The sequence below is a fragment of the Salmo salar genome, chromosome 06, assembly GCF_965601325.2.
Source record: "Salmo salar chromosome 06, fSalSal1, whole genome shotgun sequence".
NCBI lineage: Eukaryota > Metazoa > Chordata > Actinopteri > Salmoniformes > Salmonidae > Salmo > Salmo salar.
The window spans coordinates 55,388,820-55,460,908 of NC_138296.1; the positions used below are offsets into that span (position 1 = coordinate 55,388,820).

At 41.0% G+C, this 72,089-nt stretch overlaps 1 protein-coding gene across 2 annotated transcripts; it reads right to left on the reverse strand.

Annotated features, from left to right (window-relative positions):
• Window positions 1-9,184: 9,184 nt before the first annotated feature.
• LOC106607559 (single-minded homolog 1) lies at window positions 9,185-33,621 on the reverse strand. 2 transcript variants are annotated; one of them, XM_014204604.3, is made up of 13 exons: window positions 33,442-33,621; window positions 32,450-33,019; window positions 20,302-20,384; window positions 20,150-20,170; window positions 19,861-19,950; window positions 19,530-19,638; window positions 19,338-19,423; window positions 18,910-19,109; window positions 18,279-18,385; window positions 17,494-17,641; window positions 13,658-13,823; window positions 12,808-13,207; window positions 9,185-11,372 (listed from the first exon to the last, which is right to left on the reverse strand). In XM_014204604.3, the coding sequence occupies exons 2-13, from the start codon at window positions 32,622-32,624 to the stop codon at window positions 10,585-10,587; spliced, it is 2,373 nt and encodes a 790-aa protein (XP_014060079.2). In that variant the 5' UTR covers window positions 32,625-33,019; window positions 33,442-33,621; the 3' UTR covers window positions 9,185-10,584. The 2 variants fall into 2 exon arrangements, with proteins under 2 accessions (XP_014060079.2, XP_014060080.2); XM_014204605.3 differs by lacking the exon at window positions 20,150-20,170.
• Window positions 33,622-72,089: the final 38,468 nt, after the last annotated feature.

The window sequence follows — 72,089 nt, forward strand, 5'->3', positions numbered from 1 at the left end:
CACCAATTTTAACAATGACATTAGTAATTCCATTGATTTAAGTGTTGTGTGTTAACAATATAATATCCACCCAAGTCACTGATCAGACCTGTGTTCAAATTCATGTGTATTTGAGTATCTGGTATTTAAAATACTTTTTCTGTGTATCTGAGTATTTTCAAATACACAGCCCAAAACAGGTACCCTAACCCTAACCCTTTTTTGAGTATTTAAATGGTTATTTGTAAAAACCAAATAGTCTGACGAATTGTATTTGACAGCATTTTCAAATACCTGGGTTAAATGCATGGGGAGTATATTTGAGTTAGTGTATTTGAGTATTTCAAGTACTTTCCAAGTGTATTTCCAAAAGAAGCTAACCTAGTAACTAACCAATCTGTGCTGGGAAGAAGCTCACTGAATGGTAGTCACATTATCAAAAAACTGTTTATTGTGAATAGTCACTCAAATAGCATTGGTTATAATGATACCTAGATGATTGTTAGTGTGACTAGATAAATAGACATACAGATAGATAGATAGATAGATAGATAGATAGATAGATAGACAGACAGACAGACAGACAGACAGACAGACAGACAGACAGACAGACAGACAGACAGACAGACAGACAGACAGACAGACAGACAGACAGACAGACAGACAGACAGACAGACAGACAGACAGACAGACAGACAGACAGACAGACAGACAGACAGACAGACAGACAGACAGACAGACAGACAGACAGACAGATAGATAGATAGATAGATAGATAGATAGATAGATAGATAGATAGATAGATAGATAGATAGATAGATAGATAGATAGATAGATAGATAGGCTCTGAAAGTACCTTATCTATGTTCAGAGAGAGAAAGAGAGGATGGACGGACGGACGAATGGACTAAATAGAGAAAAGAATGAGACGTGTCTTGGAGATGACCCTTCATTCCTTTGTAGAGGAGCATCTTTTGTCTCCTCTGATCTGTGGTGCTTTGTCTTCTAGTTGGATCCTGAGGACCGGTGATGCCATATGGGGGAAGAGAGGCAGTTGTATGGGGGCTTGCTTGTGCAACTTCTCTGTTTCCTCAAGAGTTTAGTGGGCTTTGCTTGATTTACGGAATAAAACACTTTGGCTAGACAGATGGGAGAGGCTAACCATGATTGCATTCAGTGTATTAACCGTACACGTGTATCAAGAATCTACTAAATGCTTTTTTGTCACACAACCCTTTATTAGGTTTATTGGACAGGGAAAATAAATACACATTCATTAATTAATCAATCATTATTTCTGTAATATGCCAGATTTTTTACAGATGAAGGCTAATTGTCATAGTTATGGACACTGCACAGGGCTAATGAGTAAAAGATGAGCCCTGGTCCATTTTTGTCTTTGAGATTGCATTGTGTGCAATGGTCACAGCGTGACTCACCATTTCTTTGATATGGCTACATTTCAATTACATTTTAATGGTTCATCACATTTTAAACAGACATCAATCACTCGCTTTGGCCATATCTATATGCTAAACCCATATCCCATTTCACATGGCGCACCACAGGTTTTCCTATCAGGCAGATGCTCAGACGCCTGTGTCTGTTTCATCGCTGCTGCCACTCTGCCTGGCTGTTTAAGTGCCCGTGTTATAAGCCCCCGAATCCCAGAGGGCTCGTCTTTTACCCATCAGCCCCTGTGGAGAGTGCTAATCACCACACAAAGCGGAGGGGGCGAGCCGCAAAGCTTGTTGCTTGTTAGCCCGTGTCCCAGTTTTCTCTCCCTGCCTCCCTGAACCACCCGCCCCCTCCCCCCTTTGACATCCATGCAGGCACTTAATTCCCTCCCTATTATGTTCTTATGTTTCTATAGCGTTATAATGAGATAGAAAGGGGAGGATCGGCTTGTGTCGGGTCCATTCAGGGTGGCAGCGGTCGATCTGCCCGGCCGCTGAGGCGTGTGTTGAATGTGTGTGAATGCATGTCTCCACGCGCTCAGCCATCTGCTTGATCACAGAGAGGATGCAACTAGTAATACCAAAATCAAGACCATGGAGATCAACCACCCAACCCCAGCCCAGAGGGGGAATCCTCCTGTATTCATAGGGTTTTAACCAGTCATGGGCGGATGGACAAACACTCCCAACTCATCTCCCCAACCCCCATGTCACTGCCAAGAGTGGGCCCCTGCCGTTGGCCCGAGACTTCATGTTGCCAGGGGCGACAGTGACCCTCGGGTCGGAGGTGCTTGTCGGAGGTGAGGAGCAGACAGTGGACCATCTGATAGACCCATCTGGATGAGTGACCTGACATAATTAGTTATTAATCCTCTTCAGGGAGAGAGAGGAGAGTGGAGGTGGCGCAGCATACGTTAAAACTCTTACTGCTGACAGCCAATGAGCCCAATCAGAGACAGAGAGAGAGAAATAGGAGAAAGATGAAGGAAACTGCTGCTACCAGAGCCATTCACAGAGCCAGAGAATCAGAGAGAAAGAGAGGGAGAAATAGGAGAAAGATGAAGGAAACTGCTGCTACCAGAGCCATTCACAGAGCCAGAGAACCAGAGAGAAAGAGAGGGAGAAATAGGAGAAAGATGAAGGAAACTGCTGCTACCAGAGCCATTCACAGAGCCAGAGAACCAGAGGGAAAGAGAGGGAGAAATAGATGTAGGAAGATGGAATAAGAGAGAGGGAAGGGAGACGGAGGATGAAAGAGTAGACAGAGGAGAGAGATAAACACAAAGTGAGAAATATATGGAGGAAGATGGAGGAACAGAGAGAGAGAGCGAGAGAGAGAGAGAAGAGGGGAGACGGAGGGTGAAAGAGTAGACTGAAGAGAGAGAGAGAAACACAGAAGGGCAGGTGTATTATAAATACACAATGATAGTATGAAATCTACACTAGTTAAGTTCGCCTTAGGTTTGTGGCCAGTTCTGATAATGGTGAAGACTTACTTTTGTCTGTCAGGCTTGGTTCTGGTAACATTCTAGTAACAATATAGTAACATTCTGGTAATGTTCTACTAACGTTCTGGCGCTGTACAGTGTCTGTTCCCAGGCACTCCTGCTTCTCTGTTGCAAGGGAATCTCCTCATTGGGATGCAAGCAGTGTCTAAAAGCTACTGTGCATTGGGATCGTCTCTCTTGGGACTCTCTCTCGCTCTCTCCTTCCTCCTGTCCTTCATCTTGTTCCCTCCTTCTCTCTCCCTCTCTCTTCTTTCTCTTGCTCCTGGCTCCAGCAGTGCTTTATTTGTTTATCTGATCAGCACTAAGAACATGAGAGGGCTCATACGTACAATTTCCATTGCTATTGCACAGTCATCCTCATTAAAACGAGTTTTTAATGGATATGAATGAACAAAGCAAATTCATTGGCATTTGAATTCACTTTTAAGTGAGAAAACCTCAGTGGAAAGATGATCTTCCAAGAAATGTCAAACTTGAGCTACAGCTCACATTTCTTCTTACAGGTGAATGGCACTAAGCCAGTACTTGGATGGGCAGAACCTACACTAGGATATTGAATGTCACGTTTGTTTGTGTTTATTTAAATGTTTTCTCTGTTTACTTCTGAGGCAGGTTTCCCACAACATATATTTATGTTTGCATAGACCTACAGTATCTATCAAAGTCACTTGAATGATGGTAACCATGTAAGTAAAACCAGTCTTGCATAATTCATTGTATATGTGCTTAGAAGTGAATCAAGTGACCGATTCATGTTTAGATTCATTAATTTGCTCATATTGAGATGTTAATGAACCAAGAATGGACCAAGAATAGACCGAAAAGCAAACAAACAAAGAAACAAGAAAAACACCACAACATGTGTTAGAGTAAGACACAAGCAAGGAACCAACTACGGGCACAAAACCAGGAAGAGTTGCCAGGGATCTGTGTGTGTGTGTGTGTGTGTGTGTGTGTGTGTGTGTGTGTGTGTGTGTGTGTGTGTGTGTGTGTGTGTGTGTGTGTGTGTGTGTGTGTGTGTGTGTGTGTGTGTGTGTGTGTGTGTGTGAGAGAGAGAGAGAGAGAGAGATTTGGCAGGAGTGAAAGGCAGAGAAGTGATGACACCAGTCCGGCTCAAGCTGTGTGCAAACCAAGCGTGAAATCAGGAACAAAGGGATTCACGTGATTGGGGAGCATTATGACTCACATACACCATCTAAGTGATGATGTTTGTGTGGGTGTGTTTTGGAGAAGGGATTGTGTGGGTGCATGCGTGCACATATGTTAGTGTTTGTGAAAGAAAGAAAGAAAGAAAGAAAGAAAGAAAGAAAGAAAGAAAGAAAGAAAGAAAGAAAGAAAGAAAGAAAGAAAGAAAGAAAGAAAGAAAGAAAGAAAGAAAGAAAGAAAGAAAGAAAGAAAGAAAGAAATAAATAAATTACAGTGGAGAAGAGGGTATAATTGTGTGTTGGATAGGTCACGTAGGATAAAAATAATCCAATAAACAAGTAGAGTGTGTGTAAAGGAAGTGCTCCTCCATGCTGTCATGCACCAGTTCCTGTTACAGTGTTCCAGCACTTAGATACAAATAGAAACCTCATTTCCTCTGTGACCACCGCACCTTTAACCAGTCCTCCTGACCTCAGTCTCCTGGCTCACGCTCACCCAATCAGATTGACCAATTATGACCCCAATCTCCTGGTCCAGCCAATCAGAACATCTAAATGGGCTCAGGTGTATTGAGGTCTGGCTTGGAGATTAAAAAGGTGTCTCTAACTAGTTGGTCTAGAGTGTTTTCCCAAGTCTTCATTCCACTGCACTGTGTCCTTAGTTCAATGGTTCTCAAACCTCTACTCAGGGACCTCCAGCTATTCCATGTATTATAACTATTCTAGAGCTAGCAGACCTGATTCAACTTGTCAGCTAATTATCAAGCCCTTGACTAGGTGAATCAGATGAGCTAGTTCAGGGCTACAACAAATTATGAAAGGTCTGGGGTCCCTGAGGAGAGGTTTGAAAATCACTGCAGTGACTTAGTTGTGTCTCCTTTCAATATATACCTGTAAAGTTCATGATATTATAACATATAAGTACATATATAAGCGCAACAGATTATGTACACCTATGTGGATGGCAATTATAGTGCAAATGTAGTCTAAAGCTCTAGAATGTTTTGGTTACATGCTTAAGAAAATATTAAGAAAATGTTAAAAGAATGCTACAAATTTGCATTCTATGTATAATGCTTATACATTCCATAAATCATAAAATACTAATTTGTTAATTGTATGTAACCTACCTACAGATCATATCTACCTACAAATTATACCTACAGATTATATCTTCTTATGATATAATGAACTGCAGGAGCAATGGGGGGCTCCCGAGTGGCGCAGCGGTCTCGGCACTGCATCGCAGTGCAAGAGCCGTCAATACAGACACTCTGGTTCAAATCCAGGCTGTATCACAACTGGACGTGTTTGGGAGTCCCATAGGGCGGCGCACAATCGGCGTCATCCGGGTTTGGCCAGTGTAGGCCGTCATTGTAAATAAGAATTTGTTCTTAACTGACTTGCCTAGTTAAATAAAGGTTAAATATAAAAAAAATAACACTATTTATTAATAATTTACTCATGCGTATTCTTGAAAGTCTTCATAAAGGGTTACCAAATGTTCTAGAAGCACACTTTCCCTGTCAACGGATGGCAAATCGTCCAGGAAAAAAGGTTCTGGATGGGTAGTCTCTCCTAACCAGAGGTAATAGATATTTTTTTCCTGGAATAAAACCATTACGAGCCATCATTCTTTAACTTCGGAAAACCTGATTTACTCACAGCAGGATAGTCATTGTTTATGCCTTAAAGTAAGGGCACTACAAGCACATGCACACACGTACACCCACGCACACAAACGCATGCACGCACGCACACACACACACACACACACACACACACACATACACACACACACACACAAACATACACACACACACATACATATTTTTTCAATGAGATAGAGTTAGTGGTATTTTCCAATAGTAAACAGCACAGAGATAAAAGATGCAACTTTTCAGTGTTTTTCATTCTAATCATAGGTAATCTTTAAGCGCTGGTCTGTGCCTGGTAAATAAAGATGTGCGAAAAGCATGCTGCTTTACCAGACGCCAGGTTGAATTACATAGAAAACGCTTGAGTAACCCTTTAATTGAGGTATGAATATGCAATCATGCTTTTATCCTGAAATCAATCAAGTGGACAGTTGGGTTTGTCTGGGCTCGGCCGTGTGCTGTGCACTCCCTCACACTGTGGTGATTATTCCTTTCTCCTCTATCGTTTCCCAACCTCCATTTCAGAGGTAGAAGTTGAAACTCTCTCTGCTGTGGTTTGAATTTAGTTTTCCATAAAATACTTAATGGCATATTTACCACATCGCATGCTATGCTGTTATGTCTCTGGGTCCTTATCAGCTGTTAGCCTTTTCCTTAGGAAAACATGTCACACTTAGCCGCCTCGCTAACACAATCTGGGCACGCTCAGTTGTACCCCTCTTGATGTAAACACTGCAGGGTTTTAATTCACAACAATGCTTTTGTTTTAGATGAGTTGTGAATTATTTCATTTAGCAGTGTTGTGGTTGTGTTTTTTTATTATTTGTACTCCATTGTGATGTGTGAGAATGCGAGAAGAGACATGTTTCTATGGATACGAATGGATCTTCTGGTTTCATGTGATAAATATTTGTTATCAGGGATTATGATGTCATTTTCTTGTTGAAATGTGGTTTTCTGGTTGAAGTAACTTTAGATACCTTTAATACAACCAACCAAATATACCATAACACTTAAATTAATAGCCCAGGCATTTACTTGCTTAAATCACTGAACACAACAGGCGCTTATTAGAGACAGGTTTCAATTTGAGCCAGGCTTCTATTTTCTTAATGCACACAGCTTTTGCTCATTTGCATAGTTAATTGTTTAATTCCAGGATTCACTTCCAGCATTTTAATACATTTCTTCATTTTCTGCAATAATGTGTTATCATTTGCACACTGTGTCACGTTTCTCTTGTCTTAGTATGCCTCTATGGCTAGGTTTCCATCCAAATGGAGACAGATTTTCATGTAAATATTGAAAAATCCACATAAAGAAAATATGCACATTTTCCCACCAGTGGTGTTTCCACCAAACAAAAATCAGTGCGGATAAAAATCAATGCCGATGACATAGTACACAAATGCACTTTCGCTTAAGTTTTCATGTGCTGAATACAAATCAAAAGTTCAATGTGTTTCCATCGCATTTTCAACTCTACCAATAGTTTTGTTACAAAGACTGTTGTGTTAAATAGCAAATGTGCCTACTCTGGTATTAGCACGTGCACTCTACCCAACAGCTCGCAAATATAGTATGGGTAGGCTGCGCCGATAGGAAAGTCTACATGATGACATTATTATGGATAAGAGCGAGATTATTTTGGGGGGTCAAATGGCAGTAAAACATTGATCATCATGTCACCGGAATAAGACCCTCGATATTCATTGAAAAGGAGAATCAAGGTCACTGTGCACTTTCATCAACCTTTGAAATTCATCAGAATTGATTTAGTCTGTAGCCCATAAACTGCATAGTTTCCCGAGTCTTAGTGGCAGGACCACACACCATATCATCGCATGACTCTTAAGTTTTACATCAATATGATGGTTATTGTAAAAGTATTTGCGCATCAAGGCGTTTCCGCTGCCATTTCTCACATAATTAATTTTAACAAATGATTTGTCGATATATATACAATTTAACCGAAACTTCCTGTTTCCATCACAGCTGTCTTGTTGTTGTTTTTTTTAATACAGAATTACTTTACTAGCATAAAAACTGTGGATGGAAAAAACTATTTCTAAAAGAAATGACTTTTCCTTGATAGAATATTGTTTCTGCACTTTGGCAATGCATTTTCAGCAGTTCTTACTTTCGCCACTAAAGGGCCTATATTTCTGAAGTTGTTGACTGTTTTTGTGCTTGTCAGTCAGTTAGCAGTTCTCAGCAGCCAATGGCTGACAGTTTTTTACTGCCGATAAAATCTAATGATTGCCATACCTTTTTTGAGTCAATACTGAATTATTTAATGTAACAAATCATTCAATCTCATAAACCATTAATGATAACCTTGTAAACAATTCATTTAGACCCAGCGTTTATTTGAAACAGATGTTTATTTGAAATGTGTGCCATTCCCTGGCTATTAAAAGGGACAGGCAGCTATTTGAGACTGTGTTAATTGAAGTTCTACAGTATATTTTTTATGATGATATTGAGATGCCTGGCAATGTCATATTTTGGTTGTTATCTAGTCGCTAAAATGACATCTAAAAAAACGTCCTTTTACAATCAGTCTTTGGCTCCGATGGATTTGATATGCTGTTTGAATATGTCAAAGAAGTGTGGAGGATAGGGGCGGCTGTTCGGGTTGTAGCTGGGTTATTATGGAGCAGTGTTGGTTCTGGGCGATGGCCCCAGTATTTGGCTGGAGTTGTGGCCTGCTCTGAATGTGAATACCTCAAATGCACTTCAGGCAAGGGGCCAGTGGACTGCAGCCCTAACCCCCCTTTAGATACATTATAAAACACACATGAACTCACACACACACACACACTCTCTTTCTTATGCCTTCATCTGGAGATGACAACAGAGAGTGGTGTAATGGCTTTACCTCCTGGAACGTCAGTGCTGGCTGGTGACACATGCAGTCCCTGGCAGCCCATCACATGCAAACGTCAAGAGTGCGTGATGGGAGCTCCGCTCTCAGGGGCCAGACAGAGTCAGGAGGCCTTTAAATCCATACAGGCAGGCCAGTGGACGACTACATCTGAATAACTTAAGTACATTAGAAAAACATCGGAGGACTATTACAGCTGAAGTGAGGTCAAAGTGTTTAAATGTGCAAGTCAGAATGAACCCTATTGCAGGAACATACCGTATGCATTCCCATTTATACTCCTGGCACTGTCTTACACCTGGCACTGTGAGAGGAAAAGGCAAGAACATTTTAAAATGGAAGTGAGTAACACAGGTTGTGTGCTGTGATGGAGTATATGAGGCCAACTGTCAATTGGAACAAATTACAACCAAAATAACTGTAGCTTGAAATGTTGCTTTTAGAGCAGTACAACGCAGCTCAAAGTGTTATTTAACAAATTGTATCCACTCGTTTGATCAAACCGAGTCCTCCCACACATTAAAGACTAAATTAAATCCAGGACATCAAAGAGGGTTTAATTGCACCTGTATTTAGAAACAAAAGATTTTTTATCCCCAGTTAATAAATACTCTTATGACCTGTTGTCCAAAAAAAAAAAAGCAATTTCTGAACTTATTTACTTCATAAATAAAATTAGACAAGAGATACTTTACATATTTTCGGGGTACGAAAAGTGAAACAGAACAATATTATTTTCTCAATTCAAACACATGAAGAAGCACCAGAAGTTTAAAGTGATACACATTGATGTCATGCCTTAAAGGAATACTGCGAGATTCTGTCTATGAATTCTTTGACTTACCCAGTCAGATGAACTTGTGTTTACAATTTTTATGTCTCTGCGTGCAGTAAGAAGGAAGCTAGAGGTAGTTTCTCGAGCCAATCCTAACTAGCACAATGACTGGAAGTCTACAGGTACAGTAGCATACACTAGCATACGCTAGGGGTAAGCAGAAAAATTGCTTACTTGCCAGAATCTCACAGTATCCTTTTAGGACTTCTACGAACAGGGGAAATTGAGCAAATAATATATTATCCTTCAAAGGGGTACACAGATAATGCAAACTTTGAAACTAAAGCAACCCTGCCACCAAACATTGTACTTTGACTGCAAAAATTAGATTAAATAAAAATAATTTTATTCGACACAATTAATAAATATGGAAAAACATTGGCATTTAATTTAAAAAAAATACAATTTTGAAGTATTTCTGAGAAAGTTAAGCAATACTAAATCAGTTTTGAGGTCAAAGGGGTATATGCAATTGAATTGCATATTGTCAACTACCATGAGAAAATGTGAGAGTTCACTCCGATGGGCCTACTTACTGGTGCATGACACTATGTTGGGACTAAAACATTGGGTTTATCTTTAACCAAGCTGAAAACTCACTGAAAACTTGAATAGTCATTCCGCAGCGTCTCAGTTCAATGCAGGGGAGGAATTCAATTGCCCAGAGGGCAAGATTTTGCATGAAACGTCATAATTATGTCCGTTTCTGGTTGTAAACTGGTTTGTAGACGTCAGATAACAAGTTTACAAGTTAAGATGTATTTTTTTAATTATGTCATATTTTGGTTACAATTTCAGTAGGTAACCAAATTACCACCAGGTCAAGACATTTTTCTGGTCGGTAAAAAAGCATTGAAACAATTACCTTTTATAATCAGTATACAACTTGACAAAGGCATAACAAAAGCTGCCAACCTGACATCATTGCAACCAGCTTTGCTTGCTGGGTCTGGGCTCTCAAGGGCACAGTGAAGTGTAACAGAGCAGACCGGTGTTATGGGGAATATCCTAAGTCCTATGTCAGGCGCAAAAAATAAACAAAAACAAAAGACCGAACTGTATGAGGCGGATTCAGTTCATAAGTCCCACATACACACTCTGTCCGTTAAGTACGGTCAGCTCCCATTGGTGATGATCACTGATGTGCCCTTGTGTCCTTGCATCTGGTCGGCCTGCATCCTCATGTGGGGCACCATGTCGTACTGAGCCCCGCCGCAGCCCAGCCCCGAGTAGTTCCTCAGGCTCTCTGCGTCATACAGGTGCACCTGGGAGTAGCCGGTCAGGGCGTAGGCAGCATGCCTGTCCAGGGGCTGCATCTCCTGGGCCTGGTAAAGCAGTGGGCTCCCCTGCTGCCCTAGAGGGTGGTGGTGGGGCGAGACGTCTGTCTGACCCTGCAGGTAGTCTTTTGAGACAGACAGGCCTGACCTGGGGATCCCATCGGTGCTGGGGCTGCTGAGGCGCGACAGAGACGCCGGACTGGCTGTGTTGTTGTCGATGTTGCCGTGGGAATCCAAAACCTTGCCGCCATCATCGCAGGGATAGAGGCGCTCAGAGGTGAGGGTGAGGTTGATGCCGTTGGTGACCCCCGGCCCAGGCATGGTGGCCTGAGGGAGGGGCAGGGCGGAGGGGGTGAAGGAGCAGGGGCTGTGGCTGTTGTTGGAGGGGCCCCCCACTGGGCCCAGAGCATCCAGTGGCCCCTTGTGTAGCTGCAGACTGCTCTCCTCCTCCTTGATCATGTGCTGCGTGGCATGGATCAGAGTCTCCATCTTGCTGGGCTCCTGAGGACTCGCCCGGAAATGGTCACTGCCAGTGCCATCGCGGCATCGCTCGCCCGAGTCACTGGTGGAGCCTTCGCCCCCTTCCGGTGAGCTGACCACGCTCTCTTCGTCCCAGTGACCCCTTCCTGTTAGACAAAGTGGCAACATTTAGAAATCCAAGGTTAAAATCTCAAAATGTATGTAATAGTAATACCACCATTTAATCAACAAAACTCTTAGAGCATCCCAAACTCAAATGTACATATTGTTATGATTTTCACAGTTCATGGATTTCTTCCATATTTATGTAATACTCATGTGAGTTAGTGCCTATGACTGCAATTAACCCATAACAGTCTAATGCCTGGCTAAGCTATATGGAATTGTTTTAAGACGGAGGATCATTTAGCTATTTGATTTAGAATGTTAAGACCCCTTGAAGTATCCCTAAAAAAATCGAAATAAATTATTTGATGAAAACTAAATGTGGGCCTTACTGCTATTACGCCATACAAACGCACTGAATAACAGATTCACTATATGGAACAACAGATAGTCCCCCCAAAAAATCTAAAGGAAGTTTGTTCTGAGAGATTTAAGAAAGATCAGGAAGAATTTGATATTCTTTTTTACATGTATTAAACCCTATTTTTGACACTCAACTGGTACCGGGGGACCTTCAGATGAGTCTTGTGACGAGTCGTCCTAGAGCAAAACAACCGACGTACATGTTCGTGCGAGTCTCACCTTTCCACAAAGGTGGCATATTAGTGTGTAGCCCAAACTGTTCGGGCACTACAGACAGAAGTTGGCAGATCGGCTGTACCAACTTTAGACGAGTCCCAAGACACATGTGGGGGTGGTAGAACAAAATGCAGAACACCATTGTGTTTGTGAGGGTTTGTAGGCCAAACCGTTCGGACGCTGCAGACGATTTTGTGAGAAGACCGATTTTCAGGATGTCTTATGGTCTGACTCGATCTGTCACCTTTCACCACAGATGCGGAAGTGCGACATCGGCAGATGCGGTGGATTGAGACACATCCAATGCAGATATCTCTAGCTTAAACTGATAGATTTTTATGTAGCTGTTTTTATTATGCTAATTCATTTTCCACTGGGGCGCAGACATCGACTCTAGGGGGTTTTATTACAAACTTGAAATATGACTGGAATGGAGGACTACATTTTGTAATATACAGACCGATTTTTTCATTCATCCACATGACCTAGCTAGCACATGTTTCAACTATTGTTTGCACAGTAAGTGTGAAATTATATTTGATAATGTGCATACAACTGAACAAGTCATGTAAATCCCTAATAGACAGTGCATTCCTGGCAGCAGCACCTTTGGGAGTTCTCTCTCAGTTTGAGGACATGAAAGATATATAACTTTTCTTATTTAATCAGTGGGAAATTATTGCAAAACAGATGGTAACAATCGGCATACTGGCGAGAAACAGTGTAAACAACTTCCCATGGTCCATAATGCCCTTGGCCTATTCAATAAAGGAGCTACCAGGGAAAAGTGACATTTGATGATTTTCTAACCAGATGGCTGTGACCCTAACACCTCACCATGGACCACGCTGTGGTAAGAAGTGAGGTCGTAGCCCTCGCCATTCTCCAAAGATGACTTGGGCAGGGAGAGGACGGAACGCGTTGCGTCCCACCAGGCCTCCCGTCCAGATTGGGGAGCAGTGCCCAGGAAGTAACGGCCAGCCTGGCAGGGTGCACCGCTGTCGCAGGCAGTGGCAGGATGGTGGGAGTGGGTGTGGCTGTGCGTGAGGTCCTCCTCGGAGAGAGCCAGGCCATAGCAGAGGGAGCCGGAGTCAGGGTAGAGTCTGTAGGCACAGGACCCGCCCTCCGCTCCCTCACCTTGGTCCAGCAGCTGAGGGGAGGCAGATTCTGTCAGAGGGCTGCCTCCCCATTGGCTGTCCTGGTCGGACTCGGAACGCTCGGGGTGAAAGGCTGAAAACTGGAGAAAAGTTGAACATGTTTGGAAACTAGAACTTGGAATATACAAGGTTTAAACTATGTTTTAAAGTAGTAGAAGGTGGTTTTACACCATCTCCATCTTCTGTGACGTTTAGCTTAAAGACATATCATACTGATTATTGATGAAGAATGTCGTACACTAGTCATGTATTCTGGTCTGTCAAGTCACAAAGTGTGCCTTGTTTCTGGAGCATGTATTTCATGATACTAGTTTGTTACCACACCTTGCCTACAACAAGTGTCAAATTTGTATCAAATATGTATCACGTCATTGTCAGGAGGCACCGTCTCTCTTTATGTTGGCTGTTATACCTGAACCGGGCTTAAGAGAGCATGGAAGTTTGTGACTAAGGGAGAGATAATCAGACCTGTTCTATTCTTATTACTGTGTGAGGGAACAAGTACACCACACAGGTACCAAGTGTCTTACCTGCTGTGGGTAGGGAGACACTCTGATTTTGGCCTTGGTGTGTGTCATACGGGACTTGGTCCCCTTCCTCTCCTCTGTACTACTCGGAGGGCTGTTGTAGTGGAATGCTGGCTTGCTAGGGGTCATCTGGTCCAAGGACAGCTGCATTCCCTTATACTCAGTATCTCTACACACACAGACACAGACGAGAGAGAGCACATTAGCAAAAAAAGATGGAACTCCAGCGCAATAGTAATCCAGAATACTCCATGAACAATTCAATGGATCCCTCAACCAACATTTTGCTCAATAGACCTTCATCAGGGTTTCACAGAATTATGGCAATACAGTATATAAAATGATGTACAATAAGTAATTTCTCCAATATATATACCATTGTCTCTGCCAATATTTACTATTAATATTGAGAGAGACATAATCTACTAACACCTTCTTTGGAGTTTTGATTCATTTATTAATGGGATGACAGTTAGAAATGAAAAGGTTATATAAGATAAACTAGGTTGAGAGATTAACCCTCCCATTTTTGAGAAACACAACCAACACCCGAATCAAAGTTAATGATTCATTGCTACTGCACAAACATTGTCAGAACACACACGCACTTGCACTCACACACAAATTACAACCATTCCCATAATGTCAACACCATGCCTGTTGTGAATCTACTCCTTCAGTCTCATCTTACATTCTCTTGAAGTGAAAATGTATCCCAACACACACGCACGCACACATGCACACACGCACGCACGCACACACACACACACACACACACACACACACACACACACACACACACACTATTCATTTGTCACCTGTATGTACATATCATATAATGTATCTACCACCTTAGCATTATAACCCACTGACCTGGGAATGAACTCTATCAGACTTCAACGTCATGGAACGGTTCCTGTGTCAAACACTCTGCAAACATGGCCCTGTTCTTAACTTATCACATCAGCAGTATGTAATACCAGCATGTGGCATTTTAAACCCCTGTGCCCTGTCTCTGACCCCACTCAAATAGTTGCTGTAATATGTTTCTTAATATGACCCGCTCTTTATGTGTGTGGCACCTTGCAATGGGAAAGGCAATATTTGGATAGTTCGTGTTTTGTGAGACACAGTGTGCGTCCCAAACTGCACACTATTCCCTATATAGTACACTACGTTTGACCAGAGCCCTATGGGCCATGGTCAAAAGTAGTGCACTATAGAGAATAGGGTGTTAATTGAAACACATACACAGTTATTGCTCTTGCAGGTACAGTAGCAGTGACTGATTCTCCATCCTGTGTCCTCTCGGTGACCTATGCTAGAGCCAATAGTGCAGATATAGGCTTTTGTGCAAACTCAGCTGTGTTAGCTGAATTCCACATGGGGGTCAAAGTCAGACCACCTCCCATCTGAAATAAGCCACTGCTCTCCATCCCAGAATCATGGTTTATTAATGGAACGATGTGAACTGATGGAATAAAATGCTGTAGGTTAAGGTGATGAAATGGCTTTGCTGGTCTAGTATGTATTGTAAAATTCAGCAGTATTTGAAAGGTATTTGATGTTTATTTACTGTATGTTGGTGTATCTCACAGGGTGGAATTCAATCAAACCAGTGCTGAGGGGGAAAAAGTGTTCGATCTGCCGCAAAAATACATAAATTGGTCATCGGTATTACTTTTAGACCATTTTAAGAGGGAGAACCAAATTGTAACTCAATGTTACATCAATCAAAACATGTTTCATCTTGAATACAAGCTAAACATGTTTCATCCTGAATACAAGCTAAACATGTTTCATCCTGAATACAAGCTAAACATGTTTAATCCTGAATACAAGCTGAACAAGTTTCATCCTGAATACAAGCTAAACATGTTTCATCCTGAATACAAGATAAACACGTTTTATCCTGAATACAAGCTAAACATGCAGTATGAATACACTAGAGAAGCCTCACTCCTTATTAAGTTGTATTTCTGAGTGTGTTGGGGTTTGCGGTAAATACACAACGATAGTAAATACACAAGAGTTGAAATGCAGACGGCTTAAATGAATACACACACACGCACGCACGCACGCACCACACACACACACACACACACACACACACACACACACACACACACACACACACACACACACACACACACACACACACACACACACACACACACACACACACACACACACACACACACACACACACACACACACACAGAGATTAAAGAGCTAGGTCTGGATCATCCAAACCTAACAATGAAAATCCAACACGGGCAGCAGGTATGAGATGGCTATCGATTTCCGGTTTACTGTCAAATAGATTTTCTTTCCTTAGACACCAGGTCAATTCTGAAAGTAAGTATTTTCCCCCAATGTTTATCTTACTGGTCTCAAAGGTCTTATCGCCCCCGTAAAAAACATGTTCTGTGTAAAGTAGGGTGTAGCAGTAGAGATAGGCCATAAAGGGAACAAACTGAGAATGTGAGAGGTACACACAGCCCTACCCACTATCAGTCTAGCTGGGGTCATGAACTAAGTTTGTTGGTATTTCACTGATCTCATTCCCAGACACTTCTGCCAAAATGCGCAGAGTCTGGTGGACCAATGTGTCAAACCTGGCCGTAGGCAAGACCATGGTGCTTGCCTACGGAGCTGTGAGGGGAACGGCACCTCCGTACCTTCAGGCTCTGATCAGGCCCTACACCCAAACAAGGGCACTCCGTTCATCCACCTCTGGCCTGCTCGCCTCCCTACCTCTGAGGAAGCACAGTTCCCGCTCAGCCCAGTCAAAACTGTTCGCTGCTCTGGCACCCCAATGGTGGAACAAGCTCCCTCACGACGCCAGGACAGCGGAGTCAATCACCACCTTCCGGAGACACCTGAAACCCCACCTCTTCAAGGAATACCTGGGATAGAATAAAGTAATCCTTCTAACCCCCCCTTAAAAGATTTAGATGCACTATTGTAAAGTGGTTGTTCCACTGGATATTATAAGGTGAATGCACCAATTTGTAAGTCGCTCTGGATAAGAGCGTCTGCTAAATGACTTAAATGTAAATGTAAATTAGCCAATAAAAAAAGGTTGGGAGAAACTCCCCTCGCATAGGCATTGTCTTATTTGGCTTAATCTACCAAACAATCATCTCCCACAACACCTTCCCCCTAACCCTCCCCTGTACGCTAGCACACCACAAGCACAGAGCCACGCCTCGCAGTGGTGTGATTCGCAAAAATGAAATGATGACAAATCACAGAAGACTGCTAAGGGGAAGACGGCTCATAATAATGGCTGGAATGGAGTCAATGTAAAGGTATCAAACATATGGAAACCATGTGTTTGATGAGTTCGATACCATTCCATATTTTCCGTTCCAGACATTATTATGCCTGTGTGACAAATACTTTATTTAGTAAGGTCACTCCAATAGAATTCTATGGTGACTCCCACTAAGGCCAGCTTTGAATAGTTGATGTGTCAGGCTTATATGCACTGTGAGCAATAGCATGGGGACTAGGTTGGTATTTCACAAATATCACGGGCCACGAGAAGGTCATGTTTTGTATATGGAGATATTTATGTTTATTCATTCAATTATTTGTTGCTTCTGCTCTGACAATGCCATCCTAATTGCCCCTAGGGGTTTCATAAAGTCAAATCAAATTCAATTGAATTAATAATAATGATGATGATGATGATGATGATGATGATAATATTATATTTATATATTTAGTCCTCCACAACTTCAGATGTTGATGAAGTATAGAAAGGGAGTAGCTTGAATCGACTTCAATGGAACTGAATTGAATTGAGTTGAATTGAACAGAATGAAACTCACGTAAGAACGTAGTTGACGCTGACGATGCAGTGGGGTCTGGAGGAGCGGCTGTTGTGGACAATGGTGGCGTAGCTTTGCACCCACACCCAGCCTCCCTGTTTGGCTAGGAAACGGTAGTACTTAGTGGTCACCTGGCCCTTCACCAGCACTGTGAGGATCAATGGAGAGGAGATGGAAGGGGTGGGAGTTGGGGAGGAGGGAGAGGATAGGAGAAGAGGAGACATATTTTAGTTTGGATTGTTTTGACCTATAATGGGGTCATCCTAAATGAATGATTGACAACTGAGTGCGGCAGGGGGCCGTTCCATCGCTTGCTGTCCCCATTGTGTGTTATAGGGACCACCTGCTGTGTGCCAACGAGCGATGGCTGTTTTCGTCGATTCCACATGTCGAACCGTTGGAAAATGTATTGAAAATGATGGCTGATATTCTGGTCTGAGGCACTCAGTTGCACTCTGCTGACCATCATTCTGGTGTGTGTTCTAAAGGGGCTGAATCCTAACTTTGAATCAATACCCTTAGTATAATCTCCCTTTAAGTCAGAATACCACATGTGGTGTGGATCTCAAGTTATGATTTCCCCTGGAGTGTTGAAAAGCAAAACTAGTAATACTGTATGTGTGTTAGAGGTCAAGGTCTGGTGTATTTTATAATTGTGTCCTTTGATAAAAATGTATTTCAGAAATGTATTTCAATGTGTGGGATAAAGTAAAGGAAAAGAGCCAAAAGTCCAGTAAAAGGTAGAGTCTGACGAGGCAGGGCCCAACCTACTGTAACTAACTCACACAGGTGGTGGGCACAACGCAGGTGGAAGGTGTCACAGCTGTGGACGTGGTGGTACAGGGTCTTCTCAATGAGGTCCTGGGGCTCGTAGCCAGTCAGCTCTGCCACCCTAGGGAGGGAAGGAGGGAGGAAGGGGTGAGAAGGCAAATGTTTTTGTCCTCTCTTTCAGCCATGGACTTTCATGTATTGAAGTTCACGCTGTTCTCCCTCCATGTATCATTATATGCTCAGAGTTCTATTTGATCCAAACTTGTTTTCATGCTGAGAAGGAACAGAACGTTCTGTAAAGTGGAACCCAGTGGCTTGAGGTCCAGGATTCCACTTTAAGACAATAAGACATTTCAGTTTTTAGATGCAGTAAGCCATTATAACTCCATAAATAATGGAATATGTTGTAGCATTTCATGTTTGTGAATTCAATACTGTTTTTATTCCATTGAGTTGGGGACTTAATAGTCATTTAACAACTGTCACAGAGCACTAGTGGAAAAAACATCAAAAAACTACTTTAGCTGGTTTAAGTAATGGCTGGCTCATCAAAACACCTGCTGTAGGACTATGTAATTCAGTTATTCTCCTCCATATCATATCCTTCAACCCATGCTTTATTTGTATGTTTTGCTGTAGACCTACCTCGAGTCGAGAAAGATTAGCTTCATGTCGAGGCTGGCTCTGAACATGAACATGTTGCTGTGCAGCTTGATCTCTGTCACCGCGCTGGGAGGCAAAGAGTGTCCCACTGCCACCAGGCCCACGTTCTGGTAGCAGCCGTCGAAAGACAACATGTCCAGGCTGTACTGACGGATCTTTAGGTAACCGCTGCAGTGGATCACCTGGGGGAGGGGGGGGTTGTTGCTATTTTGTCCAACGTCTTTTTATGTCATGTTTTTACGCTCACTGTAAATGTTTAAACAGTTCCGTAAATTATACTTACTCCTACCTTTACGCTTAATTAAGTTAGAATTCATTTGGCATTTATTAAATCAATAGAATGTGTATACAACATATATAGCACTTTTCAAGCAGCATTAGGCTATATACTTCCATTGCAAATCGTCTACCTTATATCCACCACTGGTGAGACCGGCGTTTCTCTTTGCCAGCACACATTTCATCCTCAAGAAGAAAGAGCGCTCCATCTCATATTCTGGAAGAGGAGACTGAAAATATCAGTCTATTATCCAACGTACAAAAAATGTATTCTATATGGGGTTTTATTCTCTCCAAGTTGGGCCTATATTCATATAGCCTACCTTGGACGAAATGTGAGTGGTACGGCTGATGTGGGGTGAGAACTGCAGTCATTTCGTCGTGGTCGGCGGGGTGGACATATTCGTAAATACTGTTCCCGGTCAGCTCTACCTGTTAAGAATTACCTCGGTAATTAAACAGTATTAATCACTCAACCATTCAAACATAATTCCATAATATCTAACATGAAAAGCGTTTCTTAATATGGATATCACGCGCTCGTAAGCCTTATGCATAGCAAATAAATCGACTCGACTCACTCGACCAAATAAAACTTGGAAAACCAAAAACACTAAATAGGCTAAGATTAATAGGCTATGACCAGGTGCTGACCTGAGAGAGTCCCAAATGGACTGATGCTGTCTCAGATATGTACATGATCTTTCCGTCCGGCGCCACTACAAAGATGAAGCCATCCAATGTCTGGAGAAAAAAAGGCATAAATTAATGCGTAGATCAAGAGCACTCAATGCATTACAGTCAGATTCGTGAGATCAAATATCAAACCAAATGTAACAGAACATGACTAGGTAGACATTTTGAGAATCATTATTTTCACTTTTAGTAATATAATATTTTACAGTAATTTAGAAAATATAAATTAGTAAGCTTTCTAAATTACCTGGAGGATGTGGGATCCAACCTATCAAATCAAATGTAACATGTCTACATACATCTTAAGAATTATTATTTTCATTATTAGTAGGCTATTTAAACCATCATATTTTGCAGTGAATGTTCTATTAAATTGGTAGACCAAGCTTCCGAAATTACCTGGAGAAGATGGGATCCCAGCTCACGTCCTACATTGTCCAAAGATCTCGTTCGACTCGTGTGACCCCAAGCTTCACCCAAACCTGAAACAAAGCGCCACCATATCAGCTCCTTTTCGTAAACCGTAAAGTCGTTTAATAATACACATAACGCATGTGACAATGTTTCTTTATGCTAATTTTTATTACGCCAGTTTTCTCTGTCGGCCTAAGCCTATATATTTTAATAATAATAATACATACATACAACTATGTGTGTCAAAAAAAAATGTTAAAAGTACGATGAACAAAATGCTGCAGAAAGTTGATACAAATTAAGTGAATATCAAAACTGTAAATGCATGAAACATATGACATCCTCAACGGACCCAACAAAACACGATAATGCAAATAAATACAAGCGGCTCTTCTCGCAGCGCCATGCCAGATAGAAAATGCTAATCGTACAAAAACAATCAGTGTCTGAGTAAAGACTCGAATAACCCACCACCATTTCACATTTCAATATTGTCCCAACGATCCTTTCGCGTTTACACAGCTCAACAACAATACACAAATGATGTGGTCAACATTTGAAATAGCTTTTGCACAGCTCATCTCCTTATTTGTTTAGAAGTCAAATTAACCCAGGTGCCGTGGAAAACATATTTTACATTCTGCACGCATGCAAAGTAGCCTCCCTCTGAAAACAACATGCAGCGTCGGTTTGCATTGAGCTTGACGCAGTGATTTAGGCCTATAATAATAGACAATAATAGCCTATTCTATATATTTTTTCCTTTTTCTTTTACACAAGGCCTATAGGCTATTTGATATTTTCGCAATTAGGCCATACTTTTCTTTTAGCAAAAACGTATATGTTTAGTCTGGCAATTTACTGTTAATTTTAGCTCCACAACATGGCCAGTCGAAAGTAGGCCTGCTTTATAGACACATTATTCGAAAAATGTTGACATGAATGTAAGGATTATATAAGATATTGATATGTGATATGTTGTTGTGCATGCCTGTCTGGACTTTCTTGCAGGCGCGCGTCATATTCAAATTGCATGGCGCTAGCCGTTGCAATCATAGATGAGAGGCTGTTTTTCTCGCAATTCAACTCAGCTACTATATCACAGGGGTCACAATATGTACAGCTTACTAATTTGTCTGATGTATTCGAGAAGCGAAACCGCGGACTCAATGAGCATTAAGGCTAGCCTACATGTCTTACAAATAGGCCTAATAGGCAAAGAATAGATGCACCTGGCGTTTGGAGTGCTACTTAACGGACGTCAAGTGCCCTGAGCCATAGAATAGTCGATGTGAGCAGAGAAACTTCCCACTGGGCACAGACGTCAATTCATTGAAATTACTTGGAAACAACCAGTGTGTGCCCGGTGGGTTAACATCTCACATCTCTGCTCTAGGGATATTTTTCAGATGATTACGAGGTTTCAGACAGGCTGAGCTGTTCCCCAGTAAAACAAGCACACGAAAAATAGGAACTACTTGTAAAACGCAGGCCCCTTGTGGAAATTAGGCGAATTGCAACTTAATTTTGCCTAAATTCAAATAACTTTCTCCCTCCCCTCCCACACCCCTGTCAATATATTAAATACCAGTAACGGTACCGTCAATTAAATACTATAACACATTGGTACCGTAAAGGCTACCTGCAAGCTACTGTAAAACAACAGTTAAAAAAAAAAGATTACATTAAGATAATTTGGTACCATAAAAAGACTACAGTATTATTATTGGTACCATACAGTCTTAGAAATAATTTGTATCATATTTCCCAGCATGCTCTACTGTGTTTTTGCATGTACATTGATTCATTGATTAAACATATTCTACACAAAGTTAAATAAAATAAAAATCTAAACTAATCCAATTAGTTAGTTAAATTTTTTTGCATCCGTTATTGAAATGGTTGTTCCAGTTTAAATGGTTTAGATAGTCTACTCCCAATGTCCTAACCCTGACTGTCAATCTCAATGCAAATTGCGGGTGAATGAAAATTCCAGTGGTTGGATATCCTAACTCTGGATGGATTCCAACAGGAATTACACATTACTTTGCAACCCAGCATAATGTGACTTGCAGGTAGGGTTGCAAAATGCTTGTAACTTTCCCAGATTTTCCAGAAATCCCAGTTGGAAGTGTCTTGGAAACAGGAAGGAATAAGCAGGAAATCTGGAATCGTTCGACCAGGATTTTTGGAAAATCTGTGAATTTTGGGAAAGAGTGGAATTTTGCAACACTACTTGCAGGCCTAATGTGGCCTGTAAACCATGAGTTTCAGGCTGCTGTATTAGGATAAAACTAGACATCAAAATAAGTTATTATGAGATATATAATGTATTGTCATAAAGGGTTTAATTGTCATGATAACATTCGCCTAGGAACTCACTTGGTGAAAGTGACAGGACTGAAAATGATGGAACCATGTCTCTGTCACTAACAGTCATGGATGGTAGGTAACTGTACAATTCTCCCAAAAGGCAAGGCACACTGAGAAATATGCAAAGAAGGCTTCACAGTAAGAGTATTTGTTACCATAAAAACAATTAGATAAGCGTTATTGGTACTGTAAATCAATTAATGCAACAGTAAACCATAAAAAACAATATACTGTTCCTTTTTTTACAGTAACTTACATGTAACTGGTCGCCAGTAAGTTACTCTAAAATCAACAGGAAATGTTTTACAATGTAGGCTCATTTATAATGTCACAAATGGAAATCAAATATAATGTTTTCTATTTGAAATACAGGTACAGTAGGTAGAGGCCGATATGATGTACAATAATTTGATTGAATATCATGTACACAATTACTTGGTCACAATAAATATGTATTGTAGATGATTCTGATTAGCAATAATCAGGGATTTATAATACATAATGGCTGATAGCTTATAGGCTAATGCAAACACAAAAGTGTAAAGTTACAAATAGCCCAGAGAAAGCATTCCAAATAATGGTGTTGGTTTTTGTATCAGCAAGCCTTTGTCATACAATTAATTAGCATAGGCCTATTATATATTTTTTAATCATCAGTCCTCATCAGTATCATCACATCTAAGTAGCCTACCTCGGGATTTCTTGCAACTTAAACCGGTAATTATGTACGTAAAGTGAAAACAATTCCATGTGTCTGTTCAATTTAGGTGACCTGCGATAACACTGTCATAACACTGTATTGAGAACGACAGGCTGTCACATGATATGGCAGACGCTATAGGCCAATAGGCAATTTTTTTCCGTTTCTTGTAATGTCATTCCTTGCATTTGTCATAAGCTTACCTAAACACAAAACTGGGAAACTTTATGGTTTAGATAAAGTAAAGGCATTTGTCATGAGCTTACCTAAACACAAAACTGGGAAACTTTATGGTTTAGATAAAGTGAAGGCATTTGTCATGAGCCTACCTAAACACAAAACTGGGAAACTTTATGGTTTAGATAAAGTGAAGGCATTTGTCATGAGCCTACCTAAACACAACACTGGGAAACGTTATGGTTTAGATAAAGTGAAGGCCTAGATAACAAATAGATGCACATGTGTAGCAAATACACTTACATGTATTATTCACCATGCAGTCAGTCACAGGGATGTCATGAACCCCAGGGGGGTTAAGCATTTTTCAAACATCTGAAACAGCTTTTTCCTGCAAACTAGAGCCATAATTATTATGCTTAATTCTATGTAACAAAATGTGTTTATTTTTCTGCATATCTAAGCATACCACTTGAGCTGTCTGTATCCTCCTGAATGGTGGTGATTTTTCTTTAAGAAACTAAATATGCCCTCTGCATTCCTGATAAAATGGTGAGTCTCATTCAGTAGCCTATATTTAGTAATTGCTTCTTTTCTAAAGTCTACCAACCTTGCCAGCACGCATGCCAGCTAAGATAGTTAGACAAGCTAGTTACTATAACTTGATTGATAGTAGGGGTGTGCCCAGTACTTGGACAAAACTAGTATGTAACTATATGGAGAATTTTCCAAATAGGATTATGACATGACACAATAATTTTTTGTAATTATTTGTGATCTGAAAAAAGTCATTTTCAGCAGGCAGTACTCATCCCTCTTTCACTCAAACAAAGTGAAGAGCCATGTTTCTCTAAACAACTTTTGGCTAGTTCTTCTGTCTGTTTATACAATGGGTGCGTCTAATCCTGAATGCTGATTAAAACCGCATTCCAGCTGGTGTCTATAATACAAGTTACCACTGGCTAAATATATGACATTAAAAAGCCTACTCTGTTCCATCTGACTGTGCAATCCACTGTTTAATCAGCCCAGCCAGGCAATTAATATACTTGATCTCCACTATAAAAAGCATCTAGACATTATCTCACATTTCTTTTAGACTAACATTTAGTTTTCAACAGCAGATATTTGTATAAACCTTGCTGTCTGTCTCTCCAACATTTGCAACATTGTTTCAATATTCAAATTCAATCTCCAGCTGTTGCATAGTAGGCTATGAGACAGGCAGGCAGGCAACTTTTCTCAGCCAGTCAAAGTCACGAATCAGCATGTCTTGTACGGATATAAACAAAGAAATATCAATAGAAAACAGGTAAAACTAAATGAAATGCAGCCTGTTATTTCCTGCTTCAGTTTGAAGTGATTGTGTTAGCTGTGTTATTGGGTAGCTCCTCTGAACAACAGTGTCCTGACTAGAGAGCACATTTTCTATGTCAGGTGAACTCGAACATCATTTGCTCATTGATTTGGATGTATCCAAATAAATGTCACTAGAAAACAGCTTAAACAAATTCAAATACAGCTACTTTGTAGTTATTATGACTGCACTGTTTGACCCGACTATATGTTAGCCGTAGTTGGCTAGCTAGCAAGTAAGGGGTTGCCAGCCAGTAAGTCAGTAGAACATTTAAAACCAACTACTGGGTGGTGTCTAAAGATACAGAACAAATGTCTCTGCCAACAGAACTGATAGAACAAACAACCAGCCTGCTTGGGTAACAACCCAACAATTCGTGTCAGGACTATATCTTGTGGAAGGATGAAATAGTGTCAAGAAATTCCTGAAAATAACATTCTTAACACTTGTGTGGTGTTCGGGTCTGTGGGACCCATTTTCAAAGGTTACTAGAAGAAAAATTATACAATTAATTACCTGAGACTGAGACTCATTGGCCTTAGCTCATTTTCTGTGAAGAACATGTAAAAGAACGCATTTTCATGGAGTGCACACTGTGCACTCTCCTACACATTTATATTACATATGTGGTGTCCGGGTCCACTGGACCCGAGGGTAATACAAGTGAGGGAAAGTGTGTGTTTTTATGTGAAAACAAGTAGAAATTAAACAAAAATGTTTCCTGTGTGCCTTCACTCTGTCTTCCTCCTCCCTGGGCCTGCTGTTTGAACACAGAACATAGCCTGTCTCCCGCTTTTCATGCACTCTTTACCTTTTGCAGTGTGTGAAACTACACAATGTCTTGCGGGAACCTGCACAATGTTATTACAATACATTCTATCAATATATTGTAAAAAATTATGTATTTTCCCACACTCTACCGCAGTCAGGTGTAAATTGGGGGAGGCAAACAACAAATAAATATCTTTGCAGATGTGGCTCCTTACCACAATCAATCAGTATGGCAAAAATAATCTCTGCTCAGAGGGCCTTAGAAATATTTTTTGCAGAGAAAGAAGCTAGTGTGGAAGGAGCATCTTCCACTTTGGAAGATGAAGAATTTTCAGAATATGAGGATCCTGTGTCTGTCAATTCAGAGTCTGACATTGAGTTGGAAGAAGAGGATGAGATTGACACTCAGCCAGCCCCAGGACCAGCCCGTCAGCAGCCAGCCCCAGGACCAGCCAGTCAGCAACCAGCTCATCAGCAGCCTGCAGGAGGAGACATATGGATGTAAAACAAATTGACATTTAATGGTCTTCTTGCCCAAGGAATGAGCCACCCCGCATGAATGCCAATGTGATAAGGATGCAACCAGTGCCGACGCAGATGGCTGTACTCATATGGAGGACATAAAGTCTTCTTTTGAACTGTTCATCCCAGACACCATACAGAAAATCATTCTGGACTGCACTAATTTGGAGGGAAGGTGTTATTTTTGTAGAGATGGACCAAACTAATTTACATGGATACTTCGGGGTTCTTATCCTTGCTGGTGTTCTCAGATCCAATGGGGAATCCACAGAATCCCTGTGGGATGCAGAAACTGGCAGGAAACTTTTCCGTGCAACAAGTTCTCTGGAAAACTTCCACATTATTTCCAAGATTATCCGCTTCAATAACCGAGACACCAGACCATCTCCGCGGCAGAGAGACAAGCTAACTGCAATCAGGTCAGTATGGGACAAGTGGGTGGACTGTCTTTCCCTGTTTTACAACCCTGGGCCCAACGTTACTGTTGATGAGCAGCTTATGCAATTTCAGGGCAGCTGCTCCTTCATGCTGTATAAACCTGCAAAATATGGAATCAAGATCTGGGCTGCCTGTGATGCTGCTTCATCATATTTGTGGAAATTGCAAGTGTATACGGTGAAGCCAGATGGAGGAGCTCCTGAGAAGAACGAAGGGATCCGGGTTTTCCTGGAAGTGATCCAGGGAGTCTGTGGCCACAACATCACATGCAATAACTTTTTTACTGCGCACAAGCTGGGACAGGAGCTCTTCAAGAGGAAGATTGACTATGATAGGAACAGTACAAAAGAACAAGCCAGAGCTCCCACTTCCACTGTTGAATACACAGAACAGGCCTATCAATTCCTCTAAGTTTGTGTTCACGGCCGACACGTCCCTAGTGTCCTACGTGCCAAGAAAGGCAAAAAGATGGTACTCATGAGTACGCTGCATAGGGATGGGAGAATCTGTGGCCAGGAACATAAAAAAACAAAAATCATAATGCATTACAATGCCACAAAAGGAGGGGTGGACCATTTAGACAAGCTGGTGACTCACTACAGCTGAAAAAGAAGAACCCTACGCTGGCCACTTGTGATATTCTTCAACATCTTGGACATCTCAGTGTAAAACGCATTTGCCATCTGGGTGGCATTGAACCCAGATTGGAACAGAGGGAAGCTCCAGAGGAGATGGTTCTTTCTTGAGGAGCTGGGCAAGGCATTGTTAAAACTTCTTACAGCTCTTTAAGGATAGGGGGCAATATTGACAATTTCGGAAAAAATATTTGCCCATATTAAACTGCCTCCTACTCAAACTCAGAAGCTAGGATATGCATATTATTAGTAGATTTGGATAGAAAACACTCTGAAGTTTCTAAAACTGTTTGAATGATGTCTGTGAGTATAACAGAACTCATATGGCAAGCAAATACCTGAGAGAAATCCTACCAGGAAGTGGAAATCTAAACTTTTCGTCGTGACATTGTCCGCGCGCTTCCTACATTTGGAGTAGCTGAACTGAACGCGCGAACAACAAGGAGTTATTTGGACATAAATTATGGAGTTTATCGAACAAAACAACATTTATTGTGAACCTGGGATTCCTGGAAGTGCCTTCTGATGAAGATCATCAAAGGTAAGGGAATATTTCTAATGCAATTTATGATTTTAGATGACTCCAAAATGGTGGCTATCTGTATTGCCTAGTGTATTTTTCTGAGCTCAGTACTCAGATTATTGCAAAGACTGCTTTCCTCGTGAAGCTTTTTTGAAATCTTTCACAGCGTCAGCATAAAGGAGATGTTCATCTATAATTCTTTGAATGACAGTTTAATATTTTATCAACGTTTATGACAAGTATTTTTGTAAATTGTGGCGCTGATTCACCGGCAGTATTTGAGGGAAAATATTTTCTGAACGTCACGCGCCAATGTAAAATGCTGTTTTTATATATAAATATGAACTTTATCGAACAAAAAAATGCATGTATTGTGTAACATGATGTCCTAGGAGTGTCATCTGATGGAGCTCGTCAAAGGTTGTGCTGCATTTAGCTGTGTTTTGGGTATTTGTGATACATGTAGTTGCTTTGAAAATGGCTGTGTGGGTATTTGTGTCGATGTACTCTCCTAACATAATCTAATGTTTTGCTTTCGCTGTAAAGCCTTTTTGAAATCGGACAACGTGGTTCAATTCAGGAGAAGTGTATCTATAAAATGGTGTAAAATAGTCCTATGTTTGAGAAATAGAAATTATTAGATTTGTGGTTTTGAATATGGCGCTCTGATTTTTCACTGGCTATTGTCAAACTCAATCCGGTGTCGTAAGAGGTTTTAAGACCTCAAATCCAGAGGAGGCAACATATCCCAAGGAGCCCAGCTTCTGCAGCCATGGTGAGGAGAATTCAGGAGGAGGATGCTGGTGCCCCATCCGTCCGACCCACAGAACCAACAACTCCAGTACCGGAAGTAAGTGTGAGTAATATTGTTGCATGTGTGTGTGTGTCTGATTCTCCGACCTTGGTCTGCTGTAACTATATATGTGAGTGAGATATTAGTAAAATTCCTGAACTAAGTGTTTTCATTACTATATAATTGCAGCCTGTAGCAACAAGAAGAAGCACTGTGATGTATGTGGACCCAAGAAGGACAGGAAGACACAGTAAACATGCATCAAGTGCAAGAAATACATTTGCAACACACACACAGTACAACTCTGTCCCTCATGTGGTGTATAGACTGGACTTAATTTGTGTTCAATGGGGTTCATTTATCATTTCCATAAAATACTGTTTGTAAAAAAAATTCAGTTCAAAGCAATAAACATCAATATTGATGAAAACCTTGTGTAATTTATATTTGTTCAAGATTAACATGATTTATTCCACCCATGTCTTGATTATAATAGATTTTTGTTAACAAAAATCAAATGTTATCGAAAAAAACGAATAGCGCTTTTATTGATAAATGTGATCTAGCAGAGGTAAATGGCAAATATTAACCATGTATGCTGTCTATATTGCTTGTAACTGATATAAGTCAGTTTTCATCTAAGTAGTAAGTATTTTTTACGTTAATTGTTATGGCTGTATTGTTTGAAAAACCTAATCATTTGGGTCCATCAGACCTGCAAACATTGGGAGAATAACACAAACATGAACACCACACAAGGGTTAATGAAAATATGTAAATCATTATTTGAATATGTTGGCTCCTCACGACTTCTTCTCGGGCCAAACAACAGCAATGCCAACATATCCTCCAAACACCGGACCGGGCGGGGTATAGCTTGAGCCTGTTGCAATGACTCGATTACAACAAGCCGCTCTCTCTCAGCCCTCATTTCCCCAGACAGACATACGCCGCTCTGTTGTACTCACTCACAGTCAGTCACCCCTCTCAGGACACAAGTCTCCCCTTCTCCAAACATTGTGTATGAATCAGAATCCATTGCTAGTCATTGTTGTTCTATCTAGTTATTTTTTTCTGTCGATTTTGCTGAGGCCATAGGGTTTATTATGTCTTTCTGCTTGGTGTTGTTTAGTAGTCCTACTTTTTCTGTCTAATTATTCCATTGCTGACTTTGTCTGTCGTTATGTCGTTCTTGCTATTATTATTGCTTTTCGCCCAGGCATGTTTACCAAGCAACCAGGGGCGGAAATCCCGGGGGGGACGGGGGGGACACGACCCCCCCATCCTGGGAAAAATATGATTTGTCCCCCCCAATATATCACTGAAACATAACTATGTAATTTAAATAATATTAATAATACGCAATGAAAGCAATTGTGCTGATTATAGACACTTAATAGCGCGTTTTTAAGTTTCAAAAGATTGCGACACCCCCACCCTTTGCCTCACAATGGTTTGATCCACTGCCAGTTCCTAAGCTTGCTCTGTAACAGAGAGGCGGTATCTACTGTCTGAAAGGCACTCAATGCACGTAACTGACGTGAGGTTAATCCAGTCAATCGCGCACACACACTAGCTGAAAATGCAGAGCTAGCGCGCAAATATTAACTATTAAGCTAGCTAGTACCTATTCCATTTATGTGGCCTCGTCAAAGATGGAATCTTTGCTATCGTCAATTTATTCCGAGATCAGCATGCAGATGATGTAAGTTAGTGCTTCAAAGTCCCTGTGATAAGGTTAGCGATAAACTGAAGTCCAAACTGAACAGAACTACACTCTCTTCTACCATTGTATTAAATATATTTAATGGTCTCGTTGCAAAAGCTAAATTGTCGCAAGGGAACTTTTATTTATTTATTTTATTTAACCCGGGTAGCAAAGATTATAGCAAACACCACTGAAACTGAATTGGTGCTCGCTAGCTTTGCAAATTCAGCTATTGTTGGAAGCCAGCCAATATGAAACAAACTATTAAAATTACAAAAGGTTGCAGCATATGTTGTGTAAATGGTGAACTCATATAGCTGTCAACTCTTGTCATTTTAATCCATTTCACATTTGCTAGCTACCTTTTAGATCGAAGCCCAAATAGAATGATAAAAGATAAGATGATAGAAGCCCATCTCCTACTGTAAATAACCTACACACTGTGTGTGTGTGTAGCCAGCCAGCCAGGTAGAAAAATGGCAGAAAAATAAAAGACGGACATCAGAGTATTTTTCAGTACACCAAAACGCAAAGTAAGAACCCTAGTAGCCTAATATCTCAAAGACTAGTTGATAAAATGTTCATAAGAAAGAAATGAAATTCTAATGGAAATGTTTCACAATGATGTCATTAGGCAGAGCAGGCAACAGATGGGGACAGATATGCAGGGACAGACTGGCAGAGACAGGGAGTCTCAGGTAAGTTTGTTGAGTCTTTGTTTGGCAACATTATGAAAGGTTCTCCATTTTTTTAACTTGTTAAATAGGAACATAATTGGAAAATGCCATGGATACCCCCACTCCCAACTTAAACTGGTGACTGAACTAAGATTTGTTAAAGGCAATGGTATTGCTGTTGTGAGTAGTTGTGTAGTTTTGGGTACCGGTAGTTAGGAGTACGGCAAACACCTTATTTCTTTGGTTCCTCAATATACATTTACCATATTACAATGTAGGCTATGTGTTACAGCACTACTTTTGGTGTCCCCCTCAGGAATTGCTCTTGAGAAAATTTCATGTAATTGTCCCCCCCAAAGTTGATATCAGATTTTCGCCCCTGCAAGCAACAGATCATTAGAAAATAAGGAGAGAAAAGTTTTGCAACTCTCAAAAGTGAAACAATAGGCTATATCTGGCAAGCGAATTAGCCTACCTTAATCTAAATCTGTGTCTGGAATAAATGCTGGCAGTAGTAGCCAGCCATGCATTAGGCTATTAATTAGCCTATGTCGTTGACAATTGAATAGGACGAAGTAAGTCAAACATGAGCATTTTCTTATGTTGGGGTGGTAGACCAACCTTTGAACAATCTTTGTGAATGAGTGAAGGAACATAACAATGCCCTCCAAGATGCATCTCTGAGTGATACCAGCAGTAACGTGCACTTTAGGCTTTACCAGCATTTAAAGTGCACTTCCGGCTTTTGATCATGGAGTAAATCTGACTATGAGTAGGCTGCCATGTGTGATAAAACAGATATGAGTATGACTGATCAGATGCCAGTGGCACGCGGGGCGTTTTATAATTGATGCGGCCGTCAGTGTCAGTCACACAGCATAGCAGCCTGTTGAGATCGGGGGAAGATGGTGGCTAAACGCCTTCGACGCATTTCGATCCCCTGACCCCAAAAATGGCCTAAATGTAGGCACGCCGAGACGTGGATCTGCGACGATCATCCGCACGCACGCACACGCACGCACGCATGAAATTACACTAGCCTACTGTAGCAACATGGTAGCCTATTGTAGCAATAACTGGTAGCTGGGAAAAAAAACATATCAAAAGGCTAATAAGATAAAATTTCAACATCAGCAATGACTGCAACAGAAAGACAGCAGCTGCTAGGTGTAATCGCAATATTAATATAATAGTATCATTACACAATATAGCCCATTAACAGCTGTTATAGGCTATAGCGTAGCCTAATAAACCTATGCACAATAAACATAATATACAATTATAATAGACTACCGTAATCAGTAGGAAAATTCAGGTGAAGAAATAGAAAACAAACAAAAAATCCAGATATGAGATAGGCCTACAGATAAATACAAATATGTATAGCCTACAGATAAATGGCAAATGGCATAGCCTATATAAGAGAATAGTGTATTGTTAAAGCTTAAAATATACTTACCCTGAGGGAAGACAATTCTCATCTTCAGATAACTTGTTGTCAGTCTTATTATAGACGCTTTGTCCAGCTGAGACGTGATAGCCGAGGGTAAAGGCAACATTTTGGCCAGTTCATAGAATTCGCTGTTCTCCTTTTCCCGTCTAGTCCTTGCAGCAGTTTTGGATTTCTCCTTCATTGTGTGTTCTCTCTCTCTCTCTGCCCCTCCTTTTGTTAAATGTTAGGCTATCATTCCTTTACTGTCATGTCGGTGCATCAAAACCAGAATATAGAAGGATTTCCGCTTCGTCTATTTGTCATGATTTTGGCTTTTCAACTAACACCCTTAAAACGCGCGCTGTTGCCACGGTCAAGTGAAATGAGAGCAGCACTTCTCAGTTACAAACTGAATCCAATGCACTTCAGACGGTTCCCGAATTCCTACACCGAACCATGCGCCGAATGGATAAGTTGATATCCCGTGTTCTTCTCGTGTAAATTAAGAATTTCTTGAAAGCACACGACATTAATTCTCCCTCAGAATGGGAAGGGGCCTGTCCACGGTGTAAACTGATACTGGCATTTCTCCATGCACTGAAAAACACAGGGCATAGCACAAGCCATAATATCATTAAAGGCTTACCAATATATTTTATATCAACAAAATGCATTGTCATCCCAAAACGCCTATTTGGCGTTTCAAACTATGGAAACATGTAGGCTATTTGCTAAAATAAATCAAATGGATTATCCATGTGACAATATGGCTTTATTATTGCTTTATTACAATGTGGCTGTTTGAGCATATAGTTTAATAATAATAACAACAAATACTAATAATAATACTAATAGCCTAATAATAACAATAATCGATAACAAATGATACATTATATATTGCAACAAATAATATATAATAATAAATCATAAACAAACGAATGATAATTCTACTACAATGACCAGGCCTATAGAATATGGAAATATTTGTGCCTATTTTGTCAATGTTTTTTTCTACCTACCTCATCGAATAAAAAGATCCTCTAACTTTCCCTACTCTCCCGCTGCCCGCAGGGGATTTCACCTGTCCTGAAGCGAGTTCACCACTCGAGACAGTTAGTTTAGTCTCAGTTCCTCGCGGAATTCCACGCATACACTTCTCTAAATTAGGGACGCAAGATGAGTGGAATTCGTGTCCAGACTTTGTCTCCAAACTATCTCAATCTCGCTCTCGAGCTGCGCAGGAGCAGCCCACTGCCACTCGCGCTCTTATTGGTCAGCAAGTATCGAGACCGACTTTCTCATTGGACACGCTTGATATAAATACACAGGAACACGTAGTGAAAGTGGGATTTGTGTGAAACTTTCACGTCTGACTCAGATTTAGCCGAACCTGCAGGACACCGTGGCCGGACCTCACTGTTTTGTCTGGCGAGCTGTATTCACTCATCATACATCTAAACACAATTGGCTATCCATGGGAGAATGAGTGTACGCTAAATGTGGTGTGTTTTACATAGCTAAATCAACCAGAATCATTCTGAGCCGCACCAATGCACATATGCATGGTAGACTTTAAGAATAAAATCATATATTTATTTCTATGTTGTGTTTACTCCAATAAAACAGTTAATCCCCCTCCTTTTGTCACATATTGAGTTTCCTTTTTTTAGGCAGCTGTGCCATACCAAATGACTTTAATACAATTGATCAATAATAAGCCCATAGCCAAGACATTACAGAATATATATTTTCTGAATTGATTTGTCTGCCCCTCACATTTTTGCTTGCACCTTTTATTATATATAGGCTTAGTAGCCTGTGCATGGAGTGATATAGTGCCAATCATTATTGGCTGTTATCTTTTTACACAAATCCAAGAGTATTAATTTACTGTAATTGAATCATATGGCCATTAATTAATATGTTTTTAATTAGCCAAATCGTTTAAAATGTTTATTTCAAAATATTTGTTTTGTACGAACATGCATGCACTCATACTGTACGTCGCTCTAGATAAGAGCGTCTGCTAAATTACTAAAATGTACATGTACATGTTATAGGCTACATTTTTATGGTGTTGTAGTTTTACTAGGCCTGTAGTCTACAGTATGTCTATTATTGATTTACACATTCCTTTAAAAAACATATTCATTCGTTAATCCACGACTGGATATCAGCGATGTGTAGACTTTTAATCTAATAACAAAAAAATACTGATTTGTCAACGCGTAGATTATTTTCCTTTGGATCTCAAAGCTTGAATATGTTTACTTATTGCAAAGCGTGCTGTATAATTGTATTATGCAATCGGTGTTTCTGTCTTGAAATACAGCCCCCGGGCTGCTGCTACAACACTGTCAGTATATGTCCATATATGCAGTATTACAAGCAATAATATGACTGTGATACGTGGATGTCGCTACCTTAAGAGGAACGCACTAACTGGGCGGCAGGTAGCCTAGTGGTTGAGAGAGTTGGGCCAGAAGCCCCGGGCCAGAAGCCCCGGGCCGAATAGGTGTGCCATTGAGCAATGGACTTGGACCCTGGTCGCTCTGGCTAACAGCATCTGCTAAATGACTAAAATGTAACTGTAAAAGTCGCTCTGCTAAATTACTAACATGTAAAGTCGAATTCGTATTTTTTTCTTAGTAGCATCATTGAAACAACATATCTCACAAACCTTAGAAGCTAAATTACTTGAAGAAATTGAAACAAACAACTTGCTCAAAACGTCCTATAATCGTGCTCTCTGTTTCTCTCTCACGCTCTCTCTTTCTCTCTCACTCTCTTTCTCTCACTCTCTCTCTCATCACACACACACACACACACACACACACACACACACACACACACACACACACACACACACACACACACACACACACACACACACACACACACACACACACACACACACATTTGATGCCCAAATTAAATTAATTCTGTCCGCCTATTTCTCACTATCTTATTATCCTCATCCCGGATAGACATCGCGCTTGGCTTTGGTTATGGCTGTCCACTTTTAAATGCGAAATCCACCTGCGGCGCGCGAGAGGGAGAGAAAATAATCCCAGCTGCACGTTGCGCACGAAATAGCAAAATTACGCAGTTAACCTCCGATAAATGAGGAAATGTGCTGCCGATTAAACGGTTTCAGACAATAAAACAATTTAACATAGGCCTCCTCCACGTCCATTTGAAAGAATGGATATATCCATAAAAGAAACACTATATATGTTATGGAGCAAGTCTTGGCCTATTGTTTTGCCAATTATTAATTAATTTTACCAAATGAAATATGTATTTCCACATTAAATGCTCTTACGCGACCACGGATCGGATGCTGATTAATTCAGCTTTCAGGTTACATTGCTCTCTAAAAGGCAATCTAATTATTGTTGTTTAACGCTGCAGTGTTACAGCAGCCGTGAACTGTAGACACTGCACTGACACAACAAGCTCTCACAGTCTCGCTGCAGAATTAGTCATTCATCCACGTCCTTACTGACATGTTGTGCTGTTCAAAACAAATTGAAAAAGCAGCTATGTTTTGAATGATAAAAATACTTTTGTAACAATTTATTTTAGGCCCACGTGGTATGATGCAGTATATGCAACAACCCATATATGATACATCTACGCATTTTGAGACTAGATTTTAGTCAAATGTGTTGACACGTTGAAATCGTCAAAGATAATTGTAGGCTGCCTATAACCCAAATTCTCTGGGCACATGTGACAATATCTTTTTTTTAAGGAATAGGTTGCATGTACCCTAAGATAAGTATTTATATGCATAAGCGGAATTGAAAAAATATTCTCATTGGCACTCAATTACAGCAAGTCGATTTGTATCATGTATTCCTGTTCCAATAGGCCTACATCACAAAATCGACTATAGCCTAGATCAGAAGCCATTGCGCACAATAGGCCAACATTGAACAAATATAAATATGAAGGGTTAGGGCTATCCTGTAGACATAGTATGTCTGCGTTATTTGACCAACAGTGAATATGGAATAACCGTTTTACAATAAATATGGAATATCATTAAACACAAATGAGTGAATTTTATTTGGAGAAATGCCTGGCTCAAGTAAGAGCTATTTTCCTATCGAAGCTTCTTCAGTGTTCTACAATTGTGTTCATAGCCTCTCACGTTGCACATTTCTTGCCGCTTTCTTTTTTGAACATGTGAATTCATGTAATAAGGACATCGACTCCCTATCACTCCCTCTTTCAATAGTAGGCCTAAAGTGTTTCAAAGAACACCATGTTTCAACAAGACAGACGGTGAACAACACAAGAAAGGGCAACTGACAGAGACAGAGCAGGAAACAGAGAATATCCGCGTAGCTGCGGGTCAGCCATTGAAATTACAAAATAGTGGTATCAGTCAAACATATTCATCAGACGATTAATCTCCATCGTGTGAATCAGATGAGAATGCCGCGGCGCATGCACTTATTTAATTAGCGGACCGGCGCTCCGTTGGGCAGGATGGAACAGCCGGCGCAGTGAGGGGGGCATGGACGCACCGCCCGGGTGCGAGCCAGCCGCTCTCATTACGCAGACAATTAGCACTTAAATTGATGCTGCATCCTGCGATAATTGGGGATTCTGGAGATGCCCGAGAGCAGCTCGCCAACCCGCTGTAGCAATCATAGAGTGTGTGCGCGCGCGCGCGTGTGTGTGTGTGTGTGTGTGTGTGTGTGTGTGTGTGTGTGTGTGTGTGTGAGAAAGAGAGAGAGGGAGGGAGAGCGAGAGACCTTGCATGGGGATTTAGCACCACACGTAAAAATAGATGAGATTATTTAAATGGCAGGAGAGATCATTAGGCAAATAGAAAGCGTTCTTTACTTCCTATATTACAACTTAATGATCTACTTACAAGGACTATTCAAACAAACAAATAAACAAACAAACCCCACAAAACATCAGACAGCCTGTGGGTGCAGATCCAGTCACCTCCATTAATATGATCTCCCTGAGTCTGTAATATGTAACAGCACATATATCAACTAGTGACGTGGTTGACCACACCATCTATATGATGCCTTTTGAAGCCTGACTGCAGCCTTGTTCAAAGCGGTATAACTATTCCAGAGGAGCCCATCCCACTCTGTGACCAATCCACTCATTTCCTGTGACGATTTTTCACCTGTCGACAGAGATGACGGAGACACCCGCAGAGTCAGAGTTCGTCTTGGTGGAGTGGTTTGCTTGTTATAGGCATCTCCACTGAGTAAGAACACACAACACGACTGTAGACAGTTTTTTGCTCTTCGGTTTCTTTTGAGATTTAAATGTACAGGCCTATGCACACGTCCGAATATTACAATCACCACACAAATGGGAGTTTTGGTCATCGGTTTACAGTGCTTGAAAAGATAGTAGCATAATGCTTCTTTATTAAAAAAAAATCTGAATCACATATATCAAAGTCTGGATTAATATCCCCAAGACACAAAGACAAATTTAAATGTACTGTACAGTAGAAAACCCAAATACCGTTAAGCAGAGTTGATTGACTGATAGCTATTGTAAAGACACTATACAGTATCTTAAGACAACTTCCCTTTGAAAGGTCATCTTCCTCTTGTACATTGATTGATTGACAGCCTGTCAGGCCAATAGAAACAGGAAGTGGTCTGTGGGTATGAGCTATGTGCCCATGAGCTCAGCCAATGCGTGGTCGATGGATTTCGTCCTGCCTGAACATCCTGCTCTGCCGCAGGCTGTCACTGCAGGGAATCCATGCCTCCCGGTCCTGGACCATTCCACCGCCCGACCTTCATTCTATTTGTATTTTTTATTTATTTTATTTTTTACAAATCAGGCTTCACCGTGGGACGCCTGAAATTCTCCCCAGTACGAAAAGAAAAAAGCAAGCGAACGGAACCGGTAAAGGTTATTTAAAGAATGAATGCTAATAGTGTTTGCTTGCATGAGTTTTCACTAAAGCACATAAAATCTCTACTGTTGGGTGCTAAAATAACACAACAGTTTTCACGCAGCAGGAGTGGCTGATCCAATCAACTGTTGGCTAGAAATGAAACACTGAGCATGATCATCCAATGAACATTTAATGCTAATAATAACAATTACATTATCATAATGGAATATCACCAGGATATGCGTCTGTAAACATTATGTGCCCTGAGCCAATGTGACTTCCCGGGATTCAAACCTCTCCTGCTGTAATGGGTCCTAGGTGTAGCTGGTAGCTCACTCACAAAAAAACATGGGGGAACAGAGGGTTAAATAATGAACAAGTAATTATGGGATTGAAATCAGGTGAGTAAAACAAAGACAAAACAAATGGAAAATGAAAAGTGGATCGGCGGTGGCTAGAAGGCCGGTGACGTCGACCGCCGAACGCCGCCCGAACAAGGAGAGGGACCGACTTCGGCGGAAGTCGTGACACCTGCATGTCATATGTCTGTGTTAGCCATTTGAGCTAAAGCCTAGGCGTTAGTTTGGGGAACTAGCACAAATCTTCAGGTCCCAGGCAAAGGGTATTCAACCCCCAAACCATCTTCCTCCATTCTCTGAAATGTAGGGTTTAGCAGCAAAATTAAATTTTAGTTAAGTCGAAATGTGACTGCCAAGGTTCATTGAGGGAAATTTACCTCTGTCATTTATTTTTTTCTCCTTCATTTCCTCATTCCGCTCAGTCCTCTCGGCTTTCCCTTCCCTTTACACTTCACGCTGATAACCCCATCTCATCAATAACACTTTGAGGGCAATGGACTATCAGGCAGGGTCCTGATAACTTGATTGGCTGCACCTCATCTGAGATGGAGAAAGAAGAAGAGGGAAGTAGACAAGGGCTGGAGAAGGGAATGTGTGTGATCCTTTACTCATAGTAAAGGAAATAAGAACAGAGGGATAGAAAACGGAGAGAGGGAAAAGAGGCTGTAAGGTGGGAGAGTGTATGATTTCAGAGACGTTCTGTCCTATATAATTCAAACGGTGTGTAAACATGGCGTATGTTTGATCAGGATTTGCCTATTGTGTTTTCAGTAAGCCAACGCTGACACATGATTGGATTGGCTGTTTGTTTCTGGGCTAAAGACTGTATTAGCTCTCCTGCGTTCTCATTCAGTTCAGTCTGTGTGTAGGTATCACTATAGACCCTTATGGTGACCACGCACATGTGTGTGTGTGTGTGTTTCTAGACCAACCATCTGACATAGAGAGTGACAGTTGGAGATCACACACAATTCTTGTGAGCAACAATCTTCTCTTGCTTTCCAGATCTCTCCCTCTTTCTCTTTCTTTACCACATATTAACTCCCCCTCTCTCTCTCTCCCTCACTTGGCTCTCTCTCTTTCTCTCTTTCTCTCTTTCTCTTTCTCTCTCACACACACACACACACACACACACACACACACACACACACACACACACACACACACACACACACACACACACACACACACACACACACACACACACACACACACACCACACACACACACTTCTCTCTCAGGCCCTTCACGGTGCCCATCTGGTGTGTGTGCGTTCTAATTAATCACAGTAATTTCCTTTGCGCTCGTCGCGTTTGAAGGTGCTTCGAGTGCGCCAGCCAACCACTGCAAGTTCATCAAAATGCTAATGTAGTCCAAATTAAAGTTGTGATTAACATTTAGCAGTTTCTGCGCACAGTGGGCAAATTGATCCCTCTGCCAGGCTGGATGGCACTTCTCTCTCCCTCTCTCTCTCTCTCTCTCTCTCACACACACACACACACACACACACACACACACACACACACACACACACACACACACACACACACACACACACACACACACACACACACACACACACACACACACACACACACACACACACACACACACACACACACACACACTCTCTCCTGGTTGAGGAGGGGGTGTCTGGGGAGAAGAAATGCACTCCTGGGTTTTATCTCCATCATTACAGAAGCTGGAGAGAAAAGGGGCCACACACAATGCCTAAGGATATGGGCCTGTTAGTGTAAATGCCTTTCAAAGTGTGGTTATACCCTTCAATATGCTTTTTTGATTCGGCTGGGTATAGGTGCTCTGAAATGTATGCTATGAACACCCCGAAAATCATACTCACATTTTTCTCAGGGTATGTAAACTTTAGCTCAGAGGGTCAACACAGTCTTGTGATGCTGGAGACCCATGTTTGAATCCAGTTGGTCGCTCACACTCACATGCACACGCACACACACGCACGCACACGCACACACCCACACACACACACACACACACACACACACACACACACACACACACACACACACACACACACACACACACACACACACACACACACACACACACACACACACACACACAAAGAAAGAAAGAAGACAGACCAGAGGACCAAACTCTTGGCTCTTTCTATCACCTCCACAAACTTGCATCCTGTGTTTCTGTGTGTATTAAGCCCTGATGCTGATGCCATGGCACAGTTATCCTGCTGTTATTATGGTCTCAGCTGCTTCTCTGCCTTTTTCTTCCAGCTGCTGAGTATCCAATGGAAAGCAGTGAATCTTAGGTAACAGGAGGAAGTGCCTGGAGGACATCTGTGACCCGAAGAGAAATGGTATCCCCTTAATGTTGTGGTCTCTTCTTTCTTTCCCCTCAAAAAATGCTCCCTATCAGAACAGGCAATTAAACAAAGACATATTATATCTGGGACCACTGACTCTAACACATGGACACGCACATACACTACTGATACACACACATTCTTAAATAACAAAAGTTCCCAGCAGGGCTTCGTTCATCACTCAGTGGTTATTGAGGCATTATTGAGGCATTAAATATGTCTACACAGGGCTCAGTAAAGGGCTGTCAGATCAGTGGCTGAGGAGGGGGTCTCTGTTTGCATACAGACAGGTTGGGAGATTGAGAACGCCGGCTGATCCGAGGATGTGAAGCCGTAACTGGGGGGCCCCAGGCACTCGGGCGTTAGGGCCATTATGGGAGGTCACTGTGGGAGGGAGGCAGCCCTTCAGTGGGATTACCAAGATTCCTGGAGAAATTGAGCGGAATTGGGGTCTGCGATTCAGATTCTCTCCTGTGTGTCAGAAGGAGTGTGTGTGTGTGTGTGAGGCACGTGTTCATAAGAATGGTGACAAACACACACGACAGGCAGGCATGCAAGCACACACCACGCACGCATGCACACACAAACATAGAAATGTAAATGTGTTGAAATGTATTGCTGAAAATTTGCTTAATCTTGTCAACCTTGTTTGAGCATTTATTGTTAAATCTGCTGAAATGTTTTAGTTTATTTAGACACCTACATATTAGCCCATCATGTTCAGACAATGTTCAATACTCATGCATTTTTCATACTAACTAGGAGAACAGTACAGCAGCGGGGGTATCCATGTCATTTGCCCTTGCCACCTCGATACCAGTGTTTAATTTGAGCCGGATCCTCCCGGAAAAAGGATCCGGCACACCTCCGCTTTGGACTGTTTCGTTCCAGAACCTATTTGGCCAGATCCGGTACCTCTCGTGGCATGAAAAATAATTGTCACATTTTATAATGTAAAAATTCGAATAAACACACTCAAAGTTCATTCTAGTTGCGTCTTCGTTAATTCTCCTGGACCCAATTTTTTTCCCCATGTGTGCAACTTCTGTATGTTCCTCTACTCTACTGCTCTATGCCATTATGGAAATGTGATGATTTGCATGCAATGCTTTATTATAAAGGTGATTTTTTTCTTATGCGTTCCGGTACCTCAGAGCTCCCCAGATCACCCCCCTCTCTCGCTCACTTTTTGTTCCGTCACCTCCTGATTTACAAATTAAGCACTGTCCATACCCCCCGCCTCCTCCTCCTTATGAGTGATGGGGGGGGTCATGTTCCCCTCTGGGATCCCCTCTCCCATGTCGTTAAAGTAAACTCTTTCTGACCCTGCCAGGGGGGCGACCATTAACACCCAGCCTTCAGCCCAGAGGTCACCCACAGGGCAGCCTGCAGTAGAAGAAGGATGGCAGAGAGAAAACAGTGTGTGCGTGTGTGTGTGTGAGAGAGAGAGAGAGAGAGAGAGAGAGAGAGAGAGAGAGAGAGAGAGAGAGAGAGAGAGAGAGAGAGAGAGAGAGTGGGTGTGAATGTATGTGTAAGTGCTTGTGTGCATACGTGTGTGTGTGTCTGTGTGTCCAATTCTACTATACCGGGCTAAATGCAGACGACTCCGCTCACAAAGACACAGACCGATGCACGGCTAACTCTCCTCTGGTCTATACATATGAACGGTTTTCTAATGGGTCTTCTGAGTCTTCTGCTTCTGTACATATTGAACCATTGCCCCAGTGCCGTGACTGTCATATACAGTAAATCATGGCAGCAAAATATTGTGCTCATCTGTCTACACTCAATGGTTAATTAGGATTGGGGGACGGGAACCTGATCCTAGATCTATACCTAGAGACATATGCTGTTCCTGCGCTCTAGTCCTGCACCCACATACTATACACTTAAAGAGCAGTGTTGGGGAAGCTACTCTGAAAATGTAGTTTGCCTTCACCAACTTATAAAAATGTTGGTGAACATAACTCAGAGAAAACACTTATCACATGCGGTCTTCCGCAAGGTTAGATTTTGGGTCTGGTACTGTTCAGTTTATATATGTTACCCCTTGGCAGCATTATCAGAAAGCACAGAATTGATACACAATTTTACATTTCTGTGTCACCAGAGGATTTTAGGATTAATTATGGATTAATTATTAGACTGTATTAGGGATTTAAACATTTGAATGTCTCACAACTTCCTCCAGCTAAATCTAGACAAGACGAGGTAATTATTGTTGGAGAGAGAATCAAGCCTCACATTTTAATTCATGGGCAATAAATATAGAACACCAGGCAAAAACCTAGGTGTAAATTTAGATTCTGAACTAAATTTAGAATCACACATTTGTAATGTGACCAAAATAGCTTTTTACCACCTGAGGAACATTGCCAAGGTACGTCCGTTTCTCTCTCAGGCTGATACAGAGAGACTCATCCATGCTTTTATTACAAGCAGGCTTGACTACTGTAATGCTCTCCTGTCTGGTCTACCCAAGAAAGCCATTGGTCAACTGCAAAACATACAGAATGCTGCAGCACGGGTACTGACCAAGACCAGACAGAGTGCACACATTACACCAGTTTTAAGGTCTTTGCACTGGCTGCCTGTGAGTTTTAGAATTCATTTTAAGATTATTCTATTGGTTTTTAAATCAATCCACGATTGTCAGATTGTCAGACATGCTTTTAAATTATGTACTCAGTTGGTCCGTCAGGTGCCTCTTGGTCCAAAGCCTAGGACCAAGAGGCATGGAGAGGAAGCCTCTAGTTATTATGTCCCCAGCCTCTGAAATAGCCTGCCAGAGAACCTGAGGGGGCCAAAACTGTGGACATATATAAAAGAGATCTTAAAACACATATTTTTTTCTTTGCTTTTCCTCAGGGTGCCTTTTAGTTGTTCAGGTTGTGTCATTCTTTTGCTTTTACGTAATTTTTCTAGTGTAATACATATTTCTGTTTTTATTTTCATTGTTTTTCATTCGATTTTTCTTGTAAATCACATTGCTTTGCATTCCATGTCTGAAATGTGCTGTATAAATAAAGCTTTATTTGATTAGATTTGATTAGTGTGTAGTTCCAGTCATTCGATACACTGCTACATGGCAAAACAGTTATTACCTGCTGAAAACACTACCTAGATTTGAATTTAGTTCAGATACCAGCAAGCTACTTCAAAATGTGGTTAAATTACTAGTTGAACTACATGTAGTTCGCTACTCCCAATACTGATAAAGAGGCAAAGCAGAGAGGCCCGTCGCCACCCTACAGTGATGCCCAAGCGGGGTAGACACGGCCCCTTGGTCACATGGGCTGGTGGATTGGCAGCACTGAGTGTCTGGGCACGAGCTAACCAGCCATTCTGGAGAACAGGCACGAAGACCAGAAAGGGTGAAGACAAGACAACGCTATTCTCCACATTCAGGCTGAGGAGGGGAAAAAAGCAACTACGGTTCAGAATTCACAGGCAAGAGAAAACATTTAATAACAGCAAAGACCGATCCACAGAATGGAAAAAAATATATTTACACGTCAGGATTTACATCAAATTACAAGCCGGATTTACACTACATTTTAGCCTGTCTCCGTTTTAAAGACATCACAAGCCTCAAAATGTTCTCCTAACAATTACAGGGACATAGATCACAGACGTTGTTCTCCAGACACTCCTTAGCCGGAACCAGGGGCTGCATCTTGAATGGCACCCTACTCCCTATATAGTGCGCTACTTTTTACCAGAGCCCTATGTGCCCTGGTTAAAATAAGTGCATTATGAAGGGAATTGGGTGCCATTTGGAATGCATGCCAGGCTTCACATTGGAAACAGTCTGGGAGATACTTTACTGGATGGATTTATACCAGGGTCCAGAGTCCTCTAACCGGTGATTGAATGTCTGTGTGTATGTGTTGAGCCGACTCGGCAGGGATCTGTCAGGGGACTCATAAGGAGGCAGGTCTGAATGAAGCGTGAGATAGGAGAGTGGGTGTGTGTATTTGTGTGTGTAGGGGGAGGGGAGGATGAATGTGCCATATCCATGTGAGTTTGTATGTGTACACAGTCACACATAGGTTTGTGTGTGTGTGTCTAACATGCACACACAGGTTTGCTTGTGTGTCTCTGTGTGTCCACACACATCGTACATGAGTGTCCATTTGCAAGGACAACATGTGTGTGAAAGTGTGTCCATGCGTGTTTGTGTATCATTATAGTCATATAGTTTATGGGCATGAGCATGTGTAAATAATGACCTGAGGTCCCTCGTCTTGCCATTGATCTGCCGCCATCACCTCATGTTTCAGCATAATAATGCACGGCCCCACGTCGCACGGATCTCTACACAATTCCTGGAAGCTGAAAATGTCCCAGTTCTTCATTGGCAGAGCCCCCACCTGTTTTGAGCCCCACATTCTTTGCATTTTTTAAAAATATATTTATATACTTTTTTTGCAGGGGTTGCCTCTTTTGCATGTTATTTTGGCAATAATACGAGTCATATATCAGTCTGCAAACAATGTAAAAAAATATATAATTGAGCTTATGAAGCCGCATACAAACATGGTCTCTATTTTGTTTTCTTGAGTAAGGCAGCTCCAAAATGCAGGTGTTTCAGCCTAGCTCAGTGCTTTTGTGGTGGGGCAAGCCAGCAGAAAATACGGAGCGTTGCGTCATGATTGGCTGTGTTCTGTCACTCCAACTACGTCATGGCCAATTATAAGTCTTTAGTAAGGGTAGATATCGAAAATCCAAGCCCTTTGGGTCCTGCCATAGAGTTACATTAGTAGTGCCCATCCAAGGCTCAAGGTCATCGGCCATAGATAAAATTACGTCAAATCACGTTATATGTACAGTATCTTTGATTGGACTGATCATGTCAACATCTTACTTTCAAAATCTTAGCTAGCAGTCATCATCATGAATCAAGTCGACAATATACTGGCAAATCCTTTTTAATCCTTGTTCATTGAAGAGAAAGAATGAAGAGAAATTATAGCTAAAATGTATCGGTGCTGATCGGCCATTGGACATAAGCATTACACAACAAGTTGGAAATTGCAAATTCAACAATGAGTGGTTTGGAAGGAATCGGTGACAGTGGCTAACTTGCAAGCGTTGCAACTGGGAAGTTGGGATTAAACGAGCTCAGACTGGGAAAATAAGTTTTGAACGCTCATCCAACTTGGAATTGTAAATCTGAGTTCTCTTTCTCTTTCTTTGATGACAAAATTTGGCCACGAAGGACCACCGCGCCACCTTCCTGTTCAAGTGAGCACATCACAACAAGGTGAGTCCAAAAATGTCTTATATACTGCTGCATAAATGATGTAATATTCCAGGGAGATATGTATACTGTAGCTAAGAAAGTAATATGAAGTGTATGTTGTGTCGTAAGCGGTTAGTAGCCCATGTGCCTCACCCTAATATTTTGGTCTATTTTCACCTCTTAATTTCACCTAACTTTACTGTTTTGACTCAGTGGTGCACATAAATCAAATCAAATGTATTTATATAGCCCTTCTTACATCAGCTGATATCTCAAAGTGCTGTACAGAAACCTAGCCTAAAACCACAAACAGCAAGTAATGCAGGTGTAGATTCACAGTGGCTAGGAAAAACTCCCTAGAAAGGCCAAAACCTAGGAAGAAACCTAGAGAGGAACCAGGCTATGAGGGGTGGCCAGTCCTCTTCTGGCTGTGCCGGGTGGAGATTATAACAGAACATGGCCTAGATGTTCAAATGTTCATAAATTACCAGTATGGTCAAATAATAATATTCACAGTAGTTGTTGAGGGTGAAACAAGTCAGCACCTGCCAACAACCCTGCCAACAATAATAACACAGCCATTTTCAAAGCAAGCATATATGTCACAAAAACCAAAACCACAGCTAAATGCAGCACTAACCTTTAATGATCTTCATCAGATGACACTCCTAGGACATTATGTTATACAATAGATGCATGTTTTGTTCAATCAAGTTCATATTTATAACAAAAAACAGCTTTTACATTAGCATGTGATGTTCAGAACTAGCATACCCACCGAAAACTTCCGGTGAATTTACTAAATTACTCATGAATAACGTTCACAAAATACGTAACAATTATTTTTAAAATTATAGATACAGAACTCCTTTATGCAATCGCGGTGTCAGATTTTAAAATAGCTTTTCGGCGAAAGCACATTTTGCAATATTCTGAGTACAAAGCCCGGCTATCACGGCTAGCTAATTTGACACCCACCAAGTTTGGCCCTCACCAAACTCAGATTTACTATAAGAAAAATTTGATTACCTTTGCTGTTCTTCATCAGAATGCACTCCCAGGACTTCTACTTCAACAACAAATGTTGTTTTGGTTCCAAATAATCCATAGTTATATTCAAATAGCTCCGTTTTGTTCATGCGTTCAGGTCAGTATCCGAAGGGTGACGCGCGAGCGCATTTCGTGACAAAAAAATTTCAAAATATTCCATTACCGTACTTCGAAGCATGTCAAAAGCTGTTTAAAATAAATTTTTATGCGATTTTTCTCGTAAAATAGCGATAATATTCCAACCGGGCGACGTTGTATTCATTCAAAGGCTGAAAGAAATTTTTTTAGAATTCTCATGAACGCGCATCTCCAGTGTCACTGTTCCCAGCCTGACCACTCACAAACAGAGCTCCTGTACTTCGCCCAGAGACTGCAGACACCCCATTACACTTTCTGGCGCCTTCTGAGAGCCAATGGAAGCCTTAGAAAATGTCACGTTACAGCACAGAAGCCGTATTTTCGATAGACATGCCACAGAAGGAGAACAAATTGTCAGACAGGGCACTTCCTGTATGGAATCTTCTCAGGTTTTGGCCTGCCATATGAGTTCTGTTATACTCACAGACACCATTCAAACAGTTTTAAAAACTTTAGAGTGTTTTCTATCCAAATCTACTTATTATATGCATATTCTCGTTTCTGGGCAAGAGTAGTAACCAGTTTAAATCGGGTACGTTTTTTTATCCGGCCGTGCAAATACTGCCCCCTAGCCCCAACAGTTTAAGTGTTGTGTTGTGTAGTGGCTTTGCTGGCATGGATCCCACTTTCTTTTGTTTTCTTTGCTCACCAAGATTTACATGCTAAAATCGCCACTGCTCACCAGACATGTCACCTACCCATTGAGCATGTTTGGGATGCTCTGGACCGACGTGTACGACAGCGTGTTCCAGTTCCTGCCAATATCCAGAAACTTCGCACACCCATTGAAGAGTGAGACAACATTTCACACAGGCCACAATCAACAGCCTGATCAACTCTATGCGAAGGAGATGTGTTGTGCTGAATGAGGTGGTGGTAACACCAGATACTGACCAGATACTGACTGGTTTTCTGATCCACGCCACTACTTTTTTTTAAGGTGTCTGTGACCAAAATACGTATATCTTTATTCCCAGTCATGTAAAATCCATAGATTAATTGCCTAATCAATTTATTGCAATTGACTGATTTGCATATATGAACTGTAATTCAGTAAAAATGTTGAAATTGTTGCATGTCAGTGTACTGTACAATAATGCTATTTTGTCATAGCCTACAAATAGGACCCAGAGTTTAACTTGGCCAGGTCATTTGATCAGGAAAAACTCCTGGCCCCAGAAAATACATTTAGACATTTTGCCACACCACTTTCGAACCTGTGGTGCCACCGCTGCATTGATCAATGATGAAAAGGAGCATATAATTTTGGATTCCAGTCTAGTACTAACCCCACATTGGTCGTAAAACACAAGCCAGGAAGTTGTGGGACATAAAACCTTTTAATGTAATATTACGTTGGTGTGAAGTTGTCAAGCCAGACAACTTAGGGGAATCTATGTACTAGATGTAAAATCGCACAATCAACAAGATTATGTATAATAGATTTACGTTTACGCTAGGTACATTTTATTATTAGACTAATATTATTCTGTTTGTCCTGTGGGTAACATTGCCACTGTTCCACCCCTTGTGTTGCGCTATCATGGTTTATTTTCGAAAAATTGATAGCAATCTGATACTGTGAATTGATACATCATTACAAAACACTGTTTGGTTGCAGATCGTTAATTCCGTCCCTTAACAAACTGCATCTCAGCTGAACTGGGACTGTGTCCCAAATGGCACCCTATTCCCTTTATTGTGCACTACTTTTGACCAGGACCCATCCTATTTCCTTCATAGTGCCCTGGTCAAAAGTAGTGCAAAGTAAAGGGAATAGAGTGCAACTTGAACTGGGATCAATGAACTGGGGGTGACGGTAGGGGTAGACAGAGACACATGCAACAAGTGTAGGGTGTCATGATGTCTAGACAGCCAGCTACATGGTAGCACCGAGAATGTAGAGGACTGGTTTTATAACAAAGGGATAGATTACCGCATGTCTTGATAAGAGGTGATGAAAATATATTTTTTCATTTTGCTATAATGCAGAGTTGAGGGAATGATTGTGAGGGAACCATTTTATGTGTCGAACACATTTAGAGAAGCAGAAAACATGTTTATAAAGGTGGTTCCTGGGTTGTCCAAAAAGCCTAAATACAAATCACTTATTACAAATTATCAATCATTGTAACGGCTGTCGTAGAGAGGGGACCAAAGCGCAGCGTGTTGAGTGCTCATGATGAATATTTATTTTAACTCAGAACACTAAAGAAAAAATAACAAAGCGAAAACAAAAGCGCACAGTTCTGTCAGGTACAGAAAACTAAACAGAAGACAACTACCCACAAACACAGGTGGCAAAAAACCCTACTTAAGTATGATCTCCAATTAGAGACAACAAGGACCTGTGTGGCTCAGTTGGTAGAGCATGGTGTTTGCAACGCCAGGGTTGTGGGTTTGATTCCCACGGGGGACCAGTACGGGGGAAAATAATAATAAAAATAAAACTTTTTTTTTTTAAAGGTATGAAATGTACTGTAAGTCGCTCTGGATAAGAGCGTCTGCTAAATGACTAAAATGTAAATGTAAAATGAGGACCAGCTACCTCTAATTGGAGATCATCCCCCCCAAAAAAATATAGAAATAGAAAAACTAGAACCTAAACATAGATAAACAAACCTTAGAAAAACACAAAACACCCCCTGTCATGCCCTGACCTACTCTACCATAGAAAATAACATCTTACTATGGTCAGGACGTGACAATCATACTTTGAACAAAACATAACTGATAAGGCTAACTGAATCCTTCATAATCCCTTAACACTTGGACGGTTAAAAAATCATTGATAATGAAAATGCTATGAAGTACTGTACCTGTGCAGACTTTATCAATGAAGACTCCAAATTTCAACAAATGAAATTACTCTATACCAAAAAGTACAATATTTGATTGAAAGTAGCTTCTTCATGCTATTGTTCCAAACTGTTGGCAAACTGCTAAGTTAAAGGGGGTCCTTCATTATGGTAATGCTTTTAAAACCTCTTATTGCCAGGCTCGCTAAATGTTATCACAAAATGGCTCCCAGACCACAGCCAGAGGTCTGTATCATATGAAGCAAGCTAGATCTACTCAGGGCTTTCTAAAGCTAACCAGCTTTAGATAGCTTCACATTCCACCTCAGGCTTCATCCCTATTACGATGGTGGATATTGCTCATGCGCTTGCCGCTAACTCTAGCAGGCTTGTAACTGCATGTGCATATCACGCATGGCTAGTCAAATGCCAAACTCTTCATTGATACAAAGCTGAAACATTATTCCATGGGCGAGTCAGTGACACATTTTCATTTGTGCCGAAATCAAAATGAAAGAAACATTATCTTGCAATTTCAATAGGCTATGGTGTGATATAGGCTTTTAGAAGTGCTATCTTTTTTTATTACTTATCGTTATTGCCATCTTTGGTGTGCTCCCACTCCTATAGCTCCTTCTTTTATCTGTGGAACAGCTTGTTGCATTGTGGCCATAGAAGTATAATCCATAGAAGAGTTTTGGAACCCCTAAACCTGTCAATTTGACTCATGGGTACACTAGCAATGGCTGCCAGTCTTGACTTGAATGGGAATGGCAATCTATTGTTGGTTGGTTCTGTCATTTGCCTTTCGCAAAAGTCAAAATACTGCTATCAGTACTAAATGTCTTATGTGATAGTTATTTTAACATGACCATTTTTTTACATGTGTCACGTCCTGGCCAGTATAAAGGTTAATTAGTATTGTAGTTTGGTCAGGACTTGGCAGAGGGTATTCGTTTTATGTGGTTCGGGGTGGTGTGTTTTGTTGAAGGGGCATTTGGTTTAAGTATTCCGGGGTTTTTGGGCACTGTTTGGTTTTCTGGTATTCTATGTTTAGTCTAGTATGTCTGGTTCTATGTTTGGTTAATTAGGGTTGGGACTCTCAGTTGAAGGCAGGTGTTGTCTATCTGCCTTTGATTGAGAGTCCCATATATTAGGGTGTGTTTGTGTTTGTTATTTGTGGGTGATTGTTTCGTGTTTAGCGTAAGTAAGCCTAACAGGACTGTCAGTTTATCGTGAGTTTGTTTTTGTTATTTTGTATATCCATTTTGAGTTTATTAAATGTTCAAAATGAACTATATCAACTCTGCTGCGTATTGGTCATCTTTTTCCGACGATGATTTCGTTATATCGTCCTCCGACGAAGAAATCCCTGACAACATGCAAAAAAAACAAATTTTATTAATAAAATATTGAATCAGTTGTCTACCTCAAATGAAGGGGATGCGAGAGAAGGTGGGTATCTGATATCCGGTTATGCCGAATTGAACTCAGAGTTGACTAAAGTTTCCTCGCTAACTCCTCAAACCCAGTACGTAGTATACCCCTCTGATGTACTTACAGAGAGGCAAGACACTGCTGCAGCAAATAAGGCTTCCATACTCACTTTCTAACCACTTCCACATGAATGGCACTGAACCGCAGAACAGCTGTGCTCCCTGCCAGAGTCATAAACCCGGTTGGTTTTCAGTTGTTGGTTGGTACCAAGGTTATTACAGTTTTGTATTTTTCCATTCGTTTTTATTTCTATTAGTTGTATTTTTTATGTGTAATTCAGTTTAGTTTCAAACTTGTTTTGTTTAGTTTAATAGTTTATATTTATATTATGTAGTTTTAGTGTTAGGGACAAAAAGTTGCCTATATTTAGGAACACTTACAGATTGTAGCTTTAGAGCTAGCCTACAATCTAGTACAATTTTTATCAGGATACCCGTTGATTCTTGAAGAATAGCCTAACTTAGAAATGCCTTATAAGCTTTTGCATAAGTGTCTTTCTCTATCATAACCCAAAAAACGGAAACTATATAATTTACTTTTGTTTTGATTTTATTTTAGTACATTTTTTGGCCAAAGATAATAGTTTCAGTATAGTTTTATTTTCTCAAGTGGATCCGTTAATTTTATTTAAGTTTATTAAATAGTTTTTTTCATTGCTTGTTTTAGTCTTACATTTCGTTTTTGTTTACGATTATAACCTTGACTGGTACAGAGGCAAAAACAAACGACAAAGCTGTTTCTAATCCTTTATCCTTACTGAACTGCTATCCAGTGAGATCAACTCCAAACAATATGCAATAGATTTATCCATGAAGAGTAAGTATATTTTATGCAAATGTCTCTGCTGGAATAGTCCCACTCGCCAAACAATATCCGCCTACCCTCAAACTTTGTATGTTTTCCTGCTGTATCATAGGCATTTACATTTCATGAGCTCACTAACCTTTTGTGTCGCTCACCATTGACTTGTCACAGCTTGATTTACTGGGCCAGTGCTTTCCATGCAGGGAGGTAGTTAGAAGCACTGAGCCTGCTTGGAATTAATATTTACATGGCAGTTAATAGTTGGTGAGTAGATTAATGGTGGTAATTGCTTCACAGCACATGTAGCAGGAGGGGAGGTGTTTGACTGCTGTTGCTCGGAGCTTTGAGAGTCCCATGAAACATCCTAGGAGGCTGGTGTGTGTGTGTGTGTGTGTGTGTGTGTGTGTGTGTGTGTGTGTGTGTGTGTGTGTGTGTGTGTGTGTGTGTGTGTGTGTGTGTGTGTGTGTGTGTGTGTGTGTGTGTGTGTGTGTGTGTGTGTGTATGTTACAGGAGTTAGTGTAAAAGGTCAGTTTGTGCCTTCTGCAGCCCTGAGGAAAGGGTCATCAACACTCCTTTAAAGTCTTCACACAGAGTCTGCGAGAGAGAGTAAATCATTAGTCAGGACTGGCACCATGAATAAATAACCATTCATCAAATTAATGGGTTGTTGTAAGTGTATTAAAACATTACATTTTTCATTTTTATTCTCTAACTTTATATGCATAGTATTTAGGTTTCACGTGTAATGTATTTTTGTGTTCGTACACATTCTTTATTTCAGTAGAAGTCCAATTGAAAGTGTTATCCAATCTCAGGCCCTCTGCAGCCTATGAGTCATCGGAGATCAGATAGTGGGCCTATAAAATACGCTCTCTGTCCTATAATTTAACTGAATAGAGCAGAGCCATGTATTTCTAAATATATGGCTCTGGAATAATGGTGTTGTTTGTGTTCTCTTCTCCAGGACAGACAGAGATTAACTCTTAAATGTCTGCCTGACAGCCATGCAAATGGAAGAGTTTTGGAATGTTCCACAAGCCAAAGCAGATGGGCCTATCAGGCCCCTCCCTTTCTCCATAAGGGTTTACCATCAACACATATGGCCACTTGTGATTGATGTCTTTTTTGATTTATGTTTGGTTGGGAGGGAAGAAAGAGGAGGGGCACGGTGCTGTCAGTCAAAGGAGTATCGAATGTTCAAGCTAAAGAAATGGACACGCACGCACTAGTGTGAACCTTTTCATTGTAAAAACAAGTGGGTTGGATTTATACATTGAAAAGTGTAAATGTTTGATAGCCAGTTGGCCACTCATCTTGAAAGTTTTATCAGGCCAACGTGTGTGTGTGTGTGTGGGATTGTGTGTAAGTGCGTGTGTGTGTACGTGTGTGTGTGTACGTACATATGTTTGCATGTATGTGAATCCAAGACAGACAGAGGAAGCTAACAAGAAGCTGATTGTGAATAAGACTGTTTGAGAAAAAGAGAGCGATAGAGAGATACAAATATAGACAGACAGAACGAGAGAGGGATCCAGCAGGGAGGTGGTGCTCTCCCGCTGAGATTTCTGGCAGCTCAAACTGGAGACCTGTCATTCCAGCAGCAGGGACTCCTGCCACTACATTGCATTCAGCAGAAACATGGCAGAGGAGCTGCATAAATCACTGGCACACACACTGCCCAGCTTAGCACGACTGCTATGCTACGGCTAACACAGACAGTCTAGCTTAGCACATCCGCAACAGCGAACATGTACAACATAGCTCAGCTTAGCATACCTGGTACGGCTAACACAGCTCACCTTCTCAGGCCTGCTACGGCTAACACATACAGCCCATCTTGGCATGAGCATGTCTGCTAGGCTAACACACAGGCCAGCTTAGCACACCCGCTATAGCTAACACATACAGGCTATGGCTAACACATGTAGGCCAGCTTAGCACTCTCTTCAACGCTAAGGATGGCTAAGGTTTGTGTAACGGGGGTCAGTGTACTGCTAACAGCTTAGCTTCCTCCACTGACCGACTGCCCCATACTGGGCTCAAACCAGTGACCCTCTGCTTCGCAACACATATGACCGCCCTTCTTGACAAGGTCCAAATGGGTTGAGCCACCCAAAAGGTACCAATTGGATGGCTCCATCCATAACAATTCAAGCTTGTTGTGGAGTGAGCTTAAGGTATGTTCTTAGCTCCATTACATTTGCCTCCTTGTTGTGCTCTGTATCTGTCTCAGCATCTTCTCTGCTGTCACTCTGTGCTTCTTCATGTTCTGTCTGTCTGTCTGTCTGTCTGTCTGTCTGTCTGCTTAAGCCTTATACGTTATAAAAGCCAAGCTAACAAGACAATATTGCAAATTAGTGCCTGTCATGTGTTCCCCTGAATCAACACCTACCCTAAGTGTAAATTACTATTACAGGGCTCAAGACAACAACAAAAAAACTTAACAGCTAAATGGGCCGCCGGTCATGTCACCTTTTTCATTTTTTTATTTGTATATTGTGTGTCAATTTCGACCAGCAAAAAAATGGTTGATGCTTGATTTTAGTTGCCTAGCCAAGCACAGCTTGAAAGACCTTTTAAGCCAATATCTTTCCTGTTACAGGGAACACAGACATCCAAGCCTGTGTGCCAACATTACAGCTAACACACAAAGTGTAGCTTGCTCACTACAGCTAATACACATAACCAAGCCTTTCTTACATAACTAGCTTACTTAGAAGGCTACTACACCCATCCAACCCTGTCTCCACTTTGTAGCCTATACTGTGACAAAAATCGAACCCAGCTTCCTACAGCTGTTAACTCACTTATACAGTCTGACATACTGAACATATTATCCTTTACTAGTAATGTAGTAGGCTATTCCTGCATATTAACATTTTGTAGAGTGATAGATTTGTGTAGATCAAGTACATGTGAGTGTTTTTGACACACACAGTGGCTGAAAGGGATTGACCAGGAAGTGAGCCGTAGAAAAGTTCCACCCAACACTTAGCATTGTTGTAAGATGCGTGGAGACTCAAGCACTGCTGGACGTCTCTAATAATAGCACTGGGATGTCTTTTATGATTACATGCGTTGTAGTCAGTTATGTTAAACCACACACATTACAAAGACAGAGCATCAATCTGCTAGGATGTTGTCCGTCTCATCTTCAAATTCATCTTCAACATGCATTCAGGGATTCTGTCTAATGAAGTGAATAACTGGGTTGTGTTAATTTGGCACCAAATGAAAAAATGTGACTGAAAGGGACTTCCTGTGGACTTCTACAATAAGAAACACAAATTTTCTGTTGCAAAACGTATTAAAACATTTACGTTGCATGCCCTAATGAACACAACCCGAATTTGCAGATTGTAAGCTGATTTTGTAAGACAAAGCTCTAATACCATCTCCATTGCACTGAAAAAGGAGATTGAACAACAAGGATGCAGAACCCTTGATAATTGTGTCTGCCTTGTGTGTAAATGAAGCTGTATGTCCCAGGCTTGTAAAAAATGACCCATCCCATATATATCTCACCTCCTCCAAGGCGCTTTCACTCACTCTGTGGCGTAAGGGATAAATAGGCTGCTGACACTAGGACAGGAAGACAACTTATGGCTCCTGAACGTGACTAACAGGGTTCATCACCGGCAATGTTCTATTATATGCAACGTTTCTAAATCTAGCAGTGAGTGTTGTGATGATAAGGGCTTGTTGTCAGGGCCTACTGAAGAATGTACAGAGATGAAACAGTCAATTCTGTCCTGTGGATAATGGGATATACATTTGGACAATTACATGCAAAAACATGCATATCAATACAAAGTTCCTGGGTTGACTGGGAAAAAATAAACAGTCTGGTCCAAAGTGTACATGCTCCACTTCAGATCAAGAGAATGTGACAGAGAGTAAAGGACATGTGTATGTCAGTGTCACCTGTTTTCGTCCCACCAATGCAATGGGTGAAAAGCACATAACCCTTCAATTGGGATGCAAATGACAGACTGTCCTCTTGGAACGAGCGATTCTTCGGTTTGGGTTTAAAACTGTCAGTGAAAAAGACAATATATGTACACAAAATAACCCCACAGTCTTCCGTAATCAATCTTCCAATCTTGAAGGCGCAACCTCTGCCAAAAGCACAAAAGGCAATGTCGGAGTTGAATGGAACTCATGGAATAGGACGATGCAGTGAGTGTCTCTTACTGTCAAGTCATGATGACATGCAGCACCACACACAGGGCCTGATGGCTTGCCTATAGGGCCAAAGGTCCCGAAGGGAGGGTAAGGGTTGTAATGCTGTTTGGTTACTGACCATGCTCCATTTGGGCCAAGTCACCACAGAGTCATACTTTGGAAAAAAACAACCACTTTGGGCCAGTATACTGGAGATGGTCCCATCTGCCAAGCCACGTGGCACTGATGGTGTCCTGTGTGGCTCAGTTGGTAGAGCATGGTGTTTGCAACACCAGGGTTGTGGGTTCGATTCCCACGGGGGACCAGTACGGGGGGGAAAAATAATAAATGTAAGAAATGTATGCATTCACTACATTTACATTTAAGTCATTTAGCAGACGCTCTTATCCAGAGCGACTTACAAATTGACCACCATAACCACAGCACACAGATTGGCTGGTACTTGCCTCCTGGTTCTTGGTCATGGAAGCAACATAACAGGGAGAAAGAGAAAGAACACAGACTGACCAAATCATCATCATTTGTCTTGAGGGACAGATTTATTTTGTATCTGGGGAGAATCGTTATGTCCAGCTGGCTAGGAGGTTCAGATGCAACCTTTCAGGATGAAAGGCAACCGAACAAACAGCATGACAATCACTGGATTATACAAAAGGAAAACAACTGGAAAGGAACGATGAGTTAGTGTCTGAACAGTGACTAGAGAAGAGATGAGGAAAGATGCTTCAGGGAGGCTAGACGTGACTACAGACCTGTCAGAGTGGATGAGAGCTCTGTGAGAGAGGGAGGCCGAAGCCATTCAAGCAGAAGAGAAAGAGAGGCACCTTTCCTCTTTTGACTATACTTCAACCCCTTATACAAATGCTTCAAAGCAGCGAAACAATGGCAGTTTAGATTTCCCATCTTCTGCCCTTCCTTTAATTTCCTCTTGAACGTTAAGGAAAAATTTAGATTTCCGCCTAAATAGACATACCCAAAAGTTATTATTTTTAACGGGATGGCCATAAACACTAACTTGTAATGCTGCATAGTTATAGAAAGGATTGGAACTCACCTTTTTGGTAGAAATAGTTCTAAATTAATCCCTTTTGAGGACACAAGCTCAAGTACATAGTACAAATATTATAAAAATATAAAAAATCATATGAATATAAGGCTTGAAATGACTGACATGTTTTCTAAATAGAGTAACAATCAAATTATAAACAATTTACTATAAGATTTCACCTTTATTATAACTTTAAAATAAATATTATAGTATTAAGGGACTACAAATTTGGCCCCATTTCATATAACAGACGACAGAGCATTTTCTGCCAAGCGTCCTCTGAGCGACACAGAGACAACATTCAAATATTTGAAGAATCGTTACAACTTCAGCTTTCCGCACAAAGTGATTTCGTACCTCTGTGACCAAAATAAAGTTTCAATTCTACAAATTGATTACTTCTGTAAGTCGCTCTGGAAAAGAGTGTATGTTAAATGTAATTTTTTTTTTTTGTACAGAGGAGTGAAGCCCCTCTATGCTGAAAGCAGACAATTTGCTTCCTTTATGGCAGCCAGCTTGTTGAACAAAGGTAGTGACATATTCAGTCATTTTTAACCAAAGCCCCTATAATTTCTCACTGTAAAAATATTTGCACACTAGCGGGGCTCGGTCTACAGATTTGCTGACATCTTGAAATAATCCAAAGGCATGCTGGAAGATAAAACAGAACAAAGACACCATCTCTCATCTCAAGTGTTCAAGTGTTCTCTGTAATTATAGTAAGGCATCTGAAAAAATGACATAAAACCATATTGTCATTTCAAATACTTGAGCTTGCCTGTTGCAGTGGAAAATTACCAAAAGTACAAACCGCGCCCACCTGGCACTCCAGGCAGACTAGAGCAAACACTCTAAGACCCTCAAACTAAACTCTGGACCTCGAAGCCAGCTCCACTTAATTTTTTCATTGTTCCCCTCTAATCAGGGTGCAATTAATTATCAGGTAGAACAGAAAACCAGCAGGCTCTGGACCTTGTAGCGCTCTATTTTCCGGCTGGCGCTAAGGAGTCGGAAGTGTGAAACTCACGTTAGTTTGCACTTTCGTCAAGTAAAAGCAGGCGTACTGGCATTTTCTACTCCTTACACCTGGTTCAGTAATTTACCTGTTTAACATCAGCTCACATGCGCTGAGGTGGGAGGGGTGGAAATATGTGAGGTGTGTGTAATGGGGTAGAACTGTCAACCTATTTTGAACGCACTCTTGGTCTGCCTGTGCAAGGTGTGTGAGATTAATGGTTTTACGTATAAGGGTGATTATGCAACCTCTGGCACTGTGGCCGTGCAAACTTTCAGAAATTAAAACTTATTCAAACACCATTTTACCAGCATTGCACTTGTCTTTGATTTGTCTAGAAACTATATCTGATAATGGCTGCGATCGTACTATTCAGGAATGTATATATTTTTGTCATTTTGCCCAGACAGCCATAGACAAATGTAATTTCCATCATGTCATTATACATCCATTTTAGTTGAAAATGAAATATCATACAATTGATTTATAACGGATTTCTTATACATTTGTACATGAACTTGTATTGAATATTATTGAAAGTGATTTTTAAGGTTTTCCTAATATTAATAATTCAACATGACGCCTGAATGTATAAACTTGCCTTCGTAACAGCTGAAAACATTTATTTATCATGAAAAATAAGATATTTCCACCCAACCTTTTTGTGAGATAATGATAACAACCATATGATTTCCATATCTAAAACAAATAAATGTATGTAAATTATACAGAATATACTTATTTACCTCAAAATATGGGTTGTGATGGAAATGACAAGGTGTGGTGGAAATGACATCTATGTAAAAAAAAACGTATGAAAACAATATTTTATTGCAAACATTTTGAACAACAACCATTGTTAAACATTTCAGACCTATACTGGGTTGTAGGCCCATCACTCACAAAGTGTACAGCAGTAGCCGATGGGCAGAGCTCAAGGAAGTAGGCCAGTGCTTTTGAGAGATGGGCCCAGATAGCAGAGGGGTCATGCCGCATAGAAGAGCTCAGTGAGCAAAGTGAAACTGTATCATTTGTGGTATATACAACACAGGTGTGGAGTGTCACCTAAGTGAACTGCCTGGATTTCACTGGTGTATTTACACAGGTAGTTCTCTGCAAAGTCAACGTGCACAATAATCTCTTCTTTCCCCAGATTCTCTTAATTCTCTCAGTTTGGAGTATTGGTGGCGAATGTTGAACACGTGTTTCCCCAACTTCTCTTTCAATCCTTTGGAGAAGTCCTCCAATAGAATCTGCAGTGTGCATACCTTTTCTTTTACTATCAAATGTACAGTGAACTTATCCATGTTTCCCTCTTTATTTTTCTTCTCTCTCTCCTCAGCTTTGTTTTTCCACTCAAACCACCATGTCTGCTCACCAGTATCAAAGTCAGATGCTTTAAGCTCTTTTGCTTGGAAAGGGAGCACTCTCTATACATGCACTCTTTCTTCAGGTTCTCACAGCACAAAGACTCAATAATTTTCGCAATGTTGCTGCAGCTGATCACTTTGTGATACTGTAGTTTGTCCGCCATGAACTGGAGGTTGGCGTGGGTTTTGCAGAGACATGTGTCCCTATCCTGGACTGTTGGCTTGACAACCCAAAAAGGACATCTTTTGCAGAATTCACAGTAGGAAATTTGAATTTCTGAATATTCCCTCTTAAACTTCTGATAAAGGTTCTGAATTGTGCCATTCAAGAAGTGCTTCTGCTTTTTCTTCTTGTTCCTCATTAGTGTGTCCTTTTTCCCTGTTGTTTCTCTACTGTTGTCATCATGTTCATAGAATCTAGTGATTTTCTCTTCTGTGGCTGTGCTAATTCTGTTACACTGCTTTTTCCTGTGGAGTATTGAAGACTTGTTGGCCTGTTTTCATTTGCCCTCATTGCTTTTGCTGAAAATCCAAATTCTCTGGCTTTGACCAGGCCATACTTTCTCAGGATATTGCCTCTGAGCATTTTTGAAGCCACTTGTTTGTCCTTGGCACTGCACATTTTTTTATACTTTTGTTTTAACTCTGCAATGATGGCATTTTGAAACAATAAAATCCTTCTCAAGTTCTTCGGAGTTCCCTTCATTTGCTGTTTCGTCTTTGGGGAATCTTGTCTCATCATTTTGTTCGTCAGTCGATCATACCCTTCTTTGTATTTCTCAGCTTTCCGTAAAGCATTATCAAGTTTGACATTTGTCATACTAAGATCTCTGTATGCTTTTGAGCGACCTCTTCCAACCTTTTTCCTTCCAGCAAGTATTCGACTTCTCATTCCTGTTGCAGACAATGAGGAAGGGGTATCAGGGTGTGCATCAGGTGGCAGGTAAGTTAGGGGCAGGTATGTTAGCCTCATGTTCTGGCTGCAAGTCATCTGGTGACTGAGGTGGTGTGTTTCCTGATAGGTAGGTCTCAATTGCAACTGTTCTCTTTAAAGTCTGTCTTCTATTCCGTTGGTTACATTTCCATTGCCATCTCTTGTTTCTTTGTTCTTGCTTTGTAAGCTCAGAGATAGATTTCACTTCTTCCTTCTCTTTTTTCTTCCAGTATCTCTCCCTGTGTTTTTGCAGATGTTCCTGGTATCGTATAGGATCATTTTTTATTTTGTTTCCATATGTCTGTGACCTCTGTGCTGTTTTATGTGGCATCTTCTAAAGACAAATACAACTTAGTTTTCAACTTGGAGCATTTTCTAGATTCAATTAATTTAAAACATTATTAAATAAGCCTAAAGTAAAAAAATAAAAAAAGTTAAGTAAAAACGAATAAGATAATGGATTTGTGTCATTTCCACCACTTTCTGTCATTTCCACCACACTCAAGTTTGTGATGGAAATTACTGTGATGGAAATTACATTTTGTCACAGGCTGTCGATGAAAGGTGACCAAAAGGCAGCGGGTATAGTGCTCATCTTCTTTTATTATTAATAAAGTGAACACTTAAATGAAAACAACAAACCTACAATCAACAGTTCCGTAAGGCACATAGGCTATACCGAAAACAACCACCCACAAAAACACAGGAAAAACAAGCTGCCTAAGTATGGCTTCCAATCAGAGACAACGAAAGACACCTGCCTCTGATTGGAAGCCATACTTGGCCACACATAGAAAAAGAAACATAGAAATAGAAAACTAGAACCAAAAAATACCAAAACACACAAAACAAACACCCCCTGCCACGCCCTGACCATACTACAATTACCAATGACCCCTTTACTGGTCAGGACATGACACATTTCTACAGTTTCTGGAGATAATTGACAGACAGCTTAGCATGCTTTGATTAGTATTACAGCTAGCATATCATTTACACTAAATATATAAAATGTCAATTTTTTTTAAAAGTTCTACCACAAATTAAAGAAATTATAGCCTGTTTGGAAATGACTGACAATTAAAATATTCTTTACACAAGCAATATTTACCTTGATTTTTCTTCAACTTCTGGACATCACATCTGGAACAACTGTCCACTGCAGCCATGTGCTTCAGTGTCACAATATGTTTCCATGGTAACTAAATTAACATGCTCTTGAAAAAACTTTATTAATGAGGAATTTGTCCTCAGTGGTGGAAATGACACCACTCCCAAAGGACAGGTATATTTTGTGAAAAAAACTATATAAAGGGCATACTCACAATAAATATTGATATAGATTGTATTTAATTGACTCTTTCTGTAGTACATAACATTATATAATGTGTAGTTATTAATGTTTTATCATAGAAAAACATTGTAGAAGCTTAAAAGTCTGGGTCAGGGACAAGGGCAAAATAGTGAAATTGAGGTATAAAATGCAGCTGAAAAGTAGCTAAAATACTTGATAGAGAGGTGTTTAAAAAAGTATGGGGTGATTCCAGTGTGAACTTAACATACACATATTTGTATTTGTTTCATTTTTTTAATAAAATCCCCAAAATTGACCCGAGGACATGGAAAATTGTAGCCTTTTGGGTGCTGCCATAGAGTTGCATTAGAAGTGCCCATCCAAGAAGAATCAAGGTCATTGGCCACAGATAAAATTACATTAAATCACGTTATCTGTACAGTAGCTTTGATTGGACGGATCATGTCAACAATCTTTACATACAACTACAAATCTTTGTGCATTTATTGAGGCTACCAGACAGCCCTTTTCATTATTTTGTCAACAGCACATTTTGATTAGCCTATATAATTGTAAAATAGGGACCTTGCAGCAGTTGTAAGGGCATGAAATCAGCCGATGGCAAGGCAGTGTGCTCAGTGTAGATTTATTTACAGGTCTTGGTGATCCAATTGTGAAAGCGCCATATCATATCAAGTAGATTTACCAAATATACACTGGCAATAGCCCAAAAGAAATTGCCTCTGTTTCTGGCTTAACCTGTTCTATCTGAATGGACACCGGTAGAGGGCAAGACTGCACAGTCACCCTTGAGAAACCAAATCGAATCAAAATCAAATCAAATCGAATTTGTCATATGCGTCGAATACAACAGGTGTAGACCTTACAGTGAAATGCTAACTAACAAGCCCTTAACCAACAATGTAGTTTTAAGGGAGAAAAAAATTGTTAAGAAAGTATTTACTAAAATAAACTGAAGTAAAACATTTTTTTGAAAAAAAATAAATAATAATAATAACAAAAACAGAACGCTAACGAATAATTAAGGAGCAACAATAAAATAGCAGTAGGCTATATACAGGGGGTACCGGTACAGAGTCAATGTGTGGGAGCACCAGTTAGTCGAGGTAATTGAGATAATATGTACATGTAGGTAGAGGTAAAGGGACTATGCATGGATAATAAAAAGAGAGTAGCAGCAGCATAAAAACGGGGATGGGGGGGACAATGCAAATAGCCATTTGATTAGCTGTTCAGGAGTCTTATGGCTTGGGGTAGAAGCTGTTAAGAAGCCTTTTCGACCTAGACTTGGCGCTCCGGTACCGCTTGCCGTGTGGTAGCAGAGAGAACAGTCTATGACTAGGGTGGATGGAGTCTTTGCCAAATTGTTGGGCCTTCCTCTGACACCGCCTGGAATAGAGGTCCTGGATGGCAGGAAGCTTGGACCCCTCTGTAGTGAGTTGCGGCCGGAGGCCGAGCAGTTGCCATACCATACGGTGATGCAATGAGCCAGGATGCTCTCGATGGTGCAGCTGTAGAACTTTTTGAGGATCTGAGGACCCATGCCAAATCTTTTCTTGAGGGGGAATAGGCATTGTCGTGCTCTCTTCACAACTGTCTTGGTATGTTTGGAACATGATAGTTTGTTGATGATGTGGACACCAAGGAACTTGAAGCTCTCAACCTACTCCACTACAGCCCCGTCGATAAGAATGGGGGCATAATGATGGTGTTGGAATCGTGCTTGGCCATGCTGTCATGGGTGAACATGGAGTATAGGAGGGGATCAAGCACGCACCCCTGAGGGTCCCCCGTGTTGAGGATCAGTGTGGCAAATGTGTTGTTACCTACCCTTACCACCTGGGCGCGGCCCATCAGGAAGTCCAGGATCCAATTACAGAAGGAGGTGTTTAGTCCCAGGGTCCTTAGCTTAGTGATGAGCTTTGAGGACACTATGGTGTTGAACGCTGGGCTGGAGTCAATGAACAGCATTCTCCCGTAGGTGTTCCTTTTATCCAGGTGGGAAAGGGCAGTGTGGAGTGCAATAGAGATTTCATCATCTGTGGATCCGTTGAGGCGGTATGCAAATTGCAGTGGGTCTAGGGTTTCTGGGATAATGGTGTTGAAGTGAATCATGACCAGACTTTCAAAGCACTTCATGGCTACAGACTTGAGTGCTATGGGTCAGTAGTCATTTAAGAAGGTTACCTTGATGTTATTGGGCACAGGGGCTATGGTGGTCTGCTTGAAACATATTGGTGTTACAGACTCAGTCAGACGGGTTGAAAATGTCAGTGAAGAAACTTGCCAGTTGGTCAGCGCATGCTCAGAGTACACGTCCCTGTAATCCATCTGGCCCTCCAGCCCTGTGAATGTTGACCTGTTTAAAAGTCTTACTCACATCGGCTATGGAGAGCGTGATCACACAGTCGTCTGGAACAGCTGATTCTCTAATGCATGCTTCAGTGTTGCTTGCCTCAAAGTGAGCATAGAAGTTATTTAGCTCGTCTGGTAGGTTTGCGTCACCTAGCAGCTCATGGCTGTGCTTCCCTTTGTAGTTCGTAATAGTTTGCAAGCCAAGATGAGCGTTAGAGCCGGTGGAGTAGGACTCAATCTTAGTCCTGTATTGATGCTTTGCATATTTGATGGTTCGTTGGAGGGCATAGCGGGATTTCGTATAAGTGTACGGGTTAGAGTCCCGCTCCTTAAAAGCAGTAGCTCTACCCTTTAGCTCAGTGTGGATGTTGCCTGTAATCCATGGCTTCTGGTTGGGGTATGTAGGTACTGTCACTATGGGGACGACGTCATCGATGCACTTATTGATGAAGCCACTGACTGATGTGGTGTGCTTCTCAATACCATCGGAAGAATCCCAGAACATATTCCAGTCTGTGCTAGCAGAACAGTCCTGTAGCTTAGCATCTGTGTCATCTGACCACTTCCTTATTGGGCAAGTCACTGGTAATTCCTGCTTTAGTTTTTGCTTGTAAGCAGGAATCAGGAGGATAGAGTTATGGTCAGATTTGCCAAATGGAGGGCGAGGGAGAGCTTTGTATGCGTCTCTGTGTGTGGAGCAAATTTGTTCTAGAGTTTTTTCCCCTCTGGTTGCAAATTTAATGTGCTGTTAGAAATGAGGTAAAACAGATTTAAGTTTCCCTGCATTAAATTCCCCGGCCACTAGGAGCACCGACTCGATGAGCATTTTCTTGTTTGATTATGGCCTTATACAGCTCGTTGAGTGCAGTCTTAGTGCCAGCATCGGTTTGTGGTGGTAAATAGAGAACTACGAAAAATATAGATGAAAATCCTCTTGATAAATAGTGTGGTCTACAGCTTATCATGAGATACTCTACCTCAGGCGAGCAAAACCTTGAGACTTCCTTAATGTTAGATTTTGTGCGCCAACTGTTATTTACAAATAGACACAGACCACCATCCCTTTTCTTTCCCGGAGGCAGTTGTCCTATCTTTCCGATGGACCGAAAATCTAGCCAGCTCTGTTATCCATGTTGTCGTTCAGCCACGACTCGGTGAAACATAAGATATTACAGTTTTAAATGTCCCGTTGGTAGAATAGTCTTGATTGGAGCTCATCCATTTTGTTATCCAATGATTGCACATTGGCTAATAGGACTGATGGTAGAGGGGGATTACTCACTCGCAGTCGGATCCTTACAAGGCACCCCGACCTACTTCCCCGATATCTCTATCTCTTCTTCATGCGAATGACGAGGATTTGGGCCTTGACAGGTGTCTGAAGTAAATCCTTCCTGTCTGACTCGTTAAAGAAAAATCTTCGTCCAGTACAAGGTGAGTAATCACTGTCCTGATATCCAGAAGCTCTTTTCGGTCATAAGAGACGGTGGCAGAAACATTATGTACAAAATAAGTTACAAATAACGCGAAAAAACACACACAGTAGCACAATTGGTAGGAGCAGGTAAAATGGCAGCCATCTCCTCCATCGATGTAAGGAACATGTAAGCACCTGGCCCCTCCCAGGACCATACAGTTACCTAATTGGCAATTGCAACCAGCAAACTGGTCCTACAATGTAAAGGAGCATTTCCAAATTCATTTTTACATTGGTACATTTGTCTTTTTCAGACTTGATGATTATTAATGATATTTCATCACCATTCATGAAACATGAAACAAGAATTTTCACTTATTCAAGGTACTGACTCCAAAGCGTGGTGCACAGGCCACATAGCCTATTTTTATGGGCATTGAGGTTCGCACCTGCTCCTGTCACGCACAACCAGAATGAAAGTGACATAGGACACCGTTTAAGATTAGGGAGGACGATTCTTTCAAGATGAGGGATGACTACCATTCATATTCCATTCGCCCTGTTCAATGTAACATCTATAAGTTTAGGCTACTACATGATACTCACATTTTCTCTATACCTATAATGAGGTTGCTACAACCTAGCCCATGAATGAGAGTTTACAATGTAGGTGCACACAGGTGGAGAGAAATTTGAGGTGACAGATAGTGACACATGGACAGAAAGTGACACATTCAGTGTTTATCCCTGTTTCGTTAGCGTGCTTTCTTTTAAGAAACATTTTTCATTATAATCGGCGTAAACACAGTTCAGTTTCATAGCAGCCACGTTGTATTCCTACTCGCACCCTACTCACATTCCTACTCGCATCTATACTCTCTCCTCCTCACCTTTTCCCTTCGTTTGTGGTCTTCAATGAATGACACATAAGCTGTATGTGACCAGGCAAAAAAACCTTTCCAAGCCAAACCATATCGTAACTGTTACACACAGCCTACATTGTTGTCACCATATTAGCTAAAGCAACGTCATAGTCAGCATAGCTAATATAACTGACTTATTAGTAAACTTGCTACAATCATGCTGTAACGTTACAGTGTACAGTCATTAAGCAGTTTAGCACTTGCCTCGTGGTAATAAATTACTAAAACCAAAAGCTTACCTTGACTTGGAAGAGTTCCAGTGTTGTACTGGATAGTCATAGCCAGCTAGCAACATAGCATCCATCTGTTTGAGCAGGGTGTTTGAATAGGCTAAACTAGCTAGCTGCATTTGCTAAGTAAGTGAAACTGAAAGTGGAAGAAAATGACACTCTCTCTCTCGCTTTTCCTTCATTTTGGAAGAAATGTATTTGTTCAAAACTGTTCAACTATTGTCTTTCTCTCTTTGAGTTAACTACTCACCAGTACTAGTGTAGGCTGTCATTGTAAATAAGAATTTGTTCTTAACTGACTTGCCTAGTTAAATAAAGGTACATTATTTTTTTTTTTTTTACATTTACTAGATTCATTCTCTGATCCTTTGATTGGGTGGAAACCATGTCAGTTCATGCTGCAAGAGCTCTGGAAGTTGTCAATGAAGAACCATGAGCCTCCTAGGCTTTGTATTGAAGTCAATGTACCCAGAGGAGGACGGAAGCTAGCTGTTCTCCGGCTATACCATGGTGCTACCCTGCAGGGTGCTGCTGAGGCTACTGTAGACCTTCATTGCAAAACAGTGTGTTTTAATAAATTATTTGGTGATCTGAATATATTTAGTAATCAAAGCAGGATAATGTTTTACGATAACTCTATGCGAAGGAGATGTTGCTCTACATGAGGCAAATGGTGGTCACGCCAGATACTGACTGGTTTTCTGATCCACGCCCCTTCTTTTTTTAAAGGTATATGTGACCAACAGATGCATATCTGTTTTCCCAGTTAAAATATACATAAATTCGGGCCTAATGAATTGATTTCAATTGACCTTATATGAACTGTAACCCAGTAAAATCTTTGAAATTGTTGCTTGTTGCGTTTATATTTTTGTTCAGTGTATATATGGACTGTTTTTTTTATTCATACAGTATATTACTGACTATTCTAACAATTACCTATTTTCTCTTGTTCTGTCTCTAAGTCTTTCTGTTCGTGATCCACGTCCCTGGAAGCTTAAACACTCTGTCTTGCTCGATAGCATGTGTATGTCCTATGATGATGTTGAAACACAGGCACCTGAATCCATCCCTTTCAGGCCTGAATGCCCAGTTGATTTAGATTTTGGCAGTGTATGTCAGGCAGTTCGGTCGACTGCTCAGGAAAGACTAGGGGAGACAGACTTGTTTTGTTTTTTCACGCAGGCATTGTTGGCAGAGGTGTGTGGGTTCACAAATAGTCAGGGTTGAGGTCTTGTTTTGGAGTACCAGTCGTATGGTGATTCTCTTGGAGAGTGGCCTGAGGTTACACTTACAGAATTCTTCTGGCTTCTTGGACTGCTCATTTGCATGTGATTTACCGAACTGCCTGACCTTCATCAGTCCTGGGGTACAAAGTCTCTTCAGGGTTCTTGGGCTGGAGCTTTCATGTCGCGTAATCGCTTTAAGTAGCACTTTATTTTACAGTACCGTTTCCACTAGTATTAACCTGGTAATGGAATTTGTTTGGTGGAAACTGGTATTTTCAGCTTTTTTTTCAAAGAAGTGAACACAATGGATAACTAACTACCTGGTACCAAATTGTACCTAGTGGTGTTTGTTTGAATGAATCCAAAAGAACAACGCAATTAATTCATTAGGCATTTACTGTGTTACTACCATTTTACCATGTAATGTTTAAAGAAATAACTGGTCTTTATGTAGCCTAAAATAAAAAGAGCTACCACTCATTGAATGTTATTTTGTCAATATGGTATCTCAAAATACGCCAATATGGAAAACAATTTCACCACACCCGACATAACCTTTAACTTGACAAATGACGGCAAAAAGGTGGTCATACAAATAAAACCCTTTCATAACCCACTGCGCAAAAAAAAAAAAAAAAATCTAGACATTAGCTCTGTGTTGTTTATACTCTACCCTACTAAGAGGCAAGCTTGCTGAGAGAAAATGGGTGCTAGAATTGATAGTGGGGGGAGGTGGGGAAGAGTAGGGCAGTAGATTAGAAGGCTGTCTTTGTAGACGCACTGATTGGCCTAGCTCATAAATCTAGAGTAGAGCTGTTTGGCCTGGGCCACAGTGCTAACCAGCCAATCCATTACCCTTCCTTTTAGATATGTACAAACACGCACAGCCCCTGCCTGCGCACAGCCAGAGAGAGGGGGAGAGGGGGACGAGGGGGTAGAAAGAGAAGGGGACATAGCAACAGGGAGTAATAATTAGCCCCAGATGAGCCTCCTCATCCTTCTTCCCTCTCATCCCTCTGTCCATTCTTAAGATGATGACCATCCACAACAAACACATGCTTCCACCCATAAGCATGACAATTCATGGGTTCCTACTTCACAGCCATTTTTATATTTGTCTACAGACCCGCTGGCTTAAGTGAGTTATGATGGCTTTAGCCACTTCTGCTTCGTAATCTGCTCCAAAGCTCCACTGTTCTCTTCATGTTGTTCTTAACGATCACACTCTTCTTCTCCTCTCCTCTACACCTTCCTTCATCCTTTAATTCCTCCTCTTCACTGATCACCCCATCCTGATTAGTTGGCTGTTTTATGTATGGACTGAGCTCTGTGTCCTCTCTATATATCCACTCTAGCCATATACAGTCAAGTCCAAAATTATTGTCACCCTTGATGACGCCAAACCCACCACTGGTGTGCGTGGCCAAAAAGCTCATGTCATCCAAAAAATGTGAATGCCTGTAATTTTGTAAATGGCATCGGCACTTGGATTGGAACCGGTGCTATGGTCAGATGATATGAAAATAGAGCTCTTTGGCCACACACACCAGTGGTGGGTTTGCTGTCAAAAGAAAGATGCATATGCAAAAAAAGTACCCCAGACCTACTGTAAAATATGGTAGTGGATGTTATAGGGCTATTTTACTTCCACTGGTCCTGGGGCCCTTGTTAACCCATTTAAACCCACATTTTTCCCTGACGTGAAAATATACTAATCATGTGTCGTTAGTAACCCTTTGAAATAATCAATCATTCTTTTTTAAAATGTTTTGAAATTGTGACCGGTGGGATAATGTGAAGTATACTGAATTAACATATTACTCCTATGCAGTCATCAAAACTCTTATACTGTATATCCAAACCCAGTTATTAAGACATTTAAAACTCTGTCACTGGCAGTTATCAGCATTGCCACTAGAATGCCACATCACGTTCTAGTGTGTCTATTTTACATATCAAAAACCCTTATACAACACCGATATGAATACTAGAGCAAAGACAAAAAACAACAACCATCAACGTATGGAAAGATTCTAAATGGAGGAATGGTCTAAGATCCTTCGCAATGTGTTCTCCAATCTCATTAAACATTTTTGAAAAAGGCTCAGTGTTATTATCCTTGCAATGTGAGGTATTGAAAGGTATTTAAAACAGGATTGGCAATCATTTTGACACATATCTTTTTGAGAAAGAATTACTTGTTAAATAAACTCTCTCTGAGCAACTGGATTAGTATACAAGTATATCATTTTACTTTTTTTTGCATGTAATATAGAGCAGAATTTTTTTTATCATCTTTATCAAGGGTGGCAATAATTTGGGACCTGACTGTACGTCAGCAACGTATCCGTTTCTGTGTGATCCATACACTTTCACTAATACTAAGGATGGTCCATCTCTTAGCAAAGGGAAAGCCTGCCGTGAGCTACCCAGTGACGTGAGCCTACCAGATGAGTTAATTGCCTTCTATGCTCACTTCGAGGTAAGCAACACTGAACAATATGTGAGGGCACCAGCTGTTCTGGATGACTGTGTGATTGTGCTCTATGTAGCCGATGTAAGTAAGACCTTTAAATGGGTTAACACTCACAAGACCGCAGGGCCAGATGGATTACCAGGACGTGTACTCAGAGCATGCGCTGATCAATTGGCAAGTGTCTTCACTGACATTTTCAAACCCTCCCTGACCCAGTCTGTAATATCTACATGTTTCAAGCAGACCACCATAGTCCCAGTGCCCAAGAATGCCAAGGTAACCTGTCTCAATGACAATCGCCTATAGCATTACAAAAAATAGCTAATACATTTTTTGTAAGGGTGGTTATGGCTCACATCAACACCATCATCACAGACACACTGGACCCAGTCCAATTCACATAACACCCCAACAGTTCCATTGATAATGCAATCTCTATTGCACTCCACACTGCCCTCTCCAATCTGGACAAGAGGAACACCTACAGTTGAAGTCATAGGTTTACATACACCTTAGCCAAATATATTTAAACTCAGTTTTCACAATTCCTGACATTTAATCCTAGTAAAAATCCCATGTCTTAGGTCAGTTAGGATCACCACTTCATTTTAAGAATGTGAAATGTCAGAATAGTAGTAGAGAGAATTATTTATTTCAGCTTTTATTTCTTTCATCACATTCCCAGTGGGTCAGAAGTTTACATACTCTACACTCAATTAGTATTTGGTAGCATTGCCTTTAAATTGTTCAACTTGGGTCAAACATTTCGGGTAGCCTTCCACAAGCTTCCCACAATAAGTTGTGTGAATTTTGGCCCATTCCTCCTGACAGAGCTGGTGTAACTAGTCAGCTTTGAAGGCCTTCTTGCTCACACACGCTTTTTCAGTTCTGTCCGCACATTTTCTATAGGATTGAGGTCAGGGCTTTGTGATGGCCACTCCAATACCTTGACTTTGTTGTCCTTAAGCCATTTTGCCACAACTTTGAAGGTAGGCCTTAAAATACATCCACAGGTACACCTCCA

Coding starts and splice junctions, on each gene's coding strand:
- LOC106607559 (XM_014204604.3), bottom strand. CDS start 32,624: ATGAAGGAGAAATCCAAAACTGCTGCAAGGACTAGACGGGAAAAGGAG. Junction 20,385..32,449: donor GAGAATTGTCTTCCCTCAGG/GTAAGTATATTT, acceptor GCTTTGTTTCAG/GTTTGGGTGAAGCTTGGGGT. Junction 13,208..13,657: donor TGTCTCCCTACCCACAGCAG/GTAAGACACTTG, acceptor ACTTTTCTCCAG/TTTTCAGCCTTTCACCCCGA.